General features: G+C 41.4%; 1 protein-coding gene across 1 annotated transcript; it reads left to right on the top strand.

Annotated features, from left to right (window-relative positions):
• The first annotated feature begins 22,761 nt into the window (after positions 1–22,761).
• On the top strand, positions 22,762–55,378 carry MTNR1B (melatonin receptor 1B). Its single transcript, XM_074145775.1, has 2 exons — positions 22,762–22,978; positions 54,510–55,378. The coding sequence occupies exons 1-2, from the start codon at positions 22,762–22,764 to the stop codon at positions 55,376–55,378; spliced, it is 1,086 nt and encodes a 361-aa protein (XP_074001876.1).
• The last annotated feature ends 16,711 nt before the right edge of the window (positions 55,379–72,089 follow it).

Here is a 72,089-nt window from a genome sequence, read left to right as displayed (position 1 = left end):
GCCCTGGAACAGGCTGCCCAGAGAGGTTGTGGAGTCTCCTCCTCTGGAGATATTCAAAACCCACACTGGATGTGTTTCTGTCCAGCCTGCTCTAGGTGACCCTGCTTTGGCAAGGGCGTTGGACTAGATGATCTCCAAACATCCTTTCTAACACCTATCTTTCTGTCATTCTGTGATAACACAGATTGAAAACAGTTAAAGGCATATAATTAATTTTAGCAACATCTGGTATATAATTATTATTAAAATGCCAGCCAACTTCCCAGTTTTCCCATTTATCTGCTTCCTTGAAGGTCTGTGCCATGGCCAGAATACCTGTTGTTGCACCCAGCCAGAGCAAGCAATCAGTCATCACGAGCAAGTCATCAAGGATCTAATGCAAGTCAACTGTAGATGTCTATGGTGAAAGCACTCTTAGATGTGGTTCACTTGAATTATGTTAAACATCTATTTCAGCACAAAAAGTAATTTCACCAAAGAAATGCCTACTTCACTAATTTGCAGTTAATGGGATTGTGAACAAGTAGGTCAACAGTAGGTGAAACTATCACACTCAGTCAGATGAATCAGCCCTAAGTTTCTCTGACACGTTGTTTTCAGTGCAGAAGACACTTACCTGCTATGCTAAAGAATAAACTTATAAAACTGTAGATAAAAGGAATTGCACAGTTCTCTTAAGCTTTATCCTAGTTGCATTATTTTTATCCATACTGCTTTCAAGAAAAGGGTCAATAAGAGCTACAGAAATGCGTAATTAAAAATTGTGATAATTTTTATTTTGGAGTTTCACAGTGAGATTGCATGTTGCATTCCAGATTCCTTTAGAATTTTAATTTCTATCAGGAGGGGCTAAGTTTCATGTCTTAAACAATGCAGAACAGTCAACACTCAACAGACACTGTGTAATATCGATAGCCTTTGCAAGACAATGAGACAGCAAAGAAATTGCACAGTCTCCTTTGGAATAGTAGTTGAGTGACTGTCATTATCACAGTGATGACACAGCAAACTAATCTGCTTCTCTCAGCTGTTTAGCATCAGCATAATTACAATGACCAAGACACCTGCAAATATTCATAAATACTCCACATCGCCTTGCAGATATTCTGGAAGAGCAGCCACTCAAGGCATCAAAGAATTAGCATGAGCAAGAGTGCTGAATAAAAACAAATACCTTCTGGCTTGTTGTCTGTGTTTATGTGCAGCCTGCCACCCGTTACCCAGGGTGGAAAATAAAATAGAATGTTATGAAAAGGAAGAATCATTCTGATCCTCAGCTTAACTATGAGTTCATAAACTTATCCTTCAGGGACGAGATTACTCATGCTGACCTCAGATTTAATGGTCATCCATTCTGGGTGCATGAGCATTCAATCATGTTGACATCGGTAGATGGACTTTGGGACATACAGACACACTGGCCTGTTGTGAACTTTCACTGAGATCACAAGGCCTCGTTTTCACAGGATAATAAAATGCCCTTCTTAGCATTTCTCACCCTATTAATAGAGAAATAATCCATGAACTATTGTCATCTGGACAAATGTGTTGACAGATCCATTATAAGAGCCATTATAAGGTGGGGGGAAAACACCCACTTTGTTTTAAACACATGATTTCCTTTAGCAGCATAATTTTTTTCATTATTTGACTAACAAAATTATTTTGTTGATGGAGGGACTGAGTTTTGCAGTGTGGGAAGATATACTACAATCTACTTTTCTTTAAATTGGTAATGTGGACATTTCATTTTGGGTTTTTTTGGAAAATGTAGAGACATTTAATGATACACTCCTATTCCCTGCTTTTTACAATAGTTCTTCATGCAGTCTACTGGTCAAGTAAAACATACTCGTGCACATGCGCATACCTATAGACACACAGATCAGCTTTAATTCTGGAGGAAATTTTCCTTTGAATATATCAAAGGTAAAGACTCCATAAACTTTGGCAATTCTTCAAACAAAACTAAATCCTTTCTGCATACGAGTTCTGCATACCTGACTCACAGGGATGTCAGTCTTCCTCATGTAAATCAAAGTTTGAGCCAATTGGTATTTTATCCATTAGTTTTACTTATACATCATATTTTGCACTTGTGACGACTCTTCAGGCATGGAGCTGCTCCCCACTGAGCATCAGAGGTGTTTTTCTAATAAAACATCCATCCTTACAGAATATTTCACAATACTGTAAACTTCACACCTTAATTATCTTTTCCAACACCTGCTGTTCTGTTATTACCAAAACCGGCTAACTTTGGTAGATAGAGAGCCTGTCCCTTCCTTCTTTGCTCCTGGATCCCTCCTTTCCTCAATAAAACCAGGCATCTTTTGTCGTATAAACCTCCTTGACAGTAATACATAATCCCTACTGGCATTCATAGGCAGGCACAGGGGTTGGGGATGGGTGTTGGGGAAGCAGTATCACTTCCAGTTAAAGGACTCTGTAACAGCTCTGTAGTCCTTCCTGCCTTCACAGGCACACAAATTGCCATCGAGTGCAGCCCTAAATATGTCAGCTTCTCCAGCAGTTTCCTTTCCTGCTCCTCCACCCTTTTTCCCCTTCCTATTGTAAGGGTGACTCCTGCTGTAAGCTGCAAATGGAACAAAATGGGAACATAATTACAGTGCAGAAGAGAGTAGTAATGATGTTAAAATATTTCCATTTTCTTTTGGAAGTGATGTGCCATCTTGCACTCTGTATTTCCATTCATTGTCCATTCACTGTTCATTCATTGTTTAATATTCATTCTGCTCCATATCAGACTCTACGTTTCACACAATGTGTCATTTCTTATATAGCCACTCTCTTTAACATCAGCATTGCCAGGCACATGAATAATTAATCACACATTTAGCAGGCCTGTCCATAGGAGAACATGAATGAGTTATGATCTTCTTTGACTAGAGTACAATTTTGCCTTGTTCCTTGGACCTAGCTCTCTAACAAACCTTAACTCTCCTCTCCGAGCTTGGTTTGCCTCTCTTAACCTAGTTTTTTCAGAATCAGAATCAGAATCAGAATCAGAATCAGAATCAGAATCAGAATCAGAATCGTAGTGGTTGGAAGGGACCTCAGAGATCATCGAGTCCAACCAACAGTAAAAAAAAAAAAAAAAAAAAAAAAAAAAAAAAAAAAAACAAACCACAAACAAAACCACCACCCACCACCTGAACACACAACACAACAACCAAACCAAAAACCATCACCCACCCACACAGCACCCCACCACAAACCAGTAATCTTGGACACTAGAGCATGCCCTGAAGAACCATGTCTACACGTTTCTTAAATACCTCCAGGGATGGTGACTCCACCACCTCCCTGGGCAGCCCATTCCAATGCCTGATAACCCTTTCAGTAAAGAAATGTTTCCTAATATCCAACCTGAACTTCCCCTGGCGCAACTTGAAGCCATTACCCCTTGTCCTATCATCTGTGACTTGGGAGAAGAGACCGACCCCCGTCTCTCTACAGCCTCCTTTCAGGTATTTGTACAGAACAATAAGGTCTCCCCTCAGTCTCCTCTTCCCCAGACTGAACAACCCCAGCTCCCTCAGCCTCTCCTCGTAAGACTTGTGCTCCAGACCCCTCACCAGCTTCGTTGCCCTTCTCTGGACCCGCTCCAGCACCTCAATGTCCCTCTTGTGGTAGGGGGCCCAAAACTGGACACAGTACTCGAGGTGGGGTCTCACCAGTGCCGAGTACAGGGGGACGATCACCTCTCGGTCCCTACTTGCCACACTGTTCTTGATACAGGCCAGGATGCTGTTGGCCTTCTTAGCCACCTGGGCACACTGCCGGCTCATGTTCAGCCGACAGTCGACCAACACCCCCAGGTCCTTTTCTGCCAGGCAGCTCTCCAGCCACTCTGCCCCCAGCCTATAGCGCTGCCTGGGGTTGTTGTGACCGAAGTGCAGGACCTGGCACTTGGCCTTGTTAAACCTCATCCCGTTGGTCTCGGCCCATCGATCCAGCCTGTCGAGATCTCTCTGCAGAGCCTCTCTACCCTCCAGCAGATCAACACTGCCACCCAGCTTGGTGTCGTCTGCAAACTTACTGAGGGTGCACTCGATCCCCTCGTCCAGATCATTGATAAAGATGTTGAAGAGAATTTCATTATCTCCACACAGAAAGCTCTTTCCAACCCCAGTCAAAAACTTTTCTTAAAATACAAACTCAATTTCCTTTATAGCAATTAATCAGATTTCTTCTTTCTGTCTCCCCCAGTCATAGTGAATGTGGAGAACAATTGCTTATTATCTATTTGATAGCAACTTGTTAGAACCAGAATGCTGTCTTCATACTTAGGCTCATGTTTTCTATTCTTGACTAAACATATTCAATTTGTTTAGACCTTCCTCTTATGTCATGTTATCTAATCCTTTAACTATTCTTGGAGAGAACTCTGAAAGCAATCAGAATTTGTCTACATTTTACTTAAAATATGATTCTCAGACTGAACACAGTATTTCAGTAAGGCTTAGCTTAACTAAGTGCTTAGTAGACTGAAAAAATTTCTCTATCTTATCATTTCCTCTTCTGTTAATGCAGAACATAACCTGCAGTTCTGGAAAAAGCATTGCACTGTGCCTCAGTTTCCCTGTATGTTAACTTGTTGGGTTTGTTTCTGATTTATTGCACTCCTACATCCTTTTTCTGCAGCTCTTCAGATGAGTTACCATTTTTATATTTGCATGTTTGATTTCTTCTTCCTAACAGTCATTCTCCATGATTGCCTCTACTGAATTTAATCTTGTTGATTTTCAATTTTGCTCTCTGCAGTCTGCTAGGATTTCCTCACCTACAGAAATCTTTGCAGGCAATTTTTAATGGTTAAGCTCTTTAATGACTTCAGAGTGAATTTCAGTAGGTCTGAACAAATTGAATCCATCTGACTTACCTAAATCTCTTTAATGTCTCCCTCCTCTATCTAGCTCTGCACCTCCATATTGTCATTAAAATGAATTTAAGTACCTGTTGACGGTTGACATTGCCTTTTTTGGCATTGACTCAAATGAAGCACTGCATACCTCAGTTGCTTCTGTAGTATCAATCATATGTACCTCTTCATTGTTCCTTTTTTTTTCACTGCTACCATGGTGAAAATACACAATACAGGTAGCAAGCAAATGGTCAGACTGTCCTTCCCTTTTAAAATGAAATCTAGCTCTGTTATCACAATGAGACATAAGCCAGTAAAACATATATTTCCCTTCTCTAGCTTAAAATGTAACCAACGTCAGACAAGAAGATATCTAAAAATGTTGCTTTCTTACTTAGCCATCATTCCCCCCATGTTTTTGAGATGGCAGAATACTTACTGGGCAGAACATCTTCCTTTTCTAATGAAGTTGCATTGATTCTGGTGTGCTAAGGAAGACAGAGCCACACTCAGCTCTCATGGACTGAAAGCAAAATTCTAATAACGATATTTTTAATATTTTTTTTTATTGAAGATAATTAAATGGTCAAGAAGAACAGTCTCATTTTTCTGCAATCCTGCTTCGGCAGGGGAGTTGGACTAGATGATCTATACGGTCCCTTCCAACTCTAAAAAATTCAGTGAAATTCTTTTTGCAGATTTTGAGTTTGATGCTGGCTACCAGATACATCTTCTGAAACCTGAGAAACAAAAGAGAAATATGGAAGAGCATGCAGCTGTCATGTTATATGTTTGGGCTTTTATGCTCATTGGTCTCCTGGCTCTCAATGAACTAATCATAGAATCACAGAATCACAGAATAGTTTGGGTTGGAAGGGACCTATAAAGGTCATCTAGTCCAACCTCCCCTGCAATGAGTGGGGACATCTTCAACTAGATCAGGTTGCTCAGAGCCCCGTCCAACCTGACTTTGAATGTTTCCAGGGATGGGGCATCTCTCACCTCTCTGGGCAACCTCTTCCACTGTTTCACCACCCTCATTGTAAAAAATGTCTTCCTTATACCTAGACTAAATCTACCCTCTTTCAGTTTAAAACCATCACATCGTGTCCTATCACAACTCGCCCTGCTAAAAAATTTGTCCCTGTCTCTCTTGTAGGCCCCTTCTGAGTACCGAAAGGCCGCAATAAGGTCTTCCCAGAGCCAGAACAACCAGGCTGAACAACCCCAACTCTCTCAGCCTGCTCTTGTAGGAGAGATGCTCCGTCCCTCTGATCATTTTTCTGGACCAGCTCCAACAAGTCCATGTCTTTCCTGTGCTGGGGGCTCCAGAGTTGGACGCAGTACTGCAGGTGAGGTCTCACGAGAGCAGAGTAGAGGTGGAGAATCACCTCTCTCAACCTGTTGGTCATGCTTCTTTTGATGTAGTCCAGGATGTGGTTGGCCTTCTGGGCTGCAAGTGCACATTGACATTCACATGGGCCCATTTTTCAAGCTTGTCCAGGTCTCTCTGGATGGTATGGGTGCATTTTTGTACTTGAAAAATTTTCATCACAGGGAAAATAGCCATGGACTAGAACAACAAATCCAAGAATTGTCTCTGAGAGGTTCAAAGATAAATATATGAGTGCCATATAGGATCACAGAGTAATTCAGGTTGAAAGGGACCTCAGGAGGTCTCTAGCTCAACCTCCTGCTCACAGCAGCATCAGCTACAAGATCAGACCAGGTTATTCAGACCTTTATCCCACTGACTCTTGAAAATTTCCAACAAACCCCATGCTTGGACTCCACAACTTCTCTGGGCAACCTATTACAGTGCTCAGTCACCCTCACAGTAAAAAAGTGTTTCCTGGTGTTTAGAGGGAATCTCCTGTGTTTCAGTTTGTGCCCATTGCCTCTGGTCCTGGCACTGGGCAGCACCGAAAAGAGCCTGGCTCCGCCCTCTTTGCACCCTCCCTTCAGGTATTCATAGACATTGATAAGATCCCCCTGAGCCTTATCTTCTGCAGGCTCAACAGTCCCAGCTCTGTCAGCCTTTCCTCATGGGAGAGATGCTCCAAGCCCTTCATCATCTTCGTGGCTCTTCATTGGACTCTCTCCAGTATGTCCATGTCTCTTAGTGAAGAACCCAGCACTGGACAGAGTGTTCCAGGTGTAGCTTCAGCAGTGCTAAGGTGAAGGATCACGTCCCTCACCTGCTGGCAATACTTTACCTAATGCAGCCCGGGGTGCAATTGGCCTTCTTTGTGACAAGGGCACATTGTGGGCCCACATTCAGCTTGATGTCCACCAAGATCCCCAGGTCCTTTTCTGCCAAGCTGCTTTCCGGCTCAGTGGCCCTGAGCATATATCTGTTCCTGGGGTTGTTTCTCTCCAGGTGCAGTACTTTGCACTTCCCTTTGTTGAACTTCATGAGGTTCCTGTCAGTCCATTTCTCCAGCCTGTTGAAATCCCTCAGGACGCCAGAGCAACCCTCCGGCATATAAACCACTCCTCCCAGTTTTATGTAATCAGCAAAATTGCTAATAGTATACTCTGTCCCATCACCCAGATCATTCATGAAGATTAATGAAGGTGGTGAGACACCGGGACAGGTTGCCCAGAGAAGTTGTGGATGTCCCATACCTCGAAGTGTTCAAGGCCAGGCTGGATGGGGCTTTGAGCAACCTGGTCTAGTGGGAGGTGCCCCTGCCCGTGGCAGGGGGGGCTGGAACTCAATGGTCTTTAAGGTCTCTTTCAACTCTAACCATTCTATGATTCTATGTTGAACAGAACTGGACACAGTGTTGACCTCTGGGGTACATCACTTGTTACTGGTCTTCAACTTGACTTCCTGCCATGATCACAATCCTCTGATCTCAGCTGTTCAGCCAGGTTTCAACCTACCGCATTGTCAGCTCATTTATCCCTTCTCTGTGAGGATGTTATGCAAGATTGTGTCGAAAGCCTTTCTTCAACATGACCGTAGTTTTGTACCTTCTCCTGATGTTTCTTGTCCAGTGACTTTTCCCATTTTAAGATACTATCAACTTAACAGGCACTGTTCCTGAGTTTTTCTTGTGGATGGTTGGGGTGTCCAGCTGTTCGCTGTAACCTGTTCATGGAACAGTGTTACCTTTGAACACTTCCATGATTTCACTATGTAAGGTGGCCTTCTTTGGTTTAAGATGATTCACTGTTGCCAATGAGCCTATGCACATTACAGCAGTGCTTCAGGGTCTGTGCCAGAAGTCTCTGGCTCTTTGCCTCACATTTTCTGGACTGCACTCATCTCCAACCATCCATTCTCTTCTGCAATTATGTTGAGCTTTCGCCAAACACTGGATTTGGAAGCAGAGACCTTCATAAGCTCCTGCCTTTCCAATTACTGGCATAAAAGTCGTATCGTAGGTGAAGTGTAAAAATTGCATGGTGGCAAAGGAGTGTGTGACAACGAATACTGTTGAAGGAAGACAAACTGGCAGGAGATTAGCGTGGATGAACACAGTGACTCACACGAACACAAACTGAGCTGGTATTAGGCAGTATGGAAGATACCGAGGTACAGATGAAGAACTAGGTGACTCTGAATGACCGAAATAAGATAAGCATTGAACAGTACAGAATGGAACTCTGGGTACAAATCAACTAATGAGAATTTCATCTGAAAGCTGAGAAGTCATCTACTGGAAGCAAATGAAGGAGATGAAGCTCTGGTTATTCCTCAGGATAAACATAAGCCACCAAAGTTGAAAAGGCAAATCAGTCCATGAGTTTCCCTTAAAAAGCATGAAGCATTGCATAAGATGTGAGGCACCTAGAATGATGTATACACTCACTATTCATGTTCAAATACAAATCTAAAATTGAAGAGCTATAGTGAAAAGCTGGGATAATGGAGGAAATATGAGGATTATCAAAAGTAGATGCTGCATGTGACATGAGCTATTAAAATGTGGCTGTGGTGATATAAAAATAAGATTATTTTTGTTTGACTTCAGACTTTTGATGTGACTTTTGATTTTTTTGTTTGACTTCCATTTTCAGTATTATGACATTCCCAGTATTATCACGTTATCAGCATTTTTAACTTCCCAACAGTCTCTGGAATATTCCTTGGAAAGAAAGAAATCTCCAGAAAGAATTAATCTTGACTACCTGTCTACAGAAATAAAAATCAAGACAATAAGGAAAAGGGAGCATATATGCTGGTGAGGGAAAAGACCAAAAATTTTTTTTGCCTATTCAACTATTTTTGTTATGTGGAGTGACTCTTTAGTACTAGTCTTCTACTCACTGGTAGTTGGTTGACATTCTCTAAGAATTAAAATAACTTTTAGAGAAGCAGTTGAATTAAAAGACATCTGTAGGCTGATAGAAAAGCTCAGAAAAGCATTTCTAGGACAGGAGAGGACGGACTTTCCAAGTGGCTCTGCTATTCAAATAGAAACGGAAAAACTTAACAATTTAGGAGGTGGAATGTAAAGAAGTGACATGATGATGAAAGATCCTAAAGGTATAAAGAAGAATGATAACCTTCGTGTAATAAAAGAGAAGAAAGATAAAACAGAATTTCACAGATAACAAGGCAGTTGTATTTATGAAGTTAGAATATGACTTGTATTACTGTCAACAACCTCACCCGTGCTCTTTATTCCTCTTTCCTTATTATCAGCAATGAAGATTCAATAATTAAAATCCCATTGTTTTGTCACTGACTGATGATGAGGAGCAGAATCCAGCTCAGTCTTCCAAAGCACTGAAGAGCCAATACAGCTTCACCGGAGGGAAAGTTCTTGGCTTGCTGCCAGCTAATAACAAAACTGGCCAAAAAAAGTAGCTATGGTGGGTGATAAAAAGGGAATTGATAAAGTCATTTTTTTGTGTCTTGTTGCAGTCTTGAATTATTTTGTATGTACTTCTCTGATGGCTACTTTTCCTGCCACCTCTCATCACTCTTGCTTCCTCATGTAAATTACACTAATTTATTAGAACCCAATTTGCTGGCATGTAAAAAAACCCTCTACCTTGAATAGCATCTCTGAACCTAATTCTGTCCAACAAGACAAAGTCACAGGCACACTGCAGTGCTGGAGATAATAAAAATATATGGACATAACGGTGTGATATAACACATGGTGGTAAAGCAGAGCTACCAGTTCCTTGAACCCTTCACAATGAAAGCACATACGAATATTCAGATGAACTTGGGAGCAGTTTTACAATTCATAATCTATAATCTATAGAGGGGAAATTTTTATCAGTTTGGTTTCCCACAGTTTTTGGAAAACCTTGAAACTGTAATGTGTAGTCCAAGGAATTCTGCAAAACCATATGAAACAGTAGAGTTTATGGACCTGCTGCATGTTGCAACACTGGGAGCTCACAAGGAAGTCCGAGGTATCCTTTGAGCTAAGAGTTTGGCAACAACTGTAGGATATACTCACAGTCACTCTAATGGAATCTGTACACCATCTTCAAAAAGCTTAACCAGCCTGATAACTTTGGTCACGATGCACCTAAACTTACAGTTGACTAAAAGCTTCTTCCTTTTTCTCTGATCAGATAAGGAAAAAATGATAAAATCTTGAAAAAGTGCTGCTTGTGACACTTAATGACTTAATAAAAATGATTTCATGTTTTGAGAATGTGCTGTTGGAACAATTCCTTCTGAATCATGACTGCATGCAGGTTAGCAGATTAGAATAACAGAGCTCAGAGAATTCAACACAAGCCTTACAAGACCCTTGTGATCTTTGTGCTGTATGTTCAAAAAATTAAAACTGGAGAAGAATCCACAAGCAGTAGCAAACTATCACCCTGTAGTACCCTTTCCAAACTTTTTTTTTAATATATATATAAACAGAAACCATTGCCTTTAGTAATGGTTTGAAGCTATTGAAGCTTTTCCTGAAGAAACAGGAACTGAAAAACGTTTTACTTCTGATCCAGCTACTGTCTAGTCTCTGCAGCTACTAGATAAGGAATGTGTCCTATTAAACAAACTGCGTGTAGGTGCATCGGTCTGTGAAAATGGGTGTGATTAAGTAGAGGAATGGCATGAATTCTGCCGTTAACAATACTGATCCCTTGCCTAAAGGTAATTAGCTCATTTAAAACAAATCATCCTTTTAGCTCATTAAAATATATACGAGAGAGCAATCCAGCGTATGTAATTTGGAGTTTAGCATTAAACAGCCTCATGAAGGGGTTGCTCATTGGAGCTCATGTCTCTGCTCTGAGGGACTCAGATCACTACCAAGATTACCACTTACCTGTTGTCAAGATATTCAGTCACACAGTCAAACAAAAGCATATTCAAATTTAAATACCTTTTTTCTGAATTTGAATTGGTGCTAAACCAACTAAAGTATTACAGAAATCTACACGGTGATTGGAGTTCTGTATTTACTCTTCCACTGATTGCAATATCAATTTGCTTAGTTCCAAATTTTAAAAACTATGGGATTTTTTAACTGCAAATCCTGTTTATTCAACAGAGGTTCTGGAAATCAAGGTGAGGGTTATCCCTGATGATCACAGTCTCACAAACAATTCAGAAATATCTTCATGGAGAAGAGAGGAGGCTGTCGAAGCAATTTCATAGGTAATGAAAAGATCACAGCATGGTGGCATCCATTTCAAAGAGTTTTCTTTATTTGCAATGGTGATAATTGGAAAGTCAAGAGCCCGGTTGACTATCAGAGTTGAAACTGAGTTTTCAGGACTAAAAAATAGATATTTTTTTTTGTGAACTCAGCAGATCTGCTGCTAAGTCACTGAGACACACCTCTTTATTTTTCTCTAATAGTCATTTTTTCAGCCCATCCATTGTAAGCACTTAATGGATTTGATACAATGGCAAAACCAAACTGCAACTTGTATATATCTTACCATTATGTTACCAAAATAAGTTTTGCTGCTTCTAGAGTGGCCAGAAAGTAAAACATTAGAGTAATTGTAGTATGCAACAAGATAGGTGAGACTATTATTAGCATGATCAAAACCAAACCTAAACCACTTTTGATAAGGGTTCAAGCCCATTAGGGATAATATGCTCTCACTTAATAATTAATAGCACAGTAACTGGTTTCAGTAAAATCTGTCTGCAATAGGCTCTGAAATCGACGAAGGAATTCATGTACCTTCAGCTGTTCATGAAAACCTATAGATTTGGTATGATAAAACTCCCTTGCCTACTGATCAGACAAACCCCTCACTTTTTCATATTAGTTGTGCCACTGAAGTCTCACAACACCTCTTCAGATTTGGATTCCACTGAAATACAACTTAAAGTAATCTAAAATTAACCTTGCTTTGCCATTTGTGGGCATGCTGCATAAATATTAATGTGTGAAAGCATTCCATTTACAATTGGTTGCACTCCCCAAACTTGGCGCTCTCTCCCCCCGTACACACCCCCTCTGACAGCCCACTGCTGACCTCCCCGAGAGGAAAGAAGCAGGTCAGAAACCTGCTGAAGACAGAAACGGCCCTTTCCTCACATTTACACCACTTCTCTGAGATCAAATGCTCACTCCTCTTTGCACATCTTCTGCCACTCAGCCTGGGCATTTCTGTTGGGATGTATTTTTTGAGGCAAAACTGAATTCCAAGAGTTTGGGAGGCTCCAGTGCAAGAAAGCCACACTTGCTTCTTCTGGTTGCAAGACAGCACACAGGCAGGACTGAATGGCTGCCTGAAGCTTACATACATCTCAGTGTTGCACATCCTTCCTCCCACCTAGGATTGAGACCATTTCTGTAACATGGTTGGACTAGAACTTGATTAACCTCATTGTGAAGATGCCACTACTTCCCAGGTGGCAACTGCTCAGCTGCACTCAAATGACCCTGGTCAAAGAAGCCATTTTAGAGAGACGGGCTTAGATTTAGGAGAACGTGCCGAATTGGGAAGTGCCAGATTTAGCATTCCCAGATGGGAATGTGACTGTGCAAAATAGAAGGCTGATTCTTCACCCTACAAACACAAATGGTGTAAGGTAACTAAGTAAATCTCCAAGGAGAGATTTACTTACTTTCAATGAGAAGGAGCAGAACAAGAGAAGGAAAGACAGTACCGAACAGAGGCCCATGTTCTAAATAAACATGAATCACAATAGGCAATTACTGGTTGCTCAAGAAGTGCAACCTTGTGGGTCAGGCAAAAATGGTTTAGGAAAACCAGCTCTGCAATATAGACAGCCATGCAGAGAAAACTAATCGCTCTTTTAATCAGCAAGACTGTAGAAAAAGGGAAGGGCTAGAGATGTAAAAGCAAATTGCTATCATGAGGAACTGTAGTCCCAGACAGATTAAAGCTGTAACAAAAATGACAGTGCTCTTAAACAGGGATACCTCTATGGATAGATGGGTTAAATGAGAGACAGCCATTGGGATAGCAGTATGGGAACCTAATTTGAGCAGCACGAACCACTGAATCAGATTGGTAACCATTTCTTTGGTTGAACTAGTACAGAGGTTCCAACAAGCAAGGAAAATTCTGAGAGATGAACAAAATGCTCGAAGAGGTAATAAACACAGGAATGAGTCAGGGCTTTAACATTCGCTAACAATGATCTGCAGCAATCACACCTAAGGAAGAGGGATAAGAAAGAAACATCATGTAAACAGGATACCCAAATATGGTATGAAGCCCAGAATTAGAAAGCAAGAAGAGAAAAGGCAGCATCAGCTTTGAGGCTCCTCTAACATGCATTCTGAAAAGTTTTGGAAGAAAAAGAGAACCATATACAAAAGAATACCTAACTGGTAGAAGAGGTAAAACTTTCCCAACTCTAGAAGGAAACCCAGATTCCTGAGCATCTCCTGTCTTCTGCCAAAAGCAAGAGGTTTTGAAACTCAGTAGCCTCGGACTGATTTAATGTTGATGAAAAAAAGAGAATGACTAGTCATTACCTGATTAATTTGAAGGGAAGAGAGCTGTAGAGAGGATTTAAATATATAATGTTCACTATCAGTGACAGCCCATACAACGGTCAATAAATCCTGAATGACAGATAAAAAATTCCAGAAAATTGCAGCTTAAGGTTGTAAGTGAAGAAAGCGTTAGACGAATAGCAAAATTAAGTTTGGTAAAATCTGAATTCAACACTTTTCATGTTACCCTATGACACAGTTTTGGATGGCCGCTTATTATCTGCAATGGACAGACTTGTTCCACAAGTGAATCGAGTTTAGACCATGCCAACTGTGGGGGAAATGATTATTAGGCTTCTCCTGCCAAAATAATCACTTGTTGTCAATTTGCATGTCTCAGTGCCCTACTGTTTTTTTGAATGTGGCCCCTCTGAGATCCTTGACTGAAAAAGACTATTTATATTCCATTTCTGTTTATATACTACTTTTAGGACCTTAACATTTAAATTTGTAATTTTTTTTGTTTTTCCTTCCCTTTCATGAAACTTTAGATGTCTAATACTTCTAATTGTCTATCCTCTTATGATACTCTAAACCTAACTCCTTCATATTACTGCATTTTTCAAGGATCCTGTTTTCAGTAGTGTACTAATTAAAATTCAAAACTAGAAAAAGAGACCAGTTTTGTCAACTCTTCCTTTCCTTATTTTCATCCATGTCCCGTACCATTTCCCAGTAACCCATGCAGCCCTCACCTACTGCCCGCCAAGCTTCACTTCATAAAGCTGGACACGCTGACTTTTTTCCTTTTTGTTAGTTTTAAAAATAGTGCCACCGCAGCATGTTCCAAATTCCTTCCTGAATTCTTCATTTGATGTTCTGCTTTCAGTCATATCCTCTGCATCAGCAATACCAAGTGTGGCAGTATTTCATTCCTTATTGTTTGAGTTAATAAACATACTGGGTTAAAAAACAATTCTGAACCACTTCCAGAAACATACCTCCAGGCATTTTGTCCAGTTTATGAATTTCAGTCAATGCGTGAATAGTTAACATTTACCATAAATATAACTTTGTCCTCTGATATGATTTTGTCCATTGTGCTAGGAGAGTGCCAGAAGAAAAGCATAATTATTACTGCACCCTAGAAGAAAAAGTAGTCGTTGGAGATTCTCTTGAACCCTTTCTGAAACTGACACACTGAAATCCTAAACCAGATGTGTAATTTCAACATTAAGTAGAAGACTCTGGTACAGTGAATGAATTAATACCCATAAAACCACAGTTCACCTCAAAGACTTTAACAGATGAAACTCACCTGGAATGAAGACCATCACAAGAGCACTACACCACTCCAGGCGCTACAATAATATTTCTCTTTTAAACACTATTACAGTAACTGAAGTGTTGTTCAGACTTTATGTTGACTTTCACTGAAGAGAGCTACAAGGCTCTAAATGCAAACAGCAGCTATACCTAGGGTGGCAGACAATTCTGCCGGTCAGCTTCTGTTATTCAGGCAAGGTAATGAATCCAGACATTCAGTTCCAATTTACACAATGATCTATTGTTCTGTCTCAAAAACCTGAGAGACATGATCCATCTTACGTTTCAACCGAGTGGCACAGCACCATCAACCGCTGTTGACTCACTGGTATTCGTGTTAGTTATCAGAGTGAAAGGGCCAGACTGTTGCCCCTGAATCATAGGTAACAGTGGAAAAACAAATCCAGCTAAGCACATTATTTGATAAATCTGATGGTGCTTGTCAGAAAATGATCTATTCTAATCAAGCAATCAGCAAGTCGGACTTGCTTTTTATTCCCGTCAGTCCATCATGTTCCAGCTCCAGTCCCAGTCCTTATTTCCCTGGCATACAAGAATGAAGTGGATACAGCACCATGTCATCTAGATGGAAGCACCCTAGGCGCTGGACCACTGTAACATAAATTTCCTATGGAAATGGGACTTAAGACAATCAGGCCTTCTATTAACACATCTGTCCTTTTGTTTGCCCCTCCCAACTATTTTTAAACTTTTGCTAAATCATAGAATCATAGAATTGTCTAGGCTGGAAGGGACCTTTCAGATCATCTAGTCCAACCATCAACCTAACACTGACAAAAAACATCACCAAACCATATCGCTAAGCACCACATCCACCTGTCTTTTAAATACCTCCAGGGATGATGATTCCACCACTTCCCTGGGCAGCCTGTTCCAATGCTTAATAACCCCTTCAGTGAAGAAATGTTTTCTAATCTAATCTAAACCTCCCCGGGCACAACTTGAGGACATTTCCTCTTGTCCTATCACCTGTGACTTGGGAGAAGAGACCGACTCCCACCTCTCTACACCCTCCTTTCAGGTAGTTGTAGAGAGGGATAAGGTGCTCCCTCAGCCTCCTTTTCTCCAGGCTAAACAACCTCATCTCCCTCAGTCGCTCCTCATAAGGCTTGGGCTCCAGACCCTTCACCAGCTTTGTTGCCCTTCTCTGGACAAGCTCCAGCACCTCAATGTCTTTTTTGTGGTAAGGGGCCCAAAACTGGACACAGTACTCGAGGTGGGGCCTCACCAGTGCCGAGTACAGGGGGACTATCTCTTCCCTAGTCTTGCTGGCCATGCTGTTCCTGATACGGGCCAGGATGCTGTTGGCCTTCTTGGCCACCTGGGCACACTGCTGGCTCATGTTCAGCTGGCTGGTCCTTTTCCACCAGGCAGCTCCCCAGCCACTCTGCCCCAAGCCTGGAGCACTGCAGGGGGTTGTTGTGACCCAAGTGCAGGACCCGGCACTTGGCCTTGTTTAACCTCATCCCATTGGCCTCAGCTCGTCAATCCAGACTGTCCAGATCCCTCTGCAAAGCCTTTCTACCCTGCAGCAGGTTGACACTCCCACCTAATTTGGTGTTGTCTGCCAACTCACGGAGGGTGCACTCAATCCCCTCGTCCAGATCATTGATAAAGATGTTAAAGAGAACCGGCCCCAATACCGAGCCCTGGGGGACACCACTCGTGACTGGCCACCAACTGGATTTAACTCCATTCACCACCACTCTCTGGGCCCGGCCCTCCAGCCAGCTTTTTACCCAGTGAAAAGTACTCCCATCCAAGCCATGGGCATCCAATTTTCTCCAGGAGAATGCTGTGGGAAACCATATCAAAGGCTTTAGTAAAGTCCAGGTAAACAATATCCACAGCCTTTCCCTCATCCACCAAGCGGGTCACTTTATCATAGAAGGAGATCAGGTTTGTCAAGCAGGACCTGCCTTTCATGAACCTGTGCTGGCTGGGCCTGACCACCTTGTTGCCCTTCATGTGCCACATAATGGCACTCAGGATGATCTGTTCCATCAAATTCAACCAGATTTGAGTCATAGAATCATAGAATCATAGAATGGTTAGAGTTGGAAGGGACCTTAAAGATCATCGAGTTCCAACCCCCCTGCCATGGGCAGGGACACCTCCCACTAGAGCAGGTTGCTCAAAGCCCCATCCAGCCTGGCCTTGAACACTTCCAGGGATGGGGCATCCACAACTTCCCTGGGCAACCTGTTCCAGTGTCTCACCACCCTCACAGTAAAGAATTTCTTTCTGGTATCTAATATAAATCTCCCCTCTTCCAATTTGAAACCGTTACCCCTTATCCTGTCACTACACTTCCTGACAAAGAGTCCCTCTCCGGCTCTCCTGTAGGCTCCCTCAACCTCATGGTTGAGGTTATTGAGGTTATTATACTCCTAGAGGTTTTGTGAAAATCAGGAGCTGGCTAGAAGAGCCAGATTTCCACTCCTTTGAGAAAAGGCAGTTGTAATGCTATGTCTTGTGCATATTGTGTCAGCCACCTGACTGGTCTCAGGTGATACCTCATATGTCAGGTGATACCCTTGATACCCTGACAGAGCTGAAGACAGCACAGTTCACATTGTCTTTGGAACGATAGTGGTGGAAACTGGTGGAGACAAATGAAACAACCCCTTTGTTTGTAAAAAAATTGTATTTAAGTTGTGAACTCATTTGATTCACCCAACTCAGTTATTCCTTGGTTCCAAATTTCAGCTTATGTTGAACTCACGGTCAGCCCTGTGAAGCAGATCATCTGTTACTGCTGGTATTGGCAGAGAACTACAGACTGTTTTTTATGCAGCTTAGGCCATCCGTGACTGCTTTGCATTAACTTAAACAAAAGACGATGAGCTGCACAGCAAAATTAAATTTTACATCATTAACTAATTAACTCCCAGTTCCTTCCCAAGAAGTACATAATCACAGAATCTTCTTGGTTGGAAGGGACCTTTGAGATCATTGAATCCAACCACAAAAAAAAAAAAAACACACAAAAAAAAACAAACCCACAACAAAAAACCCAACCAAACAAAAAAAAACAAAACACCAAACACCAAAAACAAAACAAAAACAAAACCCACACAAAACAAACACCCACAACCACACACCACACCCACCCACAAACAGACACAAATCAACAATCTCGGGCACTAGAGCATGCCCTGAAGTGCCATGTCTACACGTTTCTTAAATAACTCCAGGGATGGCAACTCCACCACCTCCCTGGGCAGGCTGTTCCAGTGCCTGACCACTCTCTCAGTAAAGTCATTCTTCCTAATATCTAATCTAATTCCTAATATCTAATCTGTATCTAATCTAAACCTCCCCTGATGCAACTTCAGACCATTTCCTCTGGTCCTGTCATTATTCCCTTGGGAGAAGAGGCCAACACCCACCTCTCTACTTTCAGGTAGTTGTAGAGGGCAATGAGGTCCCCCCTCAGCCTCCTCTTCTCCAAACTAAACATGCCCAGTTCCCTCAGCCTCTCCTCATATGACTTGTTCTCTAGACCCCTCACCAGCTTGGTTTTAGCCCTGCTATGACTCCTTGGAGTAATCTTCACCAAGCGAGAGTCGCCTTTAATTACTTAACACTGATGTATCTGGTCTAAGCTACTCATCAAAGCTTCTCTTCAGTTTCACCAGCAAGACAAGGTTATCTATTCCATCTGTCTTCAACACCTACCCAATGATGACAGAACACACACAGTCCTTTGGAAGCAGGTAACTCTCTTAGGTTGAGATGTACCCAACCTAACCCCCTTTCCGCTCCCCATCTTTGTTTTGCCCAATCTATTTAAAGTTTCAAACCCAAGTGACTGTTTTTATTGACAGTTCACAGCAAAGGTATCCTGTTATGTGCCGTGAAAATTCAATGTGACTAAAATACCAATAAGTCATTGAGAATTAGACGGCAGATCTCATTTTACGGGTAATTTCCAGCAGGAAAAATGGGCTGAAAAATTATGGACAACAAAATAATCCTTCCCCCATTAAGGCTTTGATTTCTACCTAAAAAATATTAACATTGCACAGTGAAAAGATGAAACTCAGACAGGAAAATGTTACTAAGTGGATCTTCTGTTTCTGTTAAAAAAAAATAAAAAAGAAAACAAGAGAGTACAGCCTCCAGTACAGAGCGATGCATGGGATTTTTGATTGTTTCACCATCCAGGCAATTCCTGGTTTTATCCTGCAACACAAATATAGTTTGCTTAGAAAGTTTAGATTGCTTTCAAAAAGAAACACAGAATAGTTACTTTTCCTAGATATAAAATTATAAGAAAATTTTCCAAAACTTAAAAATAGAAAGCTCTTAAAAATCCAACCCTGAAGAACATACCCCTTCCTTTGAGATGGAGTGCTTTCTGCAACGAGTTATTTCATATTAACCATAACAATCAATAGGCTTAAACATGCATTTCACTTTCAAAGAGAATTTAGTTAATTTGAAATAAGGCTACTAAAAACCAGAGTAAGAACATCCATAGATAGTTTAATGCAGTTTAATCAATCATTTCAAAAAGCAAAAAGATTAAAATTTATAACATCCTTCTGTAGATAGCTCTAAATAAGAATTCAGAGCTGTGTTACTGATATAAACGAAGAGAATGGGGATTCAGATCAGATGAAGAACCTGCTCTTTATAGGTTGCTGAGGCAGAAAGTCTACCATTTTGATTCCTACTTACTTGTTTTCCCACTGCCAAATGCCGGTGCAGCCACAAAAGGCAGACTGTTGTTACAAACACTTATTTTATTTCACATTTTGTAGCAGGTTCATACTTCAGGCCAGGTTCAGTCCATAGCTTTCTAATTTTTCTCTAAATCACTTGGCACGCTTTTGGGAGCTGTAAAACAAAATGAGTGATGAAACATAACAATTGTGTGTGGCAGAGAAAATATATAGCGTTCCTCTTGTGTGGATGAACTGCAAACCCAGAGAATGCCAGGAGCAAAGCCTACCTTCAAAAGTCACATTTATGCTCAGGGACAGTTTAAGCTTTTGACAAACAGTTAAAGATAAATCCTGCAGTAATAACAGACAACAAAATGGTACATTTCTCCTAGAAGCACTTATACAGACTCTGGAAAGAAGGCCAGAAAGAGCCCGAGGCATGAAAATAAATGATAATATCTGTTAGTTTTCCATAATAAGTCAATAAGACTAGGGTAGTACACAGATAACGGGCAGTGAGGCTACCAGCTTTCTGAAAAGGGAAGTTGGAACAGAGGTAGATAAAGGGAGACACTGTAACGCAAAAACTCTTCTTAAAGGTAGATTATTATTCACTGGAGAAAAATCCTTCTTTGCACTGATGAATACAGAAAATAGGCATTTCCTTGGATAAACTTCCTCTTAAACTTCAGGAGGAAGAAAAAGAAAAATCTAGTAAACTTTTGCTTCCATCAAAAGCCTGTTCTGTCAAGTGTGCAATAATTACTTTCCTATGGCCAAATAATTACTCAGGAGTGATAACTCTCAGAAGACAGTCCTTCTTTGGTTCAAGCCATGAAGCCAAGTGATAACTCCATCTGTAGTTTGAAAAGGATCGTGATACCTTACATATTGCCCATGTTAAACAAAAGGCATCTGAGGTATGATTATTTTTTTAAAATAATTGTAAATAAGACTGGTGCAAAAATCCACATGCACACTTTCATGTTTGTTCCAAACAGGACTAATGTAGTATATCTAAAACTGATTAAGAATACATTTAAATTGAACAACAATAAACTATTTCTAATTTGGAAGGAGAAGTCCACACAATAATTTGTAGTATTTTGATTACACCAGTGCGCACTTGTGTAGAGGTAAACAATGTGCCATAGCAATATTTTTGCTGTTAGAAAGGACAGAAATTTGCCCCATTTTCCCAAGTTAACTCATCGAGCAGGCTAACTCAAGATCTAATTCTTGAAAAGGTATGGGGCGTACCTTCCTCTGTGCTGAGCAGACACAAAGGGGAAGAATGCAGGTACCCAGGGACCTTTTCTGCAGGTGGAGCTCCTGCAGCATTCTCAAAAGTGGGGCAAAACCTGGAAGCAGGACAACGATCCACTGTGGCCCGGTTGGTCTGAAAACCATGCAAAGTAGGACATAGAACCCTTCCGAGTTATGCTCGCTGTGAGCAGCCCTAATTGCCAGCACATGCGATGCAAACCCACGGATACACTGTCAGTGGCACCTGCTAACTATGCCAGCCATGCTGGAAGCCAGGCATGGAGACATGCAGGGTCTGTCCCCTTCTGTCGCCTGCATCTTAGAGCATACAGCATCTCTCACTTTGGTATCCCAAATGAAGCTATATGTTTCAAGCAATTTCTGAGCGAAGTCCATCGATGCCCCGCTGTACTCTTGCAGCTTGAAAGGAAAACCCTCTGAAAAGTACACATTTTCCAAAGCTGACATTGGTTTGGAGCATGTCCTGTCCTCCCCAGTTCAGGAAAGACACAGAACTGCTGGAGAGAGTCCAACAGAGGACTACAAAGACGATCGAGGGACTGGAGCACCTCTCTTTTGAGGAAAGGCTGAGAGACCTGGGTCTCTTTAGCCTGGAGAAGACTGAGAAGGGATCTCATCGATGCTTATAAATATCTAAAGGGTGGGTGTCAAGAGGATGGGGCCAGACTCTTGTCAGTGGTGCCCAGCGACAGGACAAGGGGCAATGGGCACAAACTGGAACACAGGAAATTCCATCTCAACATAAGGAAAAACTTCTTTACTTTGAGGGTGCCAGAGCCCTGGAACAGACTGCCCAGAGAAGGTGTGGAGTCTCCTTCTCTGGAGACATTCAAAATCCACCTGGATGCGTTCCTGTCCAGCCTGCTCTAGGAGGACCTGCTTTGGCAGGGGGGTTGGACTAGATGATCTCCGAAAGTCCCTTCCAACCATTCTGTGATTCTTTTGACTTTTGCAGTTATCTCCCTTCAGGCGTTGTCCTTAGTCTTGGTTTGACAGACTGTTTCTTGCGAACTCGAAGCACAAGGCCACAGCAAGCCAAGTCTCTCTGTAGCCCAGAGGGAGGGAAGGAGCGTGCCACAAACACCCGTCTGGGCCCCCCGAGCCCCGGCACGCGGGGCGGGGGGGTGGGGTGGTGAAGGGGCTTCCCTGGCCTTGCGCTGCCGGCAACACACCGGACCGAGCCTCGGGGGGAAAAAAACTCCCCATCACCACACGTGTCCCCGCCGCGGACGGCGGAGGTTTGCGGCAGAGCCCGGCGGAGGCCGGCGGGGCCGCGGACTGCTGCAGAGAAAGGCACTGAGGTAGGCGGGGGGGGCCTTCGCCGCCGGCCCTTCGCCGCCCGCGTCTGCCCCCGCGGCTCTCCCGGGCTTTCCGGCCACGGAAGCCACCATCGGGGCTGACCGAGCACGGCCGCCTCCGCTGCCCGCCGCGGGCGGGAATCTCCTCACCCCAGCCCCCTCAGCGGCTGCGGGGGCGTGGCCTTGGAGGGCGTGGTCACGGCGAAGTGCCCGCCCCCGGGGGCTTCCCCCGATCGGCTGCGGGGGGGCTCTAGCCCCGCCCCCAGCTCCTCCGTGTGGGGGCGGGAGGGGCCGCCCGCGCGGCGCGGCCGTTAAAAGGCACCCCGCCCGCCCGCGCGCCCAGTCAGCGGGGTCGCCGTGGCGGCGGCCGGTCGAGGCGGGGAGGGGGCCGCAGCCGGGCGTCAGCGATGCTGGAGAATGGCTCCCTGAGGAACTGCTGCGACCCAGGCGGGCGAGGCCGCTTCGGCTTGGTGGAGAGGGAAGGGGAAGCGGCGGGTGCCCCGCGGCCCGCCTGGGTGGTGACGGTGCTCTCCAGCGTGCTGATCTTCACCACCGTGGTGGACATCTTGGGCAACCTGCTGGTCATCATCTCCGTCTTCAAGAACCGCAAGCTCAGGAACTCAGGTAAGCTCAGGAACTCCGGCCACCTGATTGGTGGGAGCCCCGGCGCCCACCTCAGCGGCGGCGGGCGGTGACAGGCACCCAGAGCCCCACGGGCAACCCGGTTCCCGCTTCTGGCTGCCCTGAGGGCACCCGCTGGCTTGTGGAGTCCGGGCGCGCCACCTGCTACAGGCAGGGGGACCAAAGAGCCCCCCATCTATCGGTGCTTGCCCAAAAATGTCAGGGGACTTCCTTCCCCTTCAGGGACTTCCATTCCGTCCGTCCTGTGGCAGTCCGTCCCGGCACATTGCTCCTCTCTAGCCTGTGCTCTGTCCCGCCCTAGCCCTTAAGGGGGGAATGCAGGTCATTAAGTGGTTCCTGATGAGGCGTTGTCTAGTCTCTATGGAGCTACTGATGAGGGGAATTGGAGCCATGCGATTAAAGGGAGACAAAGAGCGTGCCCAAAACAGTCGGAGGAAGAAAGAAGGAACTTTAAAACTTGCTGAGTACTTCTGAAGATGGGATGCTGTGCCTGTGTGGGAAAGCGACTCAGCCCACGCTCCGGAGTCTCCATCAGAGTTCATAGTAATCACCTTTTTTCTTGTCTCCTCACCGAATAGCCTTCAACCAGAAAGCAGCAAATAAAGTGGGGTGTTTTCCTTGAGTCGGGTCTATAGTCTTTCTTTGTGTGTCCTAAAATGTGGCTCTGTGTTTTATTTGCTAAACTTATTTCCATTCTCATCATGGGCTAGTCACATGTGTCTCAAACTACAAAACTCTGTAGTTAGCGGCAACTTCTCAGATTTGCCTCCCTCCGGCCAGCTTCTTCCCTGATTCACGTATGTCCCACTGCATGCAGATACTCTTCCCCTCCCTTCCCTGCCGATGCTGCCGGCTGCCATGGGGTTGTCAGATGATGTGAGGAGTTAGGCTGCTGCTCACATACCCGCGCTTGCCTGGCCGTTGGGTATCGGTGCGGTATATAGGTGCTACCCCCAAAACAGTGGTGTATCTGCTGAAGGTCTCATAGCACCAAGCAGTCCTCGAAACTGCTCACTTCTTCAGGTCTTGAACGCCATCATTTTGCGATGCACACGCAGGTCCGGATAAGAAAACTTTGCTGAGAGCTGAGGGAAGTCAGATGCTCAGCATCATTCCCCTGGCTCTGTATTGTACCGGTCCAGCTTCACACCTAAGAGGTAGCAGGGTGCTTCCTCACCAAGGGGAAGGAGAGAGAGTTGCTGTCTTGTCTCTCCTGGATGTTTTTTTTTGTGGCTGTTTTTTTTTTTAGTGTGTGTCGCTTCGCGAGCGCTGTCATGGAAGTAGGCACTCATTCTCCTTTGTTTTAAGTTAAGTGATGCTTAGGAACAGAAGCAGTTTATGGAGGGATGAGACTTTCTCTCCCTAATCGTTCCTTGCACATCTAACTGCATGCGAGGGATGCCAGCGGGTCCCATTTTACACGGGGCTGCGTGATTGCACCCCACAGAGCATCCCCGAACCCGAGGACACCTGAAATTGTGTTTTGGGTGAGCAAGGGAAGAAACGGGGAGGGAGCTGCTGGGGGGCACCGGGCGCCGCTCTTTGCCTTGTACTTCGGCTTTACCTTCGAGAGAGCCGAGCCGCTACCGAGGGCGGCACAGCCGTGCAGGGGTCGGTGAAGCCTGACCCGGTGCCGAGCCGGGGAAGGCGCTTCCCCCCCCTCCCGCCCCGCTCCGGTATCCAGCACTGCCGGGAGCTGGCGCACCGCCGCGGCGGGGGAGGGAGCTCCCCACGTCCCTCGGGAGCCCCCGTGAGTCACCGGCGACCTCCCAGCCTCTCGGCGCCGGGGGAAGGCGCGTTCCCACAGGGGTTCGTGCCTGGGAACGCACAGGGAACAGGTTCTCGCTGGAAGCGTGGCTGGCCCGATGCACCAAATCCCGGCCGAGGGAGGAGCAAGAGGGGTAATAAGAAAGGGGATCTCTTCTGAGCGGTTTCCTTCCTTCAAATAACAGCAGAAGGTTAAGTTTGGACTGAAGAGAGTGCTACCTGGAAGAATAAGTTTCAAGACACTGAACAAAGTGCTCTGTGGCGTCCTAAGACTGTTGAAATAAGATGCAGTCTTATCTAATTCAAATATCTACTAACTGATCTCCTTCTAGGATCATCCTTAGTGTGATGTCACTGACCCTGTCCCAAAGATCTCTTAATCTTTGATAAGTGTATCAAAGCAGGGAGTTCCTTCTGCACAATCTTCATAAAGTTAAATACCTTTTAAATTGCTAGTTCTTAATTTTCCATCAGGGAGAGATGGAATCTTCTTGGGGAAGAAGCTGAAAGATGATAGTTTGGTAAATGTCCGCAGAGGTCTTTCAAGAGAAAGTTGCTCAAGTAAAGAGCAGAGTGGAAGAGGACTGCAAACTGGTGTGGGTGGAGCGACGGAGGGAATGGGGAGGTGGTGGAGAGCTAAGGCAGTGCTTGAGAGCTCTGAGCCCCTGACAAGGAAAGAAGATGGACAAGCAGGTGGACTTACAGGTTTTCCTTCCTGAGCAAACCAGAAACTACCTGTTCGTACTCACAAGGGGAGCGGAGGTGATAGAAAGTGAAATGGTGCGGGGAAGTTGGCATGAAAAGAGTTAGACTTGTAATAAGGGATGTCAAAGAGGGGCAAGATGGAATGGTTGTGACAAGAGACAGGAGTCCAGATGACCAAAGTAAAAGGGAAGAGCTATAGCACTATGATCACTCAATTCTCTTTGAAGCTAATGAGATATTTTCTTGGATAGGGATGAGAGTTTGGGACTTCAAAAAAGTGACAGGTGTATGAGGAGTAAATTAAGCAGCTCTGCCCAATTCCCTAGTGCAAATAGTAGTCTTCCCTTCAGAAAGCAAAACAGGGCTTTAGCATATATCTAGGATTTATCAACCCTATTGTGTCCTAGGCTTTACAGAGAAATCTGAAAATTGCAAATAAAGTAATTATGCATCACTCTCCTTAAAATTAAAGCATGATCAAAAGAAAATCTATTTTAATGCTACTATATAATATGAGGCACAAGAATGGAGTGAAATAAAATGACCCATTAGACTTTATGGTGGTGAGTATTATGCTCAGCAGGAGAGAAATGGAGAATGGGGTAGGATTGGTGCTTTTAGAGATTGCTCATTCAGTCCTTAACCAGTGGGAATTTTGCCAGCCTTACAACAGAAGGATTGTTTCATAGCATACAGAAGTCTCTTTCCCACGTTTAAATGTGATTTTGGAGGGGGAGGGGAAAATTTGTGAAGGCTTTTCCAAGTAATGCATAGCATAATTGGTATGAATCAACATGCTTGTCTTCTTACATAACTGCACCCAGGCTTTCTGTGAGACAGTGAGCAACTTCTGATCTCTAGAAGTTATTTAATTTACAGAAATGAAGGCTTTTATCATTTCTAATTTAGGAGCGGAGTAACTTTGTCCAACACACAACAAAATTAAATCAAATTTTATGTATGGAAATAATAAAATAAGTTAGCCTGTCTTTCTATTTGAAATGTCAAAATTGTGCTGAATTTTCAAAAGTGACTATTGATTTTGGGTGTCTTCAATTAAGCATGGTCTGTTGAAGGCAGCTTTTAAGTGCTACTCTTTCGAAGTGCTTACATCCATTCAACAATCACTGCTGGATGGTCAAGTATCCTGAAGGTGCATCAAGTCAATCAAAACCACTAGATGCTTTTAAGAATTTCAGGATACATTTGTATAGCCATAGGTCTAACCATAACATGGTTATAGCTATAACCATAGGGTCCTTACCCCATGGGCTGGGGTAAGAACCCAGCAGGATGCACTTCACAAGGTGGGAACTGGCAAAGCATCTCCCACAGGAGGGAGATAAAGCAAACCGTTTGTATTTCATTGGCCTCAGAGACAGCAAAAATTGGCAAGAGCTGAGAACTCAATAGCTTGAAGTCCAGATGGAGAGCAGTGACAAGTGATGTCCCTCAAGGGTCCGTGCTGGGACCGGTACTGTTTAACATTTTTATCAACGACACAGAGGGATTGAGAGCACCATCAGCAAGTTTGCAGATGACACCAAGCTGTGTGGTGTTGTCGATACACCAGAGGGACGGGATGTCATTCAGGGGGACCTGGACAGGCTGGAGAGGTGGGCCCGGATGAACCTCATGAGGTTCAACAAAAGCAAGTGCAGGGTCCTGCACCTGGGCCGACAATCCTCGGTATAAATACAGACTGGGGGATGAGGTATTAGAAAGCAGCCCTGAGGAAAGAGACTTGCGGGTGCTGATGGATGAGAAGCTGGACATGAGCAGGCAATGTGCACTTGCAGCCCAGAAGGCCAATCACATCCTGGGCTGCATCAAAAGAAGTGTTGCCAGCAGATCCAGAGAGGTGATTCTGCCACTTTACTCTGCTCTGGTGAGACCTCACCCGGAGTACTGTGTGCAGGTCTGGAGCCCTCAGTATAGAAAGGACATGGACCTGATGGAGTGGGTCCAGAGGAGGGCCACTAAAATGATCAGGGGGCTGGAGCACCTCTGCTATGAGGACAAACTGAGGGAGCTGGGCTCCGGGGAGACCTAATAGCGGCCTTCCAGCACCTGAGGGGGGCCTACAGGAAGGCTGGGGAGGGTCTGTTTACAAAGGCCTGCAGTGACAGGACGAGGGGCAATGGCTTTAAGTTGGAGAAGGGGAGATTTAGATTGGATATTAGGAAAAAGTTCTTTACTATGAGGGTGGTGAAACACTGGAACAAGTTGCCCAAGGAGGTGGTTGAGGCCCCTTCCCTTGAGATATTCAAGGTGAAGCTCGACGAGGCCCTGGGCAACCTCGTCTAGTTGGGGGTGTCCCTGCTGACTGCGGGGAGGTCAGACTAGATGACCTTTGGAGGTCCCTTCCAGTCTGGACCAATCTATGAATCTATGAATTAGGCACATTAAATCGGTATAATTTCAAAGAGTAGTGAGGAATTGGGACCTTTTGACTTTTGGCAGAAGGCCTAATATTAACCTTGGTGCACTGCCAGAGAATGCATTAGCAGAAAGCGATATTTTTACTGCATTGTGTCAACCTTCTTCACTCTCTCCACTATTTTTCTTTCTATATATAACAGCTAACGCAGCGCAGTGAGACTTTTGATTTCCATTCGACAGGCAAGTTGCTGTTGCAACACAAATTAAATCAAATTTCATATTTCTTTTACCTGTAAGAACATGCGTTTATTTGCATGTTTAGTTCTATGTAATGCGTGTGTGGCTGTAGAGATAGGCAATACTTCTTGTATGTACATCTGTATGCAATAAAACATTCCTGCACATAGAATTGTAATTTTGGTAGTTGTCTGTCTACTAAATAAAAATGTTTGCCAATATAACCAAGTGTTGTACTCTTTTCCCGTGCTATTTGCCTTTCCGTGGCCTTCACTCCATATCTCCGTAATATAGCTGAGGATATGTTTTCTCCATTGCTATATGCAGTTTTCAGTTATTCTTCATCTCTTTGGCCACACCAGTTCCCTTTCTTTCCTTTATTCCTCCCTATCATTATTCCTGTCTCCTGGGATAGAGGACAGCTGTCTCCTGAGGTGGAATTAATCTCTTAGAACAGTGGAGATACCCATTTCAGAACTTCTTCCCTTGGGCTCCCTTTATAATCAATAGAGAAAAAGAAGTATTTTTAGGACATAGTTAACTCATTTTTGACATCTAAATTAGGATGACATGATTCAGCCCATACAAGGGTTTATTTCTCTCCACTAAAAGCAATGAGAATCAAGAGGGACTATCTCAATGTAGTCACCTACATTTAGGTGAGAAGAAATTAACATATGAAGCCAGAAGTCATCATGTGATTCTTCTAGTAACTTGTCAAGTTCCATTTTTAAATTTGCATATTTTCCTCATCCTCACCACCTTTCCTCCAAGAGATCATATTGATCCAAATAAGACTGACATAAAAAAAAAAATCATTACCAATACAACTGAAATGTTCAATATACTTCCTGGGTCCTGAAACCTCTTGGCGAAATAGTCTTTTAATATCAGCAGTGATGCTGACAAGAATATATTTTGATGAGCAGAGCGTGAGATCCCGCTCTTATGGTTTCAGCTTTTGTACTCCTGACTTCTTGAACCCTGGATACATGGGATCCATCTTAGCCCTGGGACTGTGTGTGTTTGGCTTTCACGTTCTCTCTCACATTCAGGATCTCCAGCCTCGAAGCTGCTCAATACTAAGACATTCATGAGAACATGACTTCAGCATTCACAGAAGTTCATTGAACCCAACACTTAAAATAAAGCTCTGCTATCTCTTTGTAATAGCACTATGCTTCAAACATTTTTTTTTATTTTAACTTTGTGCTTATTAGTTCCTAATTTATAGTGGATATTTTTATTTCTAGATCTATAATTTTCATTTAACTTGGAAGGATCATTTCTCTACCTGGTGAGAACTCTTGTGGCATATTAATGGAGAATAAACACATATTTATCTCTCAAATTTTTTTTTATCTTTTTTTTTCCATGGTAAACAAGCCAAATGCTTTTAGTTTCCTCTAATTAAGCAGGCTCTTCATTTCCCTGATTGTTTTAGACACTTCAGTTCACCTATCCCAGCTGAATTAATCGTCTTGAACAAAAGAAAATTGAACTGTTCACAGTAATGCAGATGAAGTACCATCAATACCTTTAAGAAATAATATTAACATTCTATTCTGTTCTGTCCTTTCCTGGATGGGCAAAATGAAGACCTGGTGTGCCTTGGAGTCACATTTTCCTTGTGTGTGACAGCATCATATGCATGATTCTTGGTGCATTCACTTGCTAATGCAGCTTTTTTTTTTTTTTGTCTTTTCAGTCCATACAATTATTATTCCTTCAGTACCTGACCTCATGCTATTATACTCCATCCACTTTCTGCTCTTGTAGTCCTCAAGAAAAAAAAGATCTTGACATTTTCCTGTATCAATGTGGGCTCTCAACTTTGTATTATCACAAAATTTCATTAGTTCTTTTTGTGTTTTGTGACATAAGATTCTGTATCAGACAAAATTAGTTCAATGTAGGTTATCTCCCTCCGGTCCAACAATTTTCTTTCATCGCCATCCAGGCAGTGGTAGCAACAGACTATGTGTGGTACCCTAGCATATGTGCTTCCAAGGCTAGATCAGTTTAGAGAAACCTCCCAGGTACAGAAAGTCCAAGTTCAGCTTTTATTAAATAAAGAGGATCAGATTAGTTAGTACAGCCACTTTGGATAAGCTCACATTGTATTTTATTCCATTTGTCTTTACTTGCATCTTTAATTTTCCTTTGCTTCCAAAATTGTTTCTGCAGCCTTCCCTATCATTAAGATGAGATTAAGCCTGAAGATTTAATTCATTCTCCCTTTAGAGCTGATTCACCACCTTAATAGAAGTGCCATGTTAGCACATACTCTATGGTAGACAAATCAGTCTTCCAGAGGTGGCAACATTGTGATAGTTTTCTCATTGCTCTTTGAAGAATTTTCTGACTTACTGCTAGCACCTTTCACCACAAAAAGAACCAGCCGTTGTGCTAGCACCATAGCAAGGGAGGAGGAAGTGGGTAGTAAAGTGTGACAGCACCACAGCTGCAGGTGAGTCATGGCAAAACTGCTCTTTGGGAGGCATGTGGGAGCCAAGCTCTGTGCCACTGCCTGGGAGAAATCAGCATTTCCCTACTGGCAATGAGGACCAGAGAACACACTTGGCCCCTTTTTACAGGTCCCACATGTAGCTCTCTCTCCTTTCAGAACGCATGACACTATCTCCAAGATAACAGATGTTAAAAAAATCCTGCCATCAAGTGTATTCAGTCTCTCTGACATTTTTGCTTTATTGTAGATATGTTAGTTCCTCATCTGACAGCCTACCTTGTCCTCAAGCCCACCATTATAGTACTTATTAAAAACTGTAGCAAAATCTTTCCTCAGACCAGCAGTCATTGTAAGTTGATTTTCATATTCCCCCTCCCCCAGTAGCTCCTATTTCCTTTTTCCTGTTGTCAATGTAGTGAAAGGGCATTTCATTCGTTTTAGAAGTCTTTGCAAAGCCAATTAAGTGTAGGGGTTTTGTCAGTTCCCATTTTATCTATTTTTGCTCTCTCTAGCAGTTTTCTTTGGTGGACATATCTTTTCCTGTTCCTTCTAGCCTCATTTCTTGCCCCTGGTATCCTTGCTGAGATAACTTTTCCTCCATCTAGATCTGGAACTTTTTCTTATAGTGTTTCCCTCTTTTGGATGCAAGTTCCAGAGAATATTTTTGTTATCTTTAATACGAATAAATGCCAAGCTTACTCCACATCCAAGTCCCTAAGCTCCTCAATACAGTTGACCTCACTTTCCTAATTAGCTTCTTTTATTTATCAAAATGTGCAAACCCCCTTCTTTGTTATGTCTGTTTTATTTATTCTTCCATTTAATTTAAGCAAAGTAATCTCATCTGCTTTCAATACACTCTTATTTTCTATGACAGGTTATTCAGGGATATTTTTGTTATTTATCAAAACAAATGCCGTGGTATGTGGGCAAATAGACTCTGTATTGAAGAAATCTACTGGGGGTGTGTGCAGAACTTGACAGCCATTGGTTTATTGTCTCCTTTACATATGAGGAGCTGCAGTGTCCCATCATTAAATTGTTTCCATTAGTATTTCCCTACTAAAACAGAGGTGATCCCACCCTACTGCAGGTTTCTGCGTACTTCCCTGCACGTTGTCTTTACAACTGTTCCCCAATGTAATTTTGGCTTTTACCAGGATTTCATCCTCTCCCTACCTCACACCCCCACGCACACACCACACACACCACTTTTATGAAGACTGTACACCTTCCAGTTAATATTTCTCTTCTCTGATCATCAGTGCAATTCTATTCTAACAGAATTATTTCCATAAAGTTTGATTTTAATTTCTCACTGGTTTTGGATCCCCTATTTTGTTGCATAGGTTCCTGGAATTCTTTACTGACTGCTGCATTTTTTTATTACCACTCCAGTCAAACTCCTCCGTCTTTGAGCTCCTATTTTCTATCTTTGTTGCCACCACCTTCCTGAAGCCAAAATTCCCCTGCCCTGAGTGTTAAATTAAGAAATTATATAATTCCTTCTCAGGCTCTCTTCCCATCTCTCAATTTCAAGTTCTTTTTATTCATTGTGCCAGCTTGGATTGCAAGCTGGTATCCCATATGCTTAGGTGAAGTCTGTTCATGAAGCTATGAAACCTCTTCTCAGAGAATACCTCCAAATGATCAATGCTCCAAGTTTTTCTACATCACGTCTACAAATATTCAGTTGTGGTGCTCATGACTCATCTTGTATTTCTAATTATCCTTCTCTTCTTGGAGAGGAAACAGAATAAATTCATCACCAATTCCATCCTCATCTCTGTGAGACTTAGTTCAAACAGTAACCAGCTGAGAAAATAAATCTTCAAAGTTACGTATAAAATAATAACTTTAAACTTTCTTAGCCTGTTAAGAATTCCAAAAGAGCAAAATGAAAAGCCAATATTGCTCATTTGCAAATTAGGAAAAATACTTTAACAGAGGAAGTATCCTTCAGCAAAAGGAAGTAAAACTTGAAAGCAAATTTGGAAAAGGTGGAAAATCAGAGACCTAAGAGTATTCTAGATGAGAAGAAATCTAAAGAATATAGAATTTTAAAATATTTTGGGAGTAGAAAGTTTGTAAGGAAATTATTAATCTAAGGGAATTGAAAGACATGTTTAGTAGTACAGAAATATAATAAAGGAGAAAAATAACTGAGTGTTCAAAGTCATAATGGCTAATGCTACCAAAAGCTGGAGAAAGTATAGAATGTGTTAGTGGCACGTGCAAACCAAATTCCAGCAACTAAGCATTAGAGTAAAATTCTAATCTGAGGCAGGTTATTCTACAGCTATAGGACAATTTGTATCCTCCTTTGAAGCATCTGACAATACCATATTGATTGATTGTTTTAGATTATAATTTTATTTTATCCTGTAAATGAAGCAGTGCATTTCTTGATGAGTGAATTGGAAGCATATCACCGAGATCAATTTTAAGACACTTATAGTTTAGAATAAAAGGCTGAGTTCTGTTTCACTGGGTAAATGGAGCTGTTGGTGTGCTTGTCTCTAGAGGAAATAGAATAAGCATTTTGTTGAAGACTTATAATGTCTTACTTGAACCTGTAATGGAAGAATCAAAGGATATCTTTACATTGTGTATATCAGCTGGCACAAGTCCACTCTACCCGTGTTCTGAACAAAAGGAAAACCAAAGGATGATGTTAGTGTGATGCTTTGCCTGCAACACCATTCCCAGGCTCTCCATAGATCCAGCTCTAACACGGTCACGCAGCTTTTTTTTCAGATCTAAGTATGAATAAGTTTGCTTTCATCTCCCTAAGTAGCCAATGCAAACATACCCTCAGAGACAGGAAATTCAAATGACCTCTTGGTAGCTGTAGTACGGGAATTCCTACGTGTCTTAGCAGCACTCCCTTTGCTGCCAGCTACCTCCTGGACTCTGGACTGTTTTTTTCCTTCACAAGACTTACTGACTGCATGAGGCATAACCTCTCTGCAGTAAAGCTCTATTCTTGGATGGACCAGCAGAAGCCATTCAAGGATTCATGGTGCTCTGACACAGCCAAAGAGCTAAGAGACCAAATCTACTCACAGAGAGCCAGGACAGTTCATTTTAAAAGACTGTAATTTTGTCAACTATTCTTAACAGATATATCATAGAATATCAGGTTGGAAGGGATCCCAAGGATCATTTGGTCCAATGTTTTTTGGCAAAAGCACAGTCTAGACAAGATGGCACAACACTGTCTTCAGCCGAATCTTAAGTTTCCAGTGTTGGGGAATCCACCACTTCTCTGGGAAGATTATTCCAATGGCTGATTGTTCTCATTGTGAAAAATTGTTTTCTTCTGTACAATTGGAGTAACTTCTACCCATTACCCTTCATATTTTCCATGTGAATCCTTGTAAAACGGAGACTCCATCTTCTTTGTAGCCACCCTTTAAATACTGGAATATGGTGATAAGGTCTCCCCTAAGCCTTCTTTTCTCAAGGCTGAACAAACCCAGTTCTCTCAGCTTTTCCTCACGTTGCAGGCTTCCCAGTCCTTTGATCATCCTTGTGGCCCTTCTCTGAACCCTCTCCAGCCTGTCACCTTATTTCTTGTAGCAGGGGACCAAAACTGAACATAGTATTCCAGGTGTGGCCTGACAAGCACTGAGTAGAGTGGGATAATGACTTATTTATCTCTGCTGGTGATGCCCTTGTTGATGCAACCCAGCATCCTGTTGGCTTTCTTTGCCGCTGCAGAACACTGTTCACTCATATTGAGCTTGTTGTCCACCAGGACCCCAGGTCCCTTTCCACAGAGCTGCTCCCTGGCCAGGTAGATCCAAGCTTGTGCTATGTTCATGGATTATGTTTTTCCACCTTACACTTGTCCTTGTTGAACTCCATAAGGTTCTTTTTAGCCCACTCTTCCAGCCTATCCAGGTCATCCTGCAGGGTGGCTCTCCCTTCTGAAGCGTCCACTTCCTTACTCAGTTTGGTATCACCAGCAAACTTCAGCAGGTTGCACTTGATCCCATTATCCAAATCGTTTATGAAGCTATGAAACAGCTTTGGTCCCAATATTGATCCCTGGAGGACCCCACTTGTGACAGGTCAGCAGTTTGAAAAGGAGCTATTTACCATCACCTTCTGAGTACGACCTGTTAGCCAGTTCCCTACCCACCACACAGACCACTTGTCTAGACCATAATGCACCAGTTTCTCCAGGAGGAACCATGTCGAAAGCCTTGGAGGAATCCAGGCAGACAACGTCCACCGCTTGCCCCACATCAACCAAGCAGGTTACATTATTCAAGGTGATCAGGCTTGTCAAACACGATTTGCCCTTGGTGAATCCTTGCTGGCTTTTCCCAATCGTGCTTCATTTATCTTGTGATAGCCCCCAGGACGATTCATTCCATAACTTTCCCAGGGACTGAAGTAACACTGATGGGCCTATAATTTCCTGGATATTTATTCACCAGGTGACTTGAACCATTCTATTGAGAATATTATAACAGACTACATTAATCTCATTAAATCAGTGATAACCTGTTCTTTGCCTCTGGGCATAAATTCTACTCCTACTCCAATTCAGACTTATTCTGAGTAACAGTATCTTCAGATATGCTCTGGATTTTAGGTTCTTAGAAGTTACTCTTTACAAGCACATATTGGTACCTTGACACAGACTGTCAAGTACATTGCCTTGATCCCAAGAATACATGTGAAAACATCCATGTTATCCTGAGCTGATAAAGCAAAACATTTTCTTTTCCCTTTGTGGAAAGGAAGAAATGCTATGGTAATTTTCTGTCGCGACGGAGGGAAGACAGGGCCACTCAATATGAGTGATCAGCAAGCTTCGTTTATTGATTCACACAGTGGCCTTTTATGTTCTAACATAATTAGCTCATACATATTACAAAAGTTAAGCTCATGATTGGTTAGTTCTTAGAAAGATCAACTCCGCCCTTGGTTCCTTCTTTACAGTTACTTTCATCCTCTTTTCCCATGCCTGAGCAGCTGCAACCTCTCTGTTATCTTACAACAATTATAGTCAAGGACGAGGTGTCTTTACCAGCCCAGTAGTTACGGGGGCTGAATCCGATGTTTCTCAAACTTTTGCTCGGCCAGCTGGATCATGTCTACGTGACCCTTCTCAGCTAGCCATTCTCCCACAATTCCCCCGTTTTTATTTTGAATGACATAGGCTTGGTTAAACATCCGTAACACAAGGGTTTTCATACAAGACAACATACAACTCACACAAAGCAACGCTATTAGTACAATGATTAAGACTAGCAATCCTGTCTGTAAAAGGTTTCTCAGCCATCTGGACAGACCCAACCAGTCTCCAAGAGCACCCCTATAAGGCACGTAGTAAATGGGGAGCGGGGTGTTGCTAGGCTTGCACAAAAGCTGGTCATGTTGAGTGACCGAGCTAAAGTTATCCACACATTTTCTCGTGGGTCAAACATCTCGCTATATGGGATGGCTCTTATGCTTACAACTAAGGCAACTACTATAAAGCTTTCTATACCTAAATTAACCATTTTCTCTGTTTCAACTTCTAAGCAAATAGCATGCACATAATACCTAGGGGTTACAGACCCCACAGACTGTACAATTAATTTCTGTCTTTGCGACCTCGTGGCTCACACTCAGGCGCAGCGGTCTCAGTCCGTTGGTTTATGGTGATTAGTCGGGTCACCTTCAGCGGTGACTTCAGGGTGGTCGATGGCAGGCCTTACCCAACGGCTGGGAACCCAGATGGTACCTTGTCCCCTATGGTCCATCGTAGAAGGGGTGATTTGCGAGCAAGGGTCAATCCTCCTACTCCTGCGACCGTGGCGTTGCTCGCGTAGGTCGGCCATTGAGCCGGCCACTTATGCGTGCTGATTATGGAAATGTCAGCGCCAGTGTCTAGAAGAGCAACAAGTGATATAGTTAGGTTGGCGTATTGCACAGCAACCGGGCGTTGTGGCCTTTGGCGCAAGCCGACAGTTAGTAAGGCCATTTGTCCTGTAGATCCAAAGGCTCCTTGCCCTCGTGGCTGCTCTTGCAGCGGTGGAAGGGCTCCCGCAAAATGTGGTAAGGGAATTAATTGCGCCACCTTGGTGCCTTTAGCGATGAAGAGCGGTGGAAATAACGTGTGGGCCATGATCTGGATCTCACCGTGGTAATCTTTATCAATCAGTCCCACCAACACATTAAGTCCCAGCATGGTGGCTGATGAACGGCCTATAAGTAATGCTCCGACAGCTTGTCCATTGATACAGATTGGTCCCTGTGTGCCGGTAGCAATGCTGACAGGCTTTGAGTCCAACAGGGTACAATCTACTGCTGTTGCCAGGTCCAAGCCGAGGCTTCCGCTTGTGGCTGGTCTGAGCTGAAGGGATTGAGTGCTGCCGGATATGCAGCCGCTTTTTGTGTCGGCGCGGGGCGGCTCTTCCCGCTGAATCGTCCGTTTCCCGGTTTGGAAGCGCGACATGCAGTCTCATTGTGGTTGTCCGACCGGCAGTTTCTGCACCATACTGAGCCGGCGTCGCAGTTCCGTCTGATGTGTCCAGCAGCGCCGCAACGGTAGCATCGTGGGCGAGGTGATCCAGTAGCATTTAATCGTTGAACGGAGGCTTGCAAAGGAGCAAGGGCTGCAAGAACTTGACTCTGCGTAGCCTGCGCGTGTTCCTTTAAACTATTCCCTAGTTCCTTTACTGCCTCAACTAACATTGCCTGTGGCCCTACCGGTACCTGAGCCATCCTTTCTAGTCCTTCCTCGATAGTCCATGTCCCTGGCAATGTAGCCAAGATGTTGCGTATGGCCGGATTACTATTTTGTATAGCACACTGCTTTAGTATAGTGCCTCTGAGATAATCGGGCACCCCGGCCGCCTGTATGGCGTCTGCTACTCGATCGATAAACAGGCCAAATGGTTCCTCTCTTCCTTGCTTAATACCCATATATGAAGGGATTCCTTTTTTTTTTTTTTTTTTTTTTGAGTGAACGGCTTTTTTCTCTCTTTTTTTTTTTTTTTTTTTTTTTTTTCCAGCTCGGTTTGCAACGGGGCGTTAGCGACTGCCCGCCATGGCTTTATCAACTTTTTGGCTGATTTATTATCGCATATAACTTCGTCAAACAATTTATCCTCATATTTACGCCATTCCTCGTGTTCAAAAACCGTATCTGGATTATCAAAGCAACCTCTCGCTACTCCATACGCTGATAACCCAGGCAACTCCCTTTTACAATCTATACCCTGAACGCTCCGCTTTTCTAAAAAGCATTTGAGCAAATCGTACGCCGCTTGTCTGTTCATACCTTCGTTATCTATACCCTAAATGCTCCGCTTTTCTAAAAAGCATTTGAGCAAATCATACGCCGCTTGTCTATTCATACCTTCGTCAGCGCGCTGTTGCAGCCTTCCAGACTTCGGCGGCGCGTAGCCGGCAGGACACTCTCTATAGGTGCTCCAGGGCGCGGGGACCTTTTCCTTTAATCCCTTTCGCTCTTGGGCGCGGGGACCTTTTCCTTTAATCCCTTTCGCCTCCTGCGCTGCTTACAGGACCAGCACTGAGACTCCGTTGACCGTGGCTCGCAGGTTCAGCCCTCTGTAGGGTCCCTGTTTCGGGCGCCATTTGTCGCGACGGAGGGAAGACAGGGCCACTCAATATGAGTGATCAGCAAGCTTCGTTTATTGATTCACACAGTGGCCTTTTATGTTCTAACATAATTAGCTCATACATATTACAAAAGTTAAGCTCATGATTGGTTAGTTCTTAGAAAGATCAACTCCGCCCTTGGTTCCTTCTTTACAGTTACTTTCATCCTCTTTTCCCATGCCTGAGCAGCTGCAACCTCTCTGTTATCTTACAACAATTATAGTCAAGGACGAGGTGTCTTTACCAGCCCAGTAGTTACGGGGGCTGAATCCGATGTTTCTCAAACTTTTGCTCGGCCAGCTGGATCATGTCTACGTGACCCTTCTCAGCTAGCCATTCTCCCACAATTTTCATCTTCCTAAAAATCAATCTGAGCGCTTGGTCTAGTTTTTAAACTCCCACTTGATATGGGCATGAAACACATTTCCTGAAAGCAAAAGCTGACAGAGATATGTCTAAATCACGGTGGGTGCATCTCCATCATCCTCCTTAACAGTAGTAGCTGCTTTGGAATCTTCTGGTTTACTTCTGGTCTCAATACTGATAAGGACTGAGCTATATCATAGAGTCAACATTTTCCTGACATTTCAGCTGGGTATGGCACAGTCACGTCTTGACATGATAACAGATAACAACACCCAAAACACATTCATCAAATGACTAGGATCTTGGTTGCTGGGATTTTTTAAAAATTGTTTATTAATTATAGAGATCTTTTATCACACTTTAGTAAATGCTGCTTAAATTATATCTGAAGAAAAAACATAACCCTTCTCACAAGTTTACTAATTTTTTCAGCTACTTTTTATGGACTTGGCTCATTTTCAATGTTTAAATACCTGTATGAAAATTATAATAATATTACATGACACTTCCACAAACATTGTCATCCTTCTGATATAGAACAACATCTGCTCATCTGTTGTTTGAGATTGCCATATCTGCACAGTGAGGGCAACAATTGTTGTCAGAGAATATTACATACAGCTACTGGAGCTAGCAGTCTGACTAACAGGAAAAATATCTGCTTAATACATCAGCTTTGTAAATATAATTATGTTAACTAATTATAAGTTCAGAGATAGCATCAAATTGTAAAAAATATTTCTGCAAAAGAAAGACAGAGACCTCATGTCTCTAAGATTTGCTCAAATTCTGCCTGAAATTTTAGGCCTCTCATTTTAAAGCCAATACAATTTTTTCCAATTACCTCAGTATACAGATAATTTAATTTGTCTTCAAATAGGCAAAAGGATCTTATGTCAGATGACAATCACCTATAAATATGTGTAATCTAATCAATCTAGGTATTTTTATTTCTTACTTTTCATTCCAGTAAAATTAATCTACTTCCTGAATATAATCTGCATAGTTTATTTTTTTTTTAAATTTTCTATTCAGGCTACTCATGCTGTGCAGATCCTACCCATGGTGAAGTTCATCAGCATTTTAGTCTTTTTAAAGATGTTCTTAGAAGCAGACAACTCTATTCAGTTTTTCTACTGACAAGTAGAAGGATGTTATATTAACACATGCTGCTTCGCTTCAAGACAAGTGAAGACATGCAGGTGGCATAGTCACTGTATGTGCCACCTGAGAGCTAGCTATCCCATCCCTCCTTTCCGTGGACTATAAGTTATGCTTCTTAAGACTCTTGGAAACCTATATTCAAAAGACTGAGAATTCCAGCCAACTTGTTTGAAATCAGGTGTTACTCACTGGAATGCACAGGGTGTAATTTTTGGATTGCTACAGAGGAAAAGTTTCACACAACACCTTAGCTGGAATTTCCATCTTCACTCAGACAAACCTTCTGGTCTGCAAATTCAAGAAGGCATACAACTTTAACACACCTTTGTACTTTCTTCCATGTTGTCCTTTGAAAATTGAGACTCATCCTTTTTAGCTTCTCAGTTAAAAGTTAATTCCACTATTTTTTAAGAGCACCTCAGCAAACCTCTTCTGATATAGTAAACTACACAGTAACTGCTACTGCACTGCTCTGAAGTGAAGACACTGATCGCTGAGGCCATTTTTAACCTCATTCATTGAGGCTGTTAGCAATTCTGAGTTCAGGCTTAAGGACTGCATCCTTCATGTGTCCAAAAGCTGCTAAGAATGGCAGGTGTTACCCACTGTTCTGAATACAGAGATATACAGAAAGAGTCAGCACACCATTACTTCTGTAAGCATGAAATGAAAATAACAAATTTCCGAAAGTCTTCACAAGCCAAGGAACTTACTGGGCATCAAAGTGTTCAGAAATGGCCCCCACTTTATATACTTATGTGCAAAATTGCTTAATTCCATTATCTACGGAGTTAAAATTCACAAAAAGCAGATGTGAATCACAAGGAGTATTGAAACAGAGAGAAGAAAACTTTCCCAAAGCTTTCCTACAGGAGCCAGCTATCTAAGCTATGGAAGTGTAGCTAACTACCAGATAAAACTGGTAACTTCACTGGTAGCTACACTAAACCAGGTAACTAACCAGGTAACTAACTGGTAACTACAGTAAGGCAGCTAACTACACTATTCACAGCTCTACCTAAGATGATCATGCATTCTCTTCTGAGTAAAATGTTATGCTCTTTCAGATCCCCAGTGCTTCATTCATGAAATGTAAATAAAATCATCTGCAAAGGACTGAGAGGTAAGTACTTTGGAAACAGTAAGAGGTGCAGCTATGTATTCCTTCTTTTCCACTCAAACACTGCCAGTACCACTGAGGCCAAAAGAACTTATTTGAAGAGTGGAAATGCCTTCCACAACACCTCCAGAAATTTCGTGTATAATTTATTTTCAAGACAGGATTACAAGCCTGTGGGTAGCCTCAACCAGTGAGAATATGTGACATGTTTCCAATTAGTTTCTCATTCTCAGCTATTGCTTTTTAGGTTAATTATATCATAATCTAAGCAAAGTTTGAGTTAATTAATGGTTGGAAGACAAGCAGTCAATAAAATTGCAGGATGCTATAAGAAGGTATCACTGCTGATTCATTAATAAGGTAATGAATATTTGACGGAGTAACTAATCCTGGAAACCTTTTCCAAAAATATGAAAAACAAGAAGGTGATTGGTAGTAATCAGCATGGATTTACAAATGGAAAATCATACTTAACCAACCTGACAGCCTTCTATTATGACATGATTAGCTTGGTGGATGAGGCGAGAACACTGGGTGTTGTTTACTTTGTCTTTAGTAAAGCTTTTGACATTGTCTCCCGTAACATCCTCATAGGCAAGCTGACAAAGTAGGAGTTAGACAAGTGGACATAAGGTAGATTGAAAACTGGCTGAATAACTGGGCCTGGGGAGTTGTGGTCAGGGGCACAAAGTCCAGTAGGAAGGCAAGAGGTGTGCCTCAGAGGTCAATAATGGGACCACTATTTTTTAACTTCTTCATTAATGACCTGGACAATGAGGCAGACTGTACCCTCAGCAAGTTCACAGATGATACAAAACTAAGATGAGTGGCTGATAAGCCAGAAGGTCATGCTGCCATTCAGAAGGACCAGGACAGGGTGGAGAAATGGGCTGACAGGAACCTCATGAAGTTTCCCTCAACAAAGGGAAGTGTGAAGTTCTGTACCTGGGGAGGAACAACTGAACAGTCCCAGGCACCAATATATGTTGGTGGTCACCCAGCTGGAAAGCAGCTTGGCAGGTAAGGACCTGGGGGTCCTGGTGGACAACAAGCTGATCAAGAGCCAGCAATGCACTCTTGCATTTTTTTTTTTTTTTTTTTTTGCAGTGCATGAAAAAAGCAACCTGGCCTAGTGGGAGGTGTTCCTGCCAATGGCAGGGGGGTTGGAACTCAATGATCTTTAAGGTCCCTTCCAACTCTAACCATTCTATGATTCTATGATATATGTTTAAAGGTGGTAATTTTCCTGTAGCCTTACTGTGGTCTTTTATTGCTTACTGCCACTATTTTTCCATTCCTTTATTGCTCCAGTATGGAAAAGACTAAACAGGTAAAGAAAGTGAAGGTGGAAATATGTTTGCAATAGTATTAGTGCCTTCGCTTGTGTGTCATTTTATCTGTTAAACAAGATATAGCTTTTTGATAAATAATAGGAAGATAATAGTTTGTGTTGGCAGAACTCTGTATTCGCAGTATACAGAGATACTGAAAGCAGCTGGGAGGTAAACTCTCATGAAGCTTCTGCATCAGTAGGTTCTACCCTTAACTGAAACAAAAAAATAGTTTTCCAAAAGAGAAAACAAAACAGAACACCTCCTCACACTTTTAATTACATCAGCACAGTCACTTGGCAGAAAATGCTATATATAAATAACCTTCTGTTAAATAGAAAGGCCTAATACTGAGATAATGCAACAATTATTTGATTAACAGGGAACTGGTATCCTTATATGCCTTTGTCTTTTTACATTAGACATCATGATAGAAACGAAATTTAAAATTCAAAGTCCCCTACCAAAAGTTAGGTAGTACACTGGCATATTCTAGGTATTTTACTGGCATAAAATACAGTAGTAGAAAGTGCTGTGGAAATACAGAGCAGTTCTATTCAAGGACACAAAGCCTACCTGTCAGACCACTAAATCGAGTGCAAAAATGCTTGTTATTTGATTCACAGGTGGGGTTAGAGCCCATGGACAGCAGATTGTTTTCTGAATCACTTTTCACGTTAAGCAAGATTTTTGTTTCTTTTCTTACATTCTCTTTTGCAGTCATTAGAAGAAAAATCTGTAAAATGTTAATCAGATGTAGAAGCAGATTTTTTTACCATCTGTAAAAAGATGGTTTAACCACAGTGATTTGCCTTGAAAAAATTATCTACTGGTAAGCAAGGTGAAATAGTCTAATTTTACCTATGATTATGGTCCTAGGTATGAAACATTACTAAGCAATCCAGAGTCTAATTTCAGCACTGGACATTTGCTTCAAAGTTGAACAAAAAGTAACTCATTTGACATCCTGTAATTATGCCTTTACTTTGATAATCTCAAAACAATGTAATCCTCTTTAGTCACTCTTATAAAACACCTGGTAGGCTAGGACCATAAAGATTGTAAAACTTGCTATACAGTCAACTTCCTGGTTAAATATAAAGCAAGAATATCTGGTCTGCTTATGGAGAGAAAACAAATAGCGAAGTACATGACCTTCAAACACAATATTCTAACATAAAATATACAAAAGTGATTTCCATCTGAGCCTGATTTAATAAAAATGACAGTGGATTGTCCCAGCTTGCAGGTGTATTCACCCAGGAAATGAGAACTGCCCATAGGTGTGACTCGGTTCTTCACACAGACAGAAGTCAATCACTGCTGTTTCTGGACCACAGGTCACCAGGTCACTCACTTGGGTTACAGCTAGGGCTTACAGAGAGTGAGTCTGAATGGCTAGTTGCAGTTATTAGTGCTCAGAGATCATCAAAGTAGCATGTGGAAAAGGATTCTGAGTTCTGCAACCTGGGTAAACTGAACCTGGTATTTGGACATCTAGATAAGAAGGGAAATTCTAGCCTTGCTAAAGCCAGTGGGAATTGGTTTCCAAAAATATTTTTTCTAGGATATGGTGCCTCTTCCTTCTTTCTGTGTGACCCTCACCACAGTCCACCCTCCATCTGCAGGTCTGTAAACGTTTGTCAGTCAAGATTCTCTGTTTGGCTCAGATCATTATGTCTAGTCAGAGACTGTTCAGATTCTGCTGCCACAAGGATTCTGAAGACAGAAGAATGACCAAAACGAAGTCCCACCTACTCTAATCTGCACGTCTGACCAAGCAACTCTAGCTTGTTGGTAATGACCATGTCTTTTCTCTACCTACATAGTGGCAAGTACAATCTTAGATGCCCTCTGCTATTTAGTAGGTCAAGTAGAGCTCTCATTTGGTGCAAAATCAACAGTATCTTCCCCCTATTCCCCGGTGAAAACAGTGAATATCCCGTATAACTATCCATTCTTTACTAGAACAGGTCACCTAGAAAGGCTGCTGAGTCTCCATGGCTGGAGATAGTAAAAACCTGACTGAACATGTCCCTGAACAACCTGCTGCAGTTGACCCCTCTTTGAACAAGAGAATTGGACTAGACGATCTCTAGAGATCTATTCCAATATAAATGATTCTGTGGTTATATGCCTATGCCTATCACCCTTCATTTAGCTGTCCCACCACTATCATGACTCACAGGCCCAGCCTGAACAGAGTTTTTGTCTAGTCATTTTTCAAGGCTTTTACTGGCTCTCAAAGAAGACCTTAATTCAGGAAATGATCGTCACACACTTTGTCTGTATTGAGTTGCAACACAAACCAGCCAATGCTTCAGAAGAGAATACACGGTGGCTTTCTGTAAAAGCATTTAGTTTACTCATCTCTTTACATGCTGTTTGCAAACCTATGAGTATCATTATAAGATGAGTCATGTCAGTGTACTTCGCTTTAAGACCTTGTTTCCAAAATAAGCAGATGGCACAGACTGACAACAGCTTCTGAAGACATTCTTCTCCCTATGCATGTACAATAATGAGGCCTTCCAAAAGGTCAGAACAGAAAGGGTGAGACTTTTCCTCACAGAAAGATTATAACTGCCATTTTCATCAAGTATCATCTATTTTCTTCCATGGCAAAATAGGAAACAAGAAAAAGGAAAAGAAGATCATAATGAAGGGACTCCAGAGAATGTTAGAAGCCTGGCAACTTGTTAACCTAAGTGTTCACCATATTATATGTTCCCATGTACTATATTTATCGCAGTGTAGCAGAACCAATTTTAGAGAACTCCAAGACTCTCTTAGGATCCCCCACTGTGTCTGGGAGTTGAACATAGGAATCCCTAAAAGTACATAGCAGCAACAATGGGCTTGGATTTGATTTCTTTTTGTAGCTGCAACTAGTTTGCATGTACCTGCTTTGCATGTATTGGTTTCTGGTTGTGTAGCTGTCACAAGCTGCAAGTCCTTCATCTGGAGCCCTCACAGAGTAGTTGTGTAAATCACTGTGGAAATTACCACTTGCATGTCTTCATTTCCATAAGAGGTGATTCTAATACTTGAGCTGCTGAAAACACTCTGTTCTGTTTAAATAGGGCTACAAGGCAAAGCTCCAAGATACACCTTGTCGTAGGTAACCAAATCTCTTAGCTAACTGGTGCTGAGCATGTTCCATAGTCTGCAATAGTCCCAAATTTATTCACTTGATATATCTGAGGGTGGCAGAGCACTGGAATAGGCTGCCCAGAGAGGCGGTGGAGTGTCCTTCTCTGGAGACATTCAAAATCTGCCTGGATACATTCCTGTGCAACCTGCACGAGGAGGACCTGCTCTGGCAGGGGGCTGGATTAGATGATCTCCAGAGGTCCCTTCGAAACCCATATCATTCTGTGATTCTGTAATTCTGTGATCTGCTGGATATTTTTAATATCTTCTATAATATCTTGAGCCTTATATTTCAAAATAGGATTATTTTATATTCTGGTGTTTGTTTGTTGTATTTTTATTATTTTTTTAATTCAACTAATCAAGTGAATATTAAAAAAACCCAACCAAACACAAACCAACCAGCTTAACAAAACAAAATGTGTTTTGTTTGCACAAAATTATTTTCATTCTTCAATTTCCTGTCCTCCTTTCTAAAAGAAGTTGGAAGCTAAGTTATTCTAAGGACCTGAATGCTGTTTTGTTGCTGTAAGAGGAAAAAAAAACCCAACACAATTTCCTTTGACTCAAATTCAGGCTAAAGACAGTAGCAAAGATGAAGGTAATAGAAGATGAGCTAGCCTTTTATACAATATAAATTAGTATCTTCCAGGACACAATAAAATTTTGTCCAGAGTTTTTAGCAGTGAAATGTCATTACTTTGTTTGCTTCCACACTCAAGTCTTTTATAGTTGATCTGCACCGAGTTTTAGTTTTTTCTTTTTTTTTTTTTTAAAAAAATAACATCCTACAAAATGCTACATATTTCACTTTTTTTCTATGAAATACAGTACGCTGTTGGGAGACTGAAAAAAAAAGTTATTAACAGTAGTAGGTTGCCTAGCTATTTATAGGATCTGACTAGATGGCACCTGTTGTGTTTTACAGCTCTTCGTATTACCCACTTTGTCAGCAGTCAATGAGTTTTCATACTTGCAGTTGTTCCTGTAGGTTTCCTATTCTTCCTTGGTTGAAGCAATCAACAGCTGTGATTACTTCAAGTGAAGAAAAGGAAGCTGATATATACTGACAGATCCAGGAAACACAACTTCTTTCATGAATTAGTAAAAAAACAGTCTGGTTTTGTTGTTGCCCAGTGATTGTGCTCAGCAACTGGAGGTTTTGAAGCTGGGCCATCAGTGGTGCCCATGGTGGGGAGCTCTCAGAGTAGATGTCTTAGCTTCATTCACTGTATGAAAAGCAATAGTACCCTAGATAGAGACATTATCTCAGCAACAACAGGTGCTTTTCGCCGTCCTAGACCACCCTGAAGGCAAGATCTTGACTTCACTGTGAGGGCATTGGTATAAAGCATCTTTACCCCTGAGCCTGCTACAATATGCAGCTTAGTTGCAGGTGGCTAGATATAGAGAACAAGGTTATTGCCCCTTCAAACATTTTGTCAACAAAATCAGGCCAATTGTATAGAGGAGTGGCTGGCAAAGATGTGAACAAGAATGCCATACCACTCCATCACAATAGGGGAGCCCGAGAAGATGTGCTTCTGAATGGTGGCACTGAAACCTACAGTTGTATTGGTACAGACCAAGGGCATAGCTAGCCTCATACTCTGTCTTTGAGTGTAGATGTAAGCAGAAACTCAGGAAAAAAAACCCAGAGCAATCCTGTATGATACTTCTTCTTTATTCTGTCAACTTGTGATTCGTTCCAGCTCAGAGGATTTAATGAACCTAGTATGTTGTGTCTGTTTAGTAACCTTCAACTGATGTCTTTTTCAAGTACTTTTCCATCCTTCCCTTGGATACAGGCAGAATTTTTTCACCTGCAAGATCTGTTAAGGAGTTCTACAGGTTTAGTACCTATTGCAGCAACTATCCCATTTTGTTTGCTTTGAATTTGACTAGCTTCACTTAATAGCTCTAGCTCTTCTACTGGCTCCATCTCTTAGAACCAGTATGCCACCACGGTGTCATTTTGGAGCAGTGACCTGCAGACGCACTGTCATTTTTTCCAGAGTGTGCCCAATGGAGGTGTTATTATCTAATAGAGAACAGCAAGGCTCATGAACCTGGAGTGTTCTTCCTAATCTGTGTCTTGGGAGAGTCTCAGTTTCCCACCTGTTAAATCATGAGAAGCGTTTTTTAATTTTTTTTGTTCTTTGAAACTTACTGATGAAAGGAACTCTACAATATAAGTGATAACCTGTGCGTTCTGGTTCTCAGGTGAAATTCTTGAGCATAACCTAGAAAGAGACAAGCAGACTAACCCCAGAAGAGCAGCAGGGCTGGTGAGTAGGGCACTCTCTTGGGACAATGAGAGACATAGGCACTAGTCTTTTTTCAAAGAAAGGCTCTTCTACCATGAAAGTGTCCTAACCACTAAGTGATAGCGAATTCTCTAGGAGAGTCTTGCTGCTTCTGCTTCCCCTTTTCTCTCTGAAAACACTCAATACCAGGAATATTCCTGCAATCTCAGAAGCCCAGAAAAGTAGTTATCACCCCATAAATATACTCTCTGATTAGTGATCAGACTTTTGCTGTGGAAAAAACAACCACTTGCTTTTGCCTTCTGCCCTGCTATAGAGTGCGATGTATTGTCTCTGCTGTGGCTGGTGCACTAGGTGGCAATAGAGAGTCACCACTGCTCGCATCAGAGCAAGCCACAGGTGAGCAAAATTATACACCTAGGAGTTACAAATCTCGAACTTTTGCTAAATTTTTACAACACAGCACTAGAAATATTTTTTTGCACCTGCAGTCTGTTACAAAACTCATGGCAAAAAACTCTCTTCAAGTACCGGTGCTCCCATATTTAACAACAGGGAGAAGAAGCCTGAGCACACATTAAAAAATGGCTGCTTTGTTCACTGGGTTATACTCATACCTAGCTGTCAAGCATCCAAAATCATGCACTCAAAAGTGTATTAATCAACAATGCAACTCAGGTGCCTCTTTTCAGCAAGACTGTGTTGACACTTGAGAGCTATGGTTTATAAGCTCAAAATTCAGCTCCTAGAAGTGTAGCTTCCAGCACCAACTCATAGTTGCAGTCCAAGACCGCAAGTCTGTCCCAATCCAGCAGTCTGCAAGTCACTAAGCCACAATCTCAAGCCCCTTTTTACATGCTGAGCTTCTATTCCTGTGAATCCTGCATTCTTTGCATTGCAGCACAGCTTGAGAAAGGGGTGTACAGAGTGTTCTCCACTAAACTGTTGGTATTGTTTTACCTTAAAATGAAAAGTTGCTCTTCTCATCTTCTACATAACAGCATATTGCTTTCATCCAGAAAATTGATGACTAAGGTTTAAACCCTTGTTAGATTTGGATTCCAGAATTTTCTGTGAAAATACAGATGTCTAACTTTCATGGTGTCTAGGCCTGAATTTCTTCTGAACAGAAAGCTCTCCCAAAGTCTTTGGGTAGCTGCACAATAAAAGGGGAACTGCCACAGTAAATACTCCCCTTTTGCTCTGCTTACAATACTCCCAGTGATGGTAGAGAGTTGTCCTTATACATATCACAGGATAATTATACTAACCAAATATTTTAAACAGTTTCATAGAACATACATTTTCTAAAAAGAAGGAAGATGAACGTTCCTTAGATCAAAGACCAGCCTTGACTCATTGTCTATGTTATATTTTTTGCTATAGTCTCTAAAATACTGTGGTTCTAGTAAAAACATGTTGCCTGTCCCTTTTCATTACATGAATGTCTGCAGTATATCTCACTAATATCTGAAATCATGAAACATTACTACAAAGCAGCATATTGCCACGTTTAAACTATCATATTCAAAGAAAACAAAAACCCATCTGGCATTTGTTTGGAGCATTATGTTAAACCTTCTGTTAGTAACACTCTGATGAACATTATAGTAGATTAGCATGTCTCAGTAAATCAAAGATTACCCTAGGTATTGGCCTATAGTGTCATATGGAATTCAAATGTCAATGTGTGAAAGACAATTCTCTGCTCCACCTGCTGCTGGTGTCCGCTTCTGATGGCTTCATTCCTACTGACATGAATGGAGTTACATCTGAATTAGGCTAGCAGATTGGTTTTTTTCAGATGGATTGTGAGAAAAAAAAGAGTTGACATGGGTGATTTTAAATAGATTTAAAAGTTATCTATTTAAACAAAAAAAATCAAGAACTACAAGAGCTTAAACACTGTAAAAAAATTACTAATAAAAGAAGCCAGTTAGAGTTAGAGTTAGAGACAAAGTTAGAGACAAAAATTGTAGTGAGGAAGTAAGAAGCATCAGCCTTTCTCCAGGAGCAGCTAACGTCTCCCTGCATGATATTTGAGCCAAATATGCCGAGCCATTCTAGAAAAAGAAACAAAAACCTACTCAGTCCCTAGTTCTGCCTGCCTGCCTGGTGCCAGTTCTTCAGTCCCTCCAGAGCCATGTTTTCTTTCCGCGTTAAAGAGCAAACCTTAAGAAGAACCCCCACAATGAAGCCTGAAATGAGCTGCAAGAATTATAGGAACTGAAGCCCAGTAGAAAATATTATAGGTCAGAAAATGTAGGTGTCGCTGGCAGCATCAGCCAGGGCTTCCATTTAAAAGCCACTACCTGGAAGTTTAGCAGAAGTCTGGGCTCTGAAAGCATAACCTTCTATCTTATTATGTAAACCTTTCATAAAATATGCCAAAAACTAACTGAAATTTTGGGAAAAGCAATCAGTTGAAGAAACAGTAAGTATCTGTGTGTACATGGACATATAATGAAGAAGCTCCAGGAATGGGACCAGCTACACAGTTGCATCACAGTAATCATCTGTTTTGCCGAAATCCTGAACTCTGAGGTGGAAACCCACTCATACCTTGCTCAGGTTTCCATGCAGGCTGGTGCTAAGAGTAATCTGCTGTTTAAACGGTTTGTCTGAGCAGATTGGTCCTTAGTTTCAGTCTCAGGGCTATTCTTATACAACCAGGAGTGGAGACAGACACGTGGAGTCAATTTTACACCAATTTGCTCTTAGTCAAGTATGCTTCTATTTTAACTGGTCCAGACCTTGAGACTCACTTTAATGAGGATTCAGTAGGGTCTGGAGCCTGGAAATTATATTTAAGCCTGGTGCTCAAAAGGTGATATTGCACAAGAAAGTTCAAGATAATACTTCAACAGAGCTGCATAGTTTCTATTACTGATTAGTAATTATAGACAAGGGGAGATTAAAGAGGTACAGTCTTCTTGACTGAAGGATGGATTGCTTTCTTCAAGCTGTTACATATGCTTCTTCAATCTCCATACTGGTCTAAACTCAATAGATCCAATAAGCCACTTGCTGTAGTGAATCCTGGCCAACATGCCTTGGGATTAATGCACTGCTGTTTGTCTGAAGTTAAGATCTGCTCTTCTAAAAGTTGTAGGAACTATCAAAGGGGTTTAGGCTTTGATTTTTGTTCATTTACATCCAAATATAATGCAAGTACTTAATTTTTGTCATTGTTGTTACTCTTATTGTACGGACCAAATGCTTTCAGCATTTCACCTTCTTCTTAATTAGCAGTCTTTATTTCACTGAATCACAGAATCACGAATGATATGGGGTTGGAAGGGACCTCTGGATATCATCTAGTCCAACCCCCCTGCCAAAGCAGGTCCACCTAGAGCAGGTTGCACAGGAACTTGTCCAGGCGGAACTTGTCCTTAGCCCTTAAATGTCCTGATTTTATCAGAAAGTTTGTTCTGTGACTAAATTCCTACAATAGAAAGTCATATCAAGATTACAAGAGGGTGTGAAGTTCCCTTTTTTCTTGTTAATTGGGGCAACAAAACCAATATGCAAGAACGCTTCATGAAATATTGATCTAGTTCTGTTGCACCCAAAGTCAATATCAGAACTTATTTTCTTTTTTATGCACCCAACTACCAAGGTTCAAAACAGTGCAAATGTGTATCTTTTTTAGTCCCTGGCTAGATATTTTGCTTTTAGTAGCTACTGCTGGTAATTAAGGTGTCTTTCCATTCCAGTGAGCAAATGTTTTTCTTATGAATGAATGTAATCTTTTGTCTGATGAAACTGAAATCGAGCAACAAAGTCCATCAGGTAAATTATGGAAATAATTATAATAATTCCAAGTAGATGAGCATTCTCTGGTTTCTATTTTGTTACAGACAACAAAAAGTTACCTCTTTGGTTGTCTTACAAACGTAATTATAGCCACTCCAAATGCTGTGTCTTAGGTCTATCAAGGGACATTTACATTCTCCAAGCATGTAGAAGACGCCTAAGACCTTCGATTCTTCAAAATGTTGATTATTTATTTGTTATGAATAAGAAAAGTTTCTCTCTACTTTTGTAGATTATTCATTGCAGTAATGTCATATTAAACTTCATTCCAGTCAGCCACATGGAAAGAAAAAAACATTGGACCTTGCTTTGCAGTGCAGTGTGAACACTCGGCCCTGCAAACAGCCATAAAAGTGACAAATCATTTCTGGCCTTTATAGATATTGCACTGTTTTTCTTCTCTGTTGTAAAGTGGTTGTTGTTTTTTTTTTTGACAAGTTCATTACTAACTGTCCTTATTCATTACAGTCAGAATTTTCAAGAAGTCCTAAACTACGTACAAAACTTTGAAATTCTGTTGCCAAATGTACTTTACAGTGATTTTCCAAATATGATTGAAAGAGCTGAATGCCCACTTCATTTTAACTAAACAATTACATTTTAGATATAAGCTAATGCCAAGAGGCCTTAGAGATTAGATTAATCTTAGCACACATCCCAAACTAAATCTTTCTCCAAAAGGCATTCTAAAAGAGAAAAAAGTCTCTTTCTTCCCTTCTTTCTTTCATTCTCTCTTTCTTTCTTTCTATACTCCTGACTTCTCTATCTTCTGTCAGATACAGTGATAAAAAAACATAAGAGAAATTCTTGTCGCCATGGTGTAATTGCATTCAGATAAAGAAGCCCCTGCTCCTTTGTTAATCTTGTCTTTTATCCTATTTATCATATGGCTAGAAGAGGTCTTCAAAGTCATCTCAGCCTTCCAATGCTCAAAACAGGGATCAGCTGTATTTAGGCCAGTACTGAAAAATGTTTATTTAACTTTTTATTACAACCTCCAATGGCAGACTCAAAGCAAGATTTTCCAGCACTTACTTTTTGTTGCCATCAAAATGTTTTTCTCAATGCCTAATTTGAAACTTCCTTGTTGTGACTGAAATTTGTTTGTGTTCATCATAGTCATGGGAATGGATTATCCTTCCTGCTTTGCTTATATGAAATTGTCATGTCCCCCTCAATCATCTTCCTAGTTTGTTTAATCTTTCCTCAAAAAAAAATGTTTTGCTCTAATTAGAGTTTCCTTCTTTCTGGAAGTGAAAATCCCCAAACTGGAGACATTTTTCTAATACCCTAGCAATCTTGAGTAAGGCAGAAAAATTACTTCATGTGGTTTTGCATCTGAAAATTATGTTTATTTTTTTCACAACAGCATGACATTAATGAATTGTATTCAGTATGGTGCATATAAGCCAGCAGGAAATGTCTCCTTGTGCAGGTCCAACAACAAACTCAAATAGAAACCACTCAATCCTAAAGCAGGGAGTGACTGTGCCTTGGGAGGGCACAAAAACCAACACACTGCTATTGGTTCTAAGGCAAATAACGTGGAATTGCCTTACATCCAGTACCATATCAGTGCACTGTAGCTGTGAAACCACTTGTGTGGCCTTTAAAGTATATAGGGAGTGTGAGATAGTTTGCTAAAAGTATAGCAAGGACCCGTCTAAAATAAGTTGTACACCGCTCTTGAGATGAGCCATGTTTCTCTAACTACAGATGGATGATCCTGCTTTCAGTTAAGTTCACTAGCTGCTGGGAAAAACCTGATGAGCATGCTCTTCCCCTAAAGTGTGTGGGAGAAAGGGAGCTCCCAATTCCTTAATTCAGGTTAAGCAAGCTACAGATGCAGAGCAGATGGAGTAAACAGTATACAGGTGAAATTCTGCCATTTTTTGAGGAGTTTAATCCTACGTGGTTGTTGATTTTATGGCTGCCAGCTAATGACATCCTTATCCACAGCATTATTTCTGTACTTAAAACTAAATGGAAAACTGCTTTCCCAGATGAGAACTAGAAAGCTCAGAATTTGTAGAACTGAGCATCTAACTGCTCTTTTCAAAAAATAATTATGTTCCACACACAATTTTAAAAGCTATTTGGGTCTTTTGCACATCTGTTCATGGTTTGAAGGACTTTAAGCAAAAAAGTGAGTATGCAAACCAGAAATGTGTTTTATGCTACTTAAATGACAAGAATCTAAAGTTAGTGCCTCTATTTTCTGCCTCCTGGGAAGTTCCTAGAGAATGATTTCACATTTATTTTTCAGGAATACAGTTTACTATCTCACTATTTTATTAAAGCATCCTTAGATACAATGACCAGAAATTTCATACTGATGAAAAGGACACTGTTTAAAGAGAGACAATGTCTCAAACATGTCACTAAAATTTCTTTAAATGTCATCAGAAAAAAAGGACCTAAAGGCTCCTTCCATTAATTTTCTCTTGCATTCATGCATTTTTCCTTTATATAATGAAATATGCCTTTCTACAGAAGGTGGTGAAGGCAATTCACTCTTACTTAGTCAATCCAATGGGAAAATAACTGCAGTACAGGTAGGCCATTCATGCAGAAAATGTCTATACTATAGACCATTGTGTGGCAATTTAGAATATGCATAATACAACAAATACCTCTAATCCCTAGAGACCTAGACTTTGTATATCCTTCCTGTTGATACCTGTCAAGCCTGTTAGCATTCCGGTGATAGGTTAGAATGGCATAATGGCTTGCCTACCTGGCACAACTTAGAATTTTTTTCTTTTTCACCTTCCAACTATGGACTTAGCCACACTGAAAAAACTCAACACATGCTTATGTAATGGCTCGCTGATGGTTATGTATAATAAAGGTTAAAATAGAAGGGAGGGTATGATTCAATCACCAACAGATTTGAAACATCTTGTTGCTATAGATATTTCCATGGTGTTCTAAACTGAATTGTAAAATTATTTCCCATACAGACCTATTGGTCCTAAAGACCTGACACTTGCTGACATTATCAATAATTTAGCATTGCAGATATCCAAAATAATAAATCATATTTTCTTCTTGTTCACAACTATGCTTGCTTTCAGACTTACATCTATGTCTTTTTCTTTTTCCCCAGGTAACGCCTTTGTGGTGAGCCTAGCTTTGGCTGATCTGGTGGTGGCCTTGTATCCATACCCACTGGTTCTCTTAGCTATTTTCCACAATGGATGGACGTTGGGTGAAACGCACTGTAAAGTGAGTGGCTTTGTGATGGGACTAAGTGTAATAGGCTCTATTTTCAACATCACTGCAATTGCAATAAACCGATATTGCTACATATGCCATAGTTTTGCCTATGACAAAGTGTACAGCTGTTGGAACACAATGCTGTATGTCTCCTTAGTCTGGATATTAACAGTAATTGCAACTGTGCCAAATTTTTTTGTTGGCTCTTTAAAGTATGATCCACGCATCTATTCATGCACATTTGTTCAGACTGCAAGCTCCTACTATACGATAGCTGTTGTGGTAATTCACTTCATCGTCCCCATCACCATTGTGAGCTTCTGCTACCTTCGAATTTGGGTTTTAGTGCTTCAAGTCAGAAGACGAGTCAAATCAGAAACAAAGCCAAGGTTGAAGCCAAGTGACTTCAGAAACTTTCTTACCATGTTTGTAGTTTTTGTGATTTTTGCCTTCTGCTGGGCACCTCTCAACTTCATTGGACTGGCTGTAGCTATCGATCCTATGGAAATGGCACCAAAAGTTCCTGAATGGTTATTCATTATAAGCTACTTCATGGCCTATTTCAACAGCTGCCTTAATGCAATAATATACGGACTTCTTAACCAGAATTTTCGGAATGAATACAAACGAATCTTAATGTCACTGTGGATGCCAAGGCTTTTCTTCCAGGACACATCCAAAGGAGGAACTGATGGTCAGAAGAGCAAGCCTTCTCCTGCTTTAAACAACAATGACCAAATGAAAACTGATACCTTGTGAATGGGTAATAATCAATGCAGCAGTTTGTCATGAAGAAACCCAAGAATATCATTATAATGTTCTGGTCTTTCTTGCTTACTTTTTGAGCGCTTTCCATTTGGATGGCACTTTGTGACTGGAATACTGTCTTCTTGATAAAGCACATTGCTGTCAATTCATGATTTATACAAGATATCAATTGAAAATGCATTTCAGAATTAAAGCTTCAGGTCAGTGCAAGCTGTTTTAGTTCTGAGAGCTGAATTCTGCCCCCAGATATATGAATGAGGCGGTTTTTTACTTCAGTGGGAGTTTTGCATTCTTTATACAAGATCAGGATACATTTCTTGGAAGATGTAGTGAAAGTTCTTGTCTATGGGCACAGCAGCTCATCAAGGCTGTAAAGTGATATTTCCCTCCCTCCTGTATCTGAACAAAAAGGGTGAGGCAGATACTCTGTTTTCCACACATAAGCCAAACATCACATTTCTGTGCATGTACTGGTAGCAGTAGAAGTATCTTTGAATCAAACTTGTAAATTGGATAGAAGAATACTTGTGTAAAAGCAAATATTAACATTAGAGCCTTTCCTCACAGGTTTTCCATATTACATACACTGAGATTGGGAATACAGTGTGTTTACTCTGTTCATCTTTTGTGATCAATTTTATGGTAGATAATATAATACAAATGGTTGATTTCTTACACATTTACTTTATGCAATGTTCTTCCTTTAGAGAGGATTGAATTTTCATTGAGCTCCACTTATTTACCTAAATATATACATCCAATGTCATTTGATGCACTTAAGCTCACCTTACACATTTGCAACAGGCTGAAAATTATGGCACATGACCTGTGATTGTCTGGAGTGGCAACTGGACATCAGGCAGGATAACCTAGATCATCTCAAATGATGCTAGACCAAAAGAAGAAACCTTTTTGACTATAATGGTAGCTGAGATACTTGCCTCACTTGTCTATACCTAATCTTGAACAAAATCCACTGTTGGTGTCCAACCTAAGATAACCTTCAAGCTTCCCTATAGTGGAGATTTGTTTCCTTCCATCTGTGATGATGATAAACAGAAATTCAGGGATGAGATGAATTGCTTTGTGAAGGTGCTGGTCTCCTTTCATTATTTTAGAAGGAGCTTTGATTAATAGTTCAAACATCTCACTTTGGATAGCTAGACAGGGGTTGATCTTGCCTAATTTGGAATGACTCCTGCATAGGTGTATGCACACGATTTATTTTCTAAATTCCAACTGCAGTCCATGGAGTTCTAGGAAATTATTAAATTTGTCTTTAAGTAGATATCTTTATTGGTCAGGGGAACTGATCGACAGAACTCACTGACTGTATCTTCATTTACTGTAACAGAGATCAGGCAGCTTATGTAGACACATTTCAGATATGTCAATTAAGTTACTTTATCATTAGACCATTCCAGCGTTGTTCAGGAGAGAGGAGGTAGGCCTGTGGTAAATCCATGTCAGATATTGAAATAGGAAAAGGAGGAATTCAGGTTACTATTACATTCCATTTTGGGTTTCCTGACCTGGCTATTATGAAAAATATTTCTGTAGTGATGTTAATTTGTACACCAATACGCTGCTCATGAAGCCATAAAGGCGTATTAAACATCATCCCTATGTTGTGATACTTAGAGAAAAACCTCAAAGAAACACAGTGTTTTAAATGTTTTATTTGCTTCCCAAAAGTCTATGTAAAGTACAGCACAGTAACAAATGTGATGATTTTACCTTCTTTCATGTTCTTCAGATAATTTCTGATAATCTCTGAAGTTCAGTACCCCAGGACTTATAGCATAGTAACCTGATGGAAGCTGAGCACTTTGTGAAGAGGGGTAAGAAAGAGATGGGAAAAATTTAACCTGGTGGTAGATAATAAAAATACTGTAGGTAAAAGTAGCAATCATTAATATGTAGGTTCTACTTGGAACATAACTCTGTAAGTCTGACAGAGTTTCGATATGTATTGTTTTTCTTCATGGCTTCCACACCAAGGTACTGAACATAGAACTAATATACATGTATGTTTACATGTGAAACTTCCCTCAGAGTAAATAAGGAACTTCAAGAGTTTGAGAAACTTGCAGGAAAGGACACCACGTTCACTTTATTGACAATCCTGCTTTTTCTGACTTCTATGAGTACTCAAAATTGTGACTTGAAAGTCAAAATTTGTTGTCTGACTTGTAGATGAACTAGTATTAGAAATAAATTGATTGACCTTTGTTTATCAGTTGCTGACACGAATCAGAAAGAGTACAGAATTTGGATCAAATTCCCGTTACTATTTTAGCACAAACAAATCTAAACATCAGAACCACTTGCTTGGCCATAAAAGTGAGCACCTATCATCATGCATACCCATAGGAAGTAGATTTGAAATATCTATAGAGTCATTTTACAAATTATCTCTACTCTTTAAAAATCAAAGATCACTTTTAAGATCACTGCCGGTATCTCCTCAACTATCCTAAAAGAAGCTCAAACATGTAATAGAATAGAAACATAGACTCATAGAATGGTTTGGACTGGAAGGGACTTTAAAGTTCATCTAATTCCAATTCCCCCATGCCATGGGCAGGGGAACCTCCCACTAGAGCATGTTGCTCAAAGTCCCATCGAGCCTGGCCTTGAACACCTCCAGGGATGGGGCATCCACAGCTTCCCTGGGCAACCTGTTCCAGTGCCTCACCACCATCACAGCAAAGAATCTCTTCCTAATATCTAATCTAAATCTCCCCTCTTTCAGTTTAAAACTGTTCCCCCTCGTCCTATCACTACACTCCCTGATAAAGAGTCCCTCCCCATTTTTCCTGTAGGCCCCCTTTAATTGCCAGAAGGCTGCTGTAAGGTCTCTCCAGAACTTTCTCTTCTTCAGACTGAACAACCCCAGCTGTCAGCTTGTTCTCACAGAGGATGTGCTCCAGCTCCCAATCATCTTCATAGCCCTCCTCTGGACCCACCTTAGTAGATCTATGTCTTTCTTATGCTGGGGACCCCAGAGCTAAACACAGTACTTGAACACAGTAACAAATTTTTTCAAAGAATGAAGTGTTCCAAAACTTGATCCATCTTCACAAGTTATGGAAAATTTTTGGAACAATGTTAAATTATTAGGTGTGGATTCTAGCACCACAATATTTCCTGAATGTGATCCTGCTCTGCATGGTGTCTGCAAAACACTGGAGCTATTTAGTGTGCCAGGCACTGCTACTTATTGAATCCCGATATACGGAAAATAAGTCATGCTTGTTAAAGTAAGTTTTTATACCATGTATTACTACAAGGCATTGCATTTGAGTTGACCTGGAAACCAATCAAATTCATAAAATTTAAATTTACCTGGAAATCAATCAAATGCGTACAATTTTTATTAATTTAGATGACTAAATGCAGCTCTTGCGTGGTGAAACCTCTTCATGTAGCAATACTTTGTTTTTCCATATAGTAACGTATCCATCTACCTACGTCAAAAGCCTTAAATTAAATTTCTCCATTTTCCCTTGATTTACATTTAAAGAAAAAAATTATAAATGCAATTTAAAATATAACTAACCATCAAGATAGGTGATATGGTTATAACATGATTTGAAAGTATAGTCAGGAAGAACGTATCAGCTCTGTGCAGATTTGTGCACCTTTGAGGAAATTATTATTTCCATTACATAGAAGTATTTATACCAACATATCAGATATAGACGCTTTAAGAAAAAAGAGGAAAAAAGTCAGGTAGACCCTGTGTTCTGCACAAGGTAACTAGTGAAGGCAAAACTAGAGCCTCAGGGACAAAGTCTGTTTCCAGAAAATTTGTTGTGTTTTCAAGCATTTAATGTTCTCTTGTTAAAAAGTGTTGTATTTTCTGTTTATTAAAAGAAATAAATGTATTTTAGAATTGCTTTGACAATAGAACTCTGATTAGAAAAAAACTTACCCTCACATAGATGGGTGAAGACCACTTGTAAATTCTGTTTCAGTAAAGATGGAAGTGGAGGTGTGGTAAATTTTAAATGAGACCGAAGCGATGCGTTAGCCCTATTGTGTCTCTCCATGCAAGTGAAAATTTCAGTTTCAAGGAAGAATTAAGACTAACGATTCAGTCCTATTACTGTTGACTTCAGTGAGATCAGGTTTTCACAGCAAATTATCGACTGATTAATATAATTCTGCCTGGCTCATTTTCAGGGGCAGAAATCCACACTTCTCTCTCTCCACTTCTTCCTTTAAGAACACATTTAGATAAAAATGATTACTTTTATTTCCCAATTGTATTTTTAAAGAACTGCACAAGTCTGGAAATTTGTCAATTAATAAATATCTCTGGAAGATTGCATATATTTCTTAATATGTATATAACACAATTTTGGTAATCTGAACAATTTCTTGCATTTAATGGAAAATGTGGAAGACAATTTATTTTCAGTCATCTACTGATATGTTGCTATCTTAACTGGATCTTGCACATCTGGTCTATAATAATAAAACATTATTTTGCCTCAAGTTATAATGAGCACGCAAAGAGACTGCTACATATGTCAGTTGTAGAACACACAACCGATTCATGTTCATCATCTTGTTAGTAACACCTCCAGCTGCAGTGAGAAACAAAATTACTAAAATCATTTTTTAAACCTATGCTTTTATAAATATTCTTGTGGCATAAATTTACACTGGGGTAAGAACCACATTAACTGCATTGTCAAAAGATGGATACTCTGAATTGAACAAGTGGAGTTGGAGGTTGAAAACACAAAGAACATGGCCCACTGTGTGTCCCACTGGGCCTGATCACAGAAGTGGGACTGTCACATTCACCAAATGTAGAGACTTTTCTGTTCAGCCCTGAGGGCTTTAGTCCTTGGTGATATGTGGGAAGGTCCTGTGGAATATTGTTAGTTTCCACTCACAGAACAAGCTTACCTCATGTCATTGTGCAGGCAAAACTCCAAATGGTTCAGTGGCTGCAGAATGAAACCTTGAAATTGCTGTATAAAGAGTCATTCTTTGAGAGAATAAAGAAATGCTGGCCACAGTAACAGCATTTTAAAAATCATATTTTATGTCTGAAATACATACCAACTAATTTTATTCTTCTGCAAACTTACTGAGGTTCCCTTTTACCTGCAGTAGTGATAAAATCAACTAAATGCATGCCAATTGATATTATAGGCGGTGATATGTAAGGTCCGTTGATGCCAGATGCATTTTTTAATTACAAGATAATGAACAGTGAGATTTTGTCCTTAGAAAAGAAAAAAGAAAAAGTGAAAGCAAGTCATGTGACCATACTTTAAAATTGCTTCTTTGCTTCTTTGCAAAATTCCAAAAGATAAAACTACATAGTTCTGTTCGAAGGCAGAAGATACTCTACTGTAGAAACAGGCATTTTGCAGTTCCTAACTTTCAGAAGTCCCCATAAGACACTGAGGACACACAAAATGTGAAAGATTGCACAGTAATGAATGTCAATGCTTTTTATTTTGTCCACAAAACAGCTTCTCTGATTACTGTGAACACAAAAGAAGCACAGAAATATGCAGACCCAGGAAGCACTCTGCAAATGCTGCTATTGGCAAGGATGGTTTATGGGAGGAGAAGACCATAACTATTGCTGATAGAAATGTGGTTCCTCCAGTAGATACTGTCACTGTCCCCTCTTTCTCATCCTCTGCTGACAGCAAATTCCCAGGGCTCAAATTTTTTACTCTTCACTGTCTTTGTACCTCTTTCTTATGCTGCACCCTTTTTTTCATATCAGGAGCAGCTTGGTCCAGCCTTCTTTCCCCAGCTTTAAGAACAATTTTCTCGCATGGCTGAGGAGCCTTAAGCAGTCTCTACAACTGACAAAAAAAACTTTTCCGGAAGAATCACCTCTCTCACAGCCTCTTGCTTTCAATGTCAGCACTACTTCTGATTTTGAAAGGATTTTACAGTAAATTTGAATGTGGCTCTCTCAGATAAATTTGATTTAAAAACATACCAGAAACAATGATGTCTTCTTCATAGCTTGTTAATGAAAAGCATTTGAAGTTGCAGAAATCACTAAAGAACATGAATGCAAATCAAGATCCATTCTGTCTGTCTTTAGTCCAGTATGCAGCAAACAGGAGACAGGAAATTTTTCTTATTGTTCTTATTAAATAATACATCTGTGTTACTCAGATTGCTTCCAGGAAGGCTCCCTCTAATGAAAGGAGTGGTTAAATGTCTCATAATTTTTATTCATGACATTTGAATCATAAAATCCATATAATCATAAACACCATATAATTCAATACATGGTATGGGAACATACCAGGTGACACACACCATGCGCATACGATTACTTCCATACACTGAATACTCTCCAGAGCAGTAGGAATCTCTGTTAGCATAACAAGTCCTACATGGCTCACTGAAAAGGCAGACTTTCTGCCTTTGCTTTTTTCCATTGATCTCTACAGATTTGCTGACACTAAAAATTATACTGCCTTAGAGAGAGGAGATCCAAGTGAAAGGTCAAATTATATTGGCTATGAGGATGAATTTATTGTGAGCTGCTGTAAGATAAATGGTCAAACGAGTGACATATTTCTGCTCTTCAGAATAATGAGCCTCTCGTTCTGTGAGTGGCCTCTGTTCCCATCACGTTCAGAAATACAGGCACCTTGGAGTTCTCTATGAACTTCTCACACCCTCCTCTGGGAAACAAGCAGATGTCTACAAAACCAGGTTGCTCAGAAAATGGTTAAGTAGGCTCAGAATTCCTTAATAACTATGTCAACGATATTTACTGTCCTCCTGCTCTAGTGCTGCCACTAACATTTATATGATGAGATTGGATGCTAAAGAAAACACCTAACTATCATGACATCAGTGATAAAACCACAAGTGTTAGAAACAGTCAGAATAAAATGGGAGCATTTTGTTTCTTTTTTTTCTAGATGATATTTCCTGTAAGTAGTTTGAATGGGATGCCTTATAATTTCATGACGCAAAGCTAAAACATGCAGTATTTTTCTTGGCTCCACAGAAAACTCAAAATAGAAAGATAAAATCATAGAATACCAGGTTGGAAGGGAGCTCAAGGATCATCTGGTATAAAAAAGTATAGAATCATAGGATCATCTAGGTTGAAAGGGACCTTCAAGATCATCTAGTCCAACCATCAATCTAACTCTGACAAAAAAAAATAAAATTAAAAAAAAAAATCACTAAACCATGTCCCTCAGCACACTTGTCAACCCGTCTTTTGAACACCTCCAGGGATGGTGCCTCAACCACTTCCCTGGGCAACCCATTCCAATGCTTAATAACCCTTTCAGTGTAAAAATTCTTCCTAATATCCAACCTGAACCTCCGCTGGAGCAACTTGAGGCCATTTCCTCTTGTCCTATTGCCTGTGACTTGGGAGAAGAGACCGATCCCTGCCTCTCTACAACCTCCTTTCAGGTAGTTGTAGAAAGTAATAAGGTCCCCCCTCAGCCTCCTTTTCTCTAGGATTAACAACTCCAGCTCCCTTAGCCTCTCCTCATAAGACTTGTTCTCCAGAACCCTCACCAGCTTTGTTGCTCTTCTCTGGACAAGCTCCAGCACCTCAATGTCTTTTTTTGTGGTAAGGGGCCCCAAACTGGACACAGTACTCGAGGTGGGGCCTCACCAGTGCCGAGTACAGGGGGACTATCTCTTCCCTAGTCTTGCTGGCCATGCTGTTCCTGATACAGGCCAGGATGGTGTTGGCCTTCTTGGCCACCTGGGCACACTGCTGGCTCATGTTCAGCTGACAGTCGACCAACACCCCCAGGTCCTTTTCCACCAAGCAGCTTTCCAGCCACTCTGCCCCAAGCCTGGAGCGCTGCAGGGGGTTGTTGTGACCCAAATGAGAGTATTGGTAGAGAGTATTGGTCTGATGTCTTAAAAGTGTTAGTATTCCGAACTTAGACAAGGCCTCCCTGTGACCAAGGTAGGGGCAAGAAGTCAGCACTTGGACCAGCTTTCCACTCTGGCTTCCTAGATTTGTTCCACTGAGGTCCTGGGCTCTGCTCCCACCCAAATCCTAAAGGCACTCTGTAACCTCAGGCATTTATGGGCCACACTAACGCAGCTGAAGAGAGGATGCTTCCACAACGTGTGGTTCCTTGTTCCTCTTGATTCAAAGGAACTTGAATCTTTTTGGGAGCTGTGCTCCCTACTTGGTCCTGTACTGCTTATACATGTGGGTGAAGGAAGACCTAACACGCAGAGCTGTTGTAAGAGTTTGGTATGGTGGCAGCATATACATAAGAATAGCTAATAAATATCAGCTACAGATATATGTGGACATATAATAACATACAAGCTCCTTATAGTTGTTATGCGGTAAAAGACTCAGCACAAGCAGGATGAGATTAAACTGTTGTTTATCTAGCTGCAAAAGCACCATGAGCCTTTAGGAAGGGCACAATTAAGAAATCAAGACACACTAGCTGTGTTGGAAGGTCTGACCTTAGATCTTCAATTTGTTCCATAACATTGAAAACTCTCGCTTTAAGTTTCCCACTCCATTCTGTAATACTATTTTCTCAAATTTAGGATAATATGACCACCTACACTGGCAGAAATAAGATAAAGGTATGAACATTTCTATAACACCAATGGCATTTTACCCTATTTTATCTCTCAAGAAAAGCGCATGGAAAGAATCTTTTTTTTCCCACTGGAAACATAAAGACACCAAAGTACATTTGCAGTCATGAAGGTTCTTTAATTCTTCCCCCAAACATCACTGCCTATTTATATTTTAAAAAACATAGGTATTAACAATAAATACCTTAAATATTATAGGGATTTTTGTATTAAGAAATTAGTTATTTCTTTAGGTGTTCTCTATTACAAAAGGTATGTGTGTTTTTGGAGGGTAACCATAATCTTCTCTCATTGGGCCATAAGTAGTTAACACATTCTTTGTTTCCAAGTGCCTGACAGTTCGCTTGTCTGTTGTATTTAAGCAATTTGTTCATAGTGTTAATTGGATAAATTGTAACACATATTATTTAAAAATTAAGAAAAAATATTTTTAAAAATCTCTTAAAAGAAAACACTCAGCAAGCAGGCTTTTTATCACTTCATACTTAATGTATGGCTTCTTTTGCCTTTAGACATGCCAACAGACCTCTTAATCTGCAGTGCGAAGCATCAGGAAAATAAGTAGGCACCCAAGTGATGTTTAGGAAAGCAGGATAAAATATTGTTTGTAATGTTCATATTTCTTCTCTGCTGTATGAGGTCTGACAGCAATAAGGGCTGAATCATTTCCTGTGGCTCCTCAGAGACATTAGCTGCTGGAAGTATAATGGCTATCTCTTCAGAGACAAACGCTTCAGATTTGACTGAGGATCCTGTGGTAACTCAAGTATTAAACTAAGCCTAAGAGACCTTTTTCAGATGCCCTCATTCCAGGTAAGTATTGCATAACTTGTTATGGAGTCCCTGTAATTCTTCATCATAGCCCTTTTCATTTCTATTTACTGGCTTGTCATAGGCTGCAAGATTTGCCTTATGAGTTTCAAGCCCATGATTCTTTCTTTGAAGATGTAAGTGCCCTTTGTAAAAAATTCACATCCCCAACTTTGAACTTCAGTCTATTATTTTTGCACTTCATTTAAATGTTAATGTGCTATTTTCTAAACTTTAAAGTTCCAAACTGCTGCATGATTTCCAGACTTCACGATGAAGATTTTCATGTTTGAATGACATTTCCTCTAGATTATTGTATTGGATTTGCATGGCACAGTTTTGGTAGGGAGGGGAGAGGGGGCTACAGAGGTAGCTTCTCTGAGAACCTGCTGGAACCTTCCCTTATGTCCAATAGAGCCAATGCCAGGCAGACCCACCGCTGGCCAAGGTTGAGCCCAGCAGCAACAGTGGTAGCACCTCTGGAATAACATAGTTAAGAAGGGGGAAAAAAACCCAACTAGGCAGCCGGAGGAGAGGAGTGAGAATATGTGAGAGAAACAACTCTGCAGACACCAAGGTCAGTGAAGAAGGAGGGGGAGGAGGTGCTCCAAGCACTGGAGCAGAGATACCCCTGTACTCTGTGATGAAGACCATGGTGAGGCAGGTTGTCCCCCTGCAGTCCATGGAGGTTAATGGTGGAGCAGAGATCCATCTGCAGCCTGTGGAGGACCCCACGCCAGAAGAGGTGGATGCCCAAAGGAGGCTGTGACCCCGTGGAGAGCCCACAATGGAGCAGGCTTCTAGCAGGACCTGTGGCGCCATGGAGAGAGGAGCCCATGCTGGAGCAGGTTTGCTGGCAGGAGTTGTGACCCTGTGGGGGACACACACTGGAGCTGTCTGTTCCTGAAGGACTGCACCCCGTGGAAGGGATCCATGTTGGAGACATTCATGGAGGCCTCTCTCCTGTGGGAGGGATGCCATGCTGGAGCAGGGAAAGAATGTGAGGAGTCCTCCCCCTGAGGAGGAAGGAGCTGCAGAGACAGCATGTGATGTCTCTGCAGACCACAAGCCCCATTCCCTGCCTTCCTGTGCCACTCGGGGGGAGGAGGTGGAGAAAATGGGAGTGAAGTTGAGCCTGGGAAGAAGAGAGGGGTGGGAAAAGGTGTTTTAAGATTTAGGTTTTATTTCTCATTACCTTAGTCTGATTAGATTGGTAATAAACTAAATTAATTTTCCCCTAATGGAGTCTGTTTTGCCTATGACAGTGGTAGGAGAGTGATTTCTCCCTGTCCTTATTTTGGCCCATGAGCCTTTCGTTATATTTTCTCTCCCCTGTCCAGCTGAAGAGGGCAGTGATAGAACAGTTTGGTGGGCACCTGATATCCAGCCAGGGTCAACACACCACAATTATACAGAAAGTATTCTCCATAGTACATAGAGAAAAGAGGAAGACGAGGGTTTCAGCAGAAGAAAATATTAATATATCTATGGTCACGGCTAAGTTGTTAAATGATTAGCTACACTGAAATAGAGGCCAGTCATTCTCAGGTAGCATTTATTGTTTATGAAACGCTATTGTATGGCATCTGTTCTCCTGCAAGTTTATGTGCTAAGTATACAAAAAGGCAAGCAAAACCATCCTGGGTTTTCATCCTGTCATGGTAAAATGGGAAGGAGGTCTTTTGACCAGAGTGGAATCAAGTAAATGTCTTCAGGATCTCAAAGACTATATAAAAATAAATAAATAAATCAGCTGCCAGTTCCTTCCATTATTTACTATTTCTTTCAATCAATGCATCCATAAAATTTCATCTCTGTTTTCCTGAAACAGAAACAAACAGTAGAAGATCTATGGAAGATCTATCTACACTCTGTATTTCTCTCTATATCCAGGGCTCAGCTACAAGGGCATAATAGTTATGCTCACCACATATACTTCACCCAAAAGACTGGATTCTGAAGCATCCATGAGCCCAAGGTGGTTTTAGATTTGCTTGGTTCCTGTACATAAGGCTTTCACATAAGCAGCCACCAGGCAGCATGTTAATGTCTTTTGACTAGTGGATTAAGCCACCTATCAAGCATATCAAGCCACTAAACACACCAAGGTCCTACTGAATTCCTGGTGGCACCTCATAGTTGCTACAGAGCCACATTTGTAAGCTGAATTTCTAGACAGTCCTCAAGATGCAGAGAGTAAGTTCACTGGTTTTAGCTTGATTCTCTTTCACCTACAGTCCTTCACCTTAACAGGTTCCTATTATGAAATATCAGGTCCAGTCTTCCTCCATAGATGAGTACAAACTCCAGGGAAACAGATCATTCCGGAATCATGTTGGTAGAAATCCTTAATAAACAAACACTACCAATCCAGTAGTATCAAACCTTTTTCTTCCTTTCTTTCATCCTATTTTTCATTTTTTAAACTCATGGACTCATATACTCATCTTTTATCTCAAACAGAGGGTATTTGACAGGTTAAATGATATATCATTTCCATGAAGGTGACTGGGTTTTTTTTTCCTATTAAAGTACTACTTACTAGAGCAGGAAAAAGAGCTGAACCCAAAATTAGCAAAACACCTACTTAGTCACTCCTAGGTTTCTTCATTTCTGTCAGATGTAGGTGCAGTTTGCTATAGGCCATGCTCTCCTGCCCTTTGCAATTAGTATCATAAAAATCCTTTCTGGAGGAGGACTGCACTCACACCACCTGGGGGAGAAATCCTCTCTACAATCCCTTGTGAAGACTAAAGGGTGACTCCCAAGGACTCCACGTTGAAGCCAACTTGCTGCAATGCCGCCAGACGTGGAAATCACTGCCTGTACGACACAGGCTCTGTCGCCACACACACTCACCTGCAAACATATCAGCGGACAACAGTTAGGGTGATTATTCAAAGCAACACTCCTAGTATTTTTCAGCCACTTATGTGCTGATGGACAAGTCCAACTGCAATAAGCTAAAACTACATATAACCTGATTTGCGCCTCATCCCAGTTTCATAGCACAGGTCCTTTCTAGCTACCAGGGCCTGGAGCAAAATTATTACTCTCTATGGAAAGAGTAAGATATCAATCTTAAGACATCTCAGTTTAGGGAGTGCTGTGTAGATATCTGCATGTGATCTGGGTGTCCAAATTCTTATTACGCAGAGGAATTTGTACACCAGTTCAGCTCACCCTACAGTAGATAACCAAGATGTCATCCAGTTGCCTAAAAATAGGTATTTAATGTTATTTCGAATAACCTGAGATATCTCAAGCTGTATTTCAAGGCATGCATGACAAAAGACCTGTGGGAAATGTGTACATTTCTAGAGAAACCATAGGGAATTTCAGATCACTTAGAATACCTTTGCATAGGTTAGCCAATTGGGTCCCTCATGTCTGGTCGGCCAATTTGCTTTCAGTGCTCCGTGGGATTTACGAGTGGGTGTCTCATGGATGTGAGCTTAGACACTTGGCTCACATATGAAAATTTTCATTTTGTTGTCTTATTTTAAAACTGAACCCTGTTGTAGCGGCTTCAGCTGATGTCAGGTCTGATCCCACCAAAGTGTCAGCACCATACCCAGCCCTGAAAACAGGGAGTTAAGACCAAGCAACAACAAATTTTCTAGAGGGCAAGGGTGACTGATGGACAGCCAGCAAGGGTCCCCCAGAGTTGTTTCCTTTAATCAAAAACAGCAAAAAAAAAAATCCAAAACAAAAACTCATCAGAAGGGTGATTTTTTCACAGAAGTAATAGGGAGGTGTGGTCATTATAAGCAGAATTACAGAGCCTTCTGCAAGGTAGTCATTATGAGCAGAATTACAGAGCCCTCTGGAAAGTAATTAAATGTTTTCTGACATACTGTGCAGTTGTAATTGAGGTCTGCTGGGGCAAAAAGGCTTTGAGCAATTATTATTTACTCACTAATTCAGAAAGGTCCTTTTTATTTACAGCCACTTGGGTTTATTAAGTAACTACATAGAATATTTATAGTATCCACAGTCTGTTCACTATTCGTTTGGAAACAAACACAGCACATCCACAGTAGGAAACTTAAAACCCTGTATTATGTCATCAGGATGGAGGCAAGAGCCTTCTACACAGCATTTAGAGACACTCCCCCACAGATCTGAATCACACCGTGTGAGAAGACATGGGCAGCTCTCCCTGGCTGACTCAGAGGGGCTGCTCACCCCCGGAGCGAGGAGGGTTTTCTGCAGGGAATCTAGCAAGGAATCAAGCTAAATCAGGTAGGCAGCTGACATGTAAAAATCCATGGAAATGTTTAGGGTTTAAAAGCTTTGCAAGATTAAAAATGAAAGAATGACTTTCATTAATTAGCAGCATTATTTAGCTTTGCAATGTAAATAATGAGACTGACATTGAAGAGCACCTTGAATTTACCCTGCTGTCTTGTGGTGGGATGTGGAGATTTGGAAAACAACGGGTAATTCCACAGGCCCCATACCACTTAGTTCTGAGCATGGTCTCTGCTTCCCTCAAAGGCGGGCCTGTTTGACAGGGTGTTTTCAAATTTCCCCTATTCCTAAATCACCACTTTCCTTGGAGAAAGCAGTTTAGATAATGAGTAGTTTGTCAGCTTCATTTCACGCAAACATCTTTAATGTAAACACCTAGCAGTGCAGCAACTACATTTAATTAGCGAATGACTAAAAGCAATTAAATAAATTTATTAAAATTAATTAAAAATTATTTACAATAATAATCTCTAATGTAATTTAAAGCATGTGAGTGGGTTTTCTGTCTTTTTCTTATGAAAAAAACTCAAACCTCTAAAACATTTTCCAACAAAATCATGGGCCTCTACAAAAACAGTTAAACTAACTGAGAACTGACTTGCTTTTGCAGACTCTATAGAAGTCTGTAGCCTCCAGTGATGCAGAGACCTCAGGCTGAAAAATCACATCCAAAAGAGAAACAGTTCCCAAGGTTGAGAAACACAACACAGGCTAAAAGCTTAATAAAATTAACTCAGGTGTCAGTGGTGGGTAGAGCTGATCTATGGAGGACTTGACACATAATTCAATAAAATGCCAGCTCTCTAAAGGAAGAAAAAAGAATGATTCTCAAAATAACCAAAGAAAATGCCTCTACTATTATCAAGAAGGAAACTGTCTTAAAGTTGGACATGAGGTTTACATCACTCATGCTCTCCCTTTAAACTACCTGTTAGGCTAGATTAAATCCCAGCAACCACTCCATTCTGTCTTTTCAGTAATTTGTAGCTCAAAGTTAATTTGAGACCTTGCTGTGCATTCAATACTAGGCTCGTTTCCCCAAAGGTCTATATGTAATTACCTGTATGCAAAGTACCATAAGATTAGTGTCACACATCCTGTGTGACTCCTGTGGAAATTTTTCAGTTCCTGGCATATGCCCAACAGCTGGTCACTGCTCTTCACATCCATTGGCATAACTGTGCATGTAATTGCTTCCTAGCAGAGTTCATTCAATATAATTAGGACTTCAAGAGATCTACTTTAAACTGTTTAAGAGAAGGTAGATCATGTCTAATGAATTGGATTAGACAGCAGTTCCACAAGCACTTATGCTGGCAGATCAAAGGTTCAGAGTCAGCACGAGTGGCTCAGTGAAGAATGATGCAAGTGGAACTCTACAAAGCTCTGGAGACATCTGACCTCAGGTGGCAGACAACATGGGAGGATCTTTCTGTGTATACAGGTAACTAATGCGGTATGAAACCCCACAGGACAACCTGCTTTTAGTCTCCTTCAGAGGTAAGAACTTGAAGAAGGAGAATTGGAGTTTGGAATCACAGTAGGAAGAACCAACATCCCTCCAGGTACCTTCCAGGCAGACTGGAGTGCTTGGGCTTGGTGGTAACCTGTCCTCCAACCACATATCTCTGCCTGAAAGTAGGAATTGCAGAAGCAAGTAAACATAAAATATTATTACATGCTGTTGAAACTTCTTCATAGCTGCCAAATGGACTGGCTTGGATTCAACCTTGGTTAAAAGTATGAGTTCAATTTCCATTTCTCAGTAACCTCTCAAAGGACTAGGGAACATAAGCCTGAAAGACATACGCCTAGGCCTCTGATTCCAGTCCCTTGTTATCCCACATGCCTTCACATATGCCTCTCATAATGACATATGTGGTCTTAAAATAAGTTGGGATTTTGTCTCTGTGACTCATATTTGAAGGGTTTTGTAGAACTGGTGGTGAGAAGACCTCCCATGCAGACCCTATGACACTCACTAGTTTCTAACAATTTGTTGTGTTTGGTGGCATCGTTCAGTCAGCAGCAGAACTGGATAAAGAGTCTTCAGATCTTCAGAAAACTCAATAACCTTCATTCCTTTAGGTATATATATATATATATATATATAAAAGATCTTTCTGGTTGTGTAAGCACAGCTTCACTCTGTGATAGCTCTTTGCTTATTAGCTACAGAGCAAGAGTTGTTCTCTCTACCTTGCACGGTTATTCCTCAGTAATGACGCTGTGCTGCAAAGGCAAAACTAGAAAATGCTATACCCATTTTTAAAAACTAAGACATTGGGAAGTAAGCAGTTTATGAAATCAGACAGAAGAAAAGACTAGGAAAGAGGAGCCTTGATTCCTTTGTATAGGAGAAAGCATCCCCGGTGCTTTCAGATTAGCCAAGGCCACACTGCAATTGTACATTTACAGAACTGCACAGACTTTGTTTTTTTATTAACTCACAACTTGTGTTGCTCAGAGGCAAGTGTCTGTGAGGGAGCTCGGGACCCCATTATGCCCAGGCACTATATACACACTGGACTCTGTGACCTCCAAAACTCACGACAGCAGGTAGAAGAAAAACAAGATTATAATCCCCCTTTCATAAACAGGAACCAGAGTTTGGAAAAGAGCAGGTGTTTTGATCAAAGTGGTGCAAAGTTATTGCAAAACCAGGAAGTGAACATGGATGTCCGAAGCTGTAGGCTGCCACCTGAGAGCTGATTGCACCCCCTCCTGTCAAGCAGAATTTAACCTTTGAAAAGCAAATCCCAGTCGTTTAGTTGGGTCCCTTGTTACTGAGTAATGTGAAATAGGTGTGATGCTTGATATAACGGTACAAACTGTACCCACCTTGAAATGTCAGATATCACAAATCAGAGCTTGGCATCATCAGAAATATGGAGGTTTTAGTATACTTCATGAGAGATACATCCATACTGCAATCAACATAGAGACCACAGAGCTCCCATATGGATAACAGAGACAGCTTTGCATTAGGTACTGCAGGCACTGGGACTTTAAGGTCCACATTTATTCTAAA

Source organism: Numenius arquata, chromosome 1 (assembly GCF_964106895.1).
Source record: "Numenius arquata chromosome 1, bNumArq3.hap1.1, whole genome shotgun sequence".
Lineage (NCBI taxonomy): Eukaryota > Metazoa > Chordata > Aves > Charadriiformes > Scolopacidae > Numenius > Numenius arquata.
This window is presented reverse-complemented; position numbering and strand designations above follow the sequence as displayed.

Bases quoted from the DNA above. Each gene is read 5' to 3' on its own strand.
- MTNR1B (XM_074145775.1), top strand. From the start codon at position 22,762: ATGCTGGAGAATGGCTCCCTGAGGAACTGCTGCGACCCAGGCGGGCGA. The intron at 22,979-54,509 runs GTAAGCTCAGGA...CTTTTTCCCCAG, and splicing joins CCGCAAGCTCAGGAACTCAG to GTAACGCCTTTGTGGTGAGC.